Raw genomic sequence first — 52,837 nt, 5'->3', positions numbered from 1 at the left:
CCCCGTATGATAACCTCAGACTATCTTTCATCGGACTTTATCTCGCACTAAACATTATTCACATTATTCCCTTTATCATGTGGATAGATACATGTATTGTAATCATGTATTGTCTTTCCGCCGACTGGTTAGCTCGCAACAAAAACCTTTCACTGTCCCTGGGTGCAGGTGACAATAAACGACACTGTTAGCTATCTAACTCTGTGAGCAAGATGGCATCTGAAAATCATCAAAGTCTTTATTTTACTCCCGGTTCCTTCGTCATGCGTTGCCAGAACCTACAGACCATTTTGTTCCTTTTCCTGCATAGGAGTCAAACGTTCTTGCACAACTATCCACCTACTTTCAGTATTGAGCACTTGGCTGATCTTAAAGTTGCCCATTGGCCATTTACAATAGTCCCGGCTACATTAACGGTACTGTTCCATTACAATCAAACAGGGAAGGTGTTAAGGCAAGTTGTTAATCGATTTCCATTGATTTTGCCGGTACCATTCCCTTATTATTTCACTTTAAAATAAAGTTTACCATCTAATCTATATGTTAATGACTGAATCACAGCACATGTATGCCATTATATATACTGAGCGTCATAGCTTTGTAAATTTCCCCATGTGTATAATATGTGTTTCTTCGAAATCTATTTTTCTACAATAGTAGATGTGTCCATTGTCAATTAGGGGAAATAACAGAAACTGATTTTTTTTTTCCATCCAAATAGTAAGTTATTTATGTACTATAGTTGCTTGAATCTTTCTAATGTCAAAGATAATAAATGTATGAAAACTCTATTGACAGTTTGTAAGTGTTTTATTTTTAACCGATGGGCAGCATGGTGGTGTAGTTGCTGCCTAACAGTGCCAGAGTCGTGGGTTCGATCCCTGCTACAAGGCTGCAGGGTGACTTGGATAGGTTGAGTGAGTGGGCAGATGCATGGCAGGTGCAGTATAATGTGGATAAATGTGAGGTTATCCACTTTGGTGGCAAGAACAGGAAGGTAGATTATTATCTGAATGGTGTCAGATTAGGAAAAAGGGAGGTGCAGCGAGACCTGGGTGTGCTTGTACATCAGTCACTGCAAGTAAGCATGCAGGTACAGCAGACAGTGAAGAAAGCTAACGGCATGTTGGCCTTCATCGCGAGAGGATTTGAGTTTAGGAGCAAGGTGGTCCTACTGCAGTTGTACAGGGCTCTGGTGAGACCGCACCTGGAGTATTGTATGCAATTTTGGTCTCCTAATTTGAGGAAGGACATTCTTGCTATTGAGGGAGTGCAGCATAGGTTCACCAGATTAATTCCCGGGATGGTGGGACTGACATATGATGAAAGAATGGGTCGACTGGGGTTGTATTCACTGGAATTTAGGATGAGAGGGGATCTTATAGAAACATATACAATTTGTAAAGGATTGGACAAGCTAAATGCAGGAAAAGTGTACCTGATGTTGGGGGAGTCCAGAACCAGGGGTCACAGTTTAAGAATATGCGGTCATCATTTAGGGCTGAGATGAGGAAAAACTTCTTCCCAGAGAGTTGTAAATCTGTGGAATTCTGTGCCACTGATGGCAGTGGAGGCCAATTCACTGGATGTTTTCAAGAGAGAGTTAGATCTAGTTCTTAGGGCTAAAGGAATCGAGGGATATGGGGAAAAAGCAGGAACAGGGTACTGATTTTAGATGATCAGCCATGATCATATTGAATGGCGGTGCTGGCTCGAAGGGTTGAATGATCCTGCACCTATTTTTCTATGATTCTGATTATAGGTTGGGTGCTGTCTGTACGGAGTTTGCACATTCTCCCCGTGACCTGCGTGAGCTTCTTGCGAGACCTTCGATTTCCTCCCACACTCCAAAGATGTACAAGTTTATATGTCAATTGGCTTGGTATAAATGTAAATTGTTCCTCGTGTGGGGATCGCTGGTCAGCACGGACTCAGTGGGCCGAAGGGCCTGTTTCCGTGCTGTATCTCTAAACTAACCTTCCCAGTGTTATGGCTACTGGATGTAGCCATGGGTAGTCCTGAACTCCTGCTGCAAGAAGTTGACTCTTATTCATTCCAACACAAGGCCGTTTGGCCTATCTAGTCTACGTCAGCTCCCAGGAGAGAAATTCCATTCGTACAGTCACACAGTGTGGAAGCAGGACCTTTGGTTTAAGTTGCCCACACCAACCTACATGTCCCATCTACATTAGTCTCGCCTGCCTGTTTTTGGCCCATATCCCTCCAAACCTGTCCTATACATGTACCAATCTAATTGCTTCTTAAAGGTTGTGATAGTCCCTGCCTCATGTACCTCCTCTGGCAGTTCGTTCCATACACCCACCACCCTTTGTGTGAAAAAGTTACCCCTCAGATTCCTATTAAATCTTTTCCCCTTCACCTTGAACCTATGTCCTCTGGTCCTCAATTCCCATACTCTGGGCAAGAGACTCTGTGCATCGACCCCATCTATTCCTCTCATGATTTTATACACTTATACAAGATCATCCCTCAACCCCATGAAAAGAAATGAGAGACTTGAATGTTCATTTCAACATCGTTATTGCGGAATGAATCGAGGCCAGACGACTTGAGAAAATGGTGGAAATACTCAGCAAGCCGGGCAGTAATGATGGAACGAGAAACTGAATCAGCCTTTCAGGTCAGTGTCCTTTTGATTGTAATTAAACGGCTTAATCGGGACGACAGATGGCACAATGGGCTAAGTGTTTGGCTGGCAACCGGAAGGTAGCCGGTTCGAATCCCGCTTGGAGTGCATACTGTCGTTGTGTCCTTGGGCAAGACACTTCACCCACCTTTGCCTGTGTGTGAATGTGTGTGAGTGATTGGTGGTGGTCGGAGGGGCCGTAGGCGCAGATTGGCAGCCACGCTTCCGTCAGTCTGCCCCAGGGCAGCTGTGGCTACAGAAGTAGCTTACCACCACCGAGTGTGACTGAGGAGTGAATGAATAATGCGATGTAAAGCGCCTTGAGTATTAGAAAGGCGCTATATAAATCCCATCCATTATTATTATTATTATTATTATTATTATTCTTGTGCACAGCCTAAAGTTGTAAGACAACTTGTTCTGTTTGATCTTCTGTTTCTGCATGCCAGGTTGATTGCATTTGTCGACACCACGTGAGAGTTGCAATCTCCCACCCCAATTAAATTGGCTAATAAAATAGCAGAGAAACCAAATGTTCCACGCCTCATTGGAGGCCCTTGGGCTGTATTTAATCAGATCCTGGACTTGCATTCAATGTTATTCCCTTTATGCTGTATCTGTCCACTGCGAACGGCTTGATTGTGATCATGTATTGTCTTTCTGCTAACTGGATAGCATGCAACTTTTCACTCTGCCTCAGTGCACGTGACAATAAATTAAACAAATCTACTCCGTCCGTCAGAAGAATGGTCCCGACCCGAAATGTCATCTGTCCTTTTCTCTCCACTGATGCTATTGGACCTGCTGAGTTTCTCCAGCACTTTTTTGCTCGCGATTCCAGCACCTGCAGTATCTTGCGTCAACAATAGACAATAGGTGCAGGTGTAGGCCATTCGGCCCTTCGAGCCAGCACCGCCATTCAATGTGATCATGGCTGATCATCCACAATCAGTACCCCGTTCCTGCCTTCTCCCCATATCCACTGAATCCGCTATTTTTAAGAGCCCTATCTAGCTCTCTCTTGAAAGCATCCAGAGAACTCGCCTCCAACGCCCTCTGAGGCAGAGAATTCCACAGACAACTTATCATCTCCACTCTGATTTAGAATAACGTTGTCAATGTACAGGTTGTGTTATTATTAATTTGTCTGATTGTTTATTCTTCTACTCGTGTCTTGGTTTACTTTGCAAGGTCTGTTTGAGTTTACGAGTTTATTGGCCAAGTATATACACATACAAGGAATTTGCCTTGGTGCTCCGCCCGCCAGTAACAACACGACATACAGTGAACAATTAAGAATAAAACATTAAAACATTAGGAATAAAACATTGCAGTTTAAACATGTAAATGAAATAAAATACCAGAGCACAGGGAGGCTCCAAAGATGCTTAGAAACATAGAAAATAGGTGCAGGAGTAGAGGCCATTCGGCCCTTCGAGCCTGCACCGCCATTCGATATGATCATGGCTGATCATCCAACTCAGTATCCTGTACCTGCCTTCTCTCCATACCCCCTGATCCCTTTAGCCACAAGGGCCACATCTACCTCCCTCTTAAATATAGCCAATGAACTGTGGCCTCAACTACCTTCTGTGGCAGAGAATTCCACAGATCCACCACTCTCTGTGTGAAAAATGATCTTCTCATCTTGGTCCTAAAAGACTTCCCTCTTACCCTATGCTTTTTCTTTTCGTGTCCATCTTGTTACAAATGTTGACCTCGCTGTCATCGTTCGTCCTGAAAAGGACACGAGCTTCCAGCGACAATCAGTGGGAGCCATCACTTGTCGCAGTAGATGATGGTGGTAGCAGAATTAGCTCGGTATACTTCCCGTCCCGTGACGTGGACGCTTCTGCTTCGGGGCCTCCAGAGATGCTGTCTGACCCGCTGAGTTACTCCATCTTTTCCTGTCTGTATCTTCTGTATAAGGAGATATTGGGGAAACGCGAGTCAAGTCCTGAAGAGGGTGGCAAGTTTACAGAGGGGCTGCCAGAGTATTTAGTGAAGGTCCCCATTCCAAAAACATGGGGCCCCAACATCAGAAAACACTGCTGCCTGTGTTAGAGCTATTAAAATGGGAGTGCCTAAATCTGCAGCGATTAGTGTGGGTTCTGGAGCTGGTAAAGGTCACGGAGAGGGAGTGGTCTTGCCCTAAAATAATTTGATAACAAGGATATAAATGTTAATATTGTGGCAGTAACTAGCACCTAGAGATTACTAATTGATAGAAAGCCATCGGTGAAGGTTAGAATGCATACGGCAATAAACCTGAAGATGGTCACAAAGTGCTGGAGTAACTCAGCGGGTCAGGCAGCATCTGTGGAGAACATGGATAGGTGACGTTTCACAAAGTGCTGGAGTAACTCAGCGGGTGCAGCAGCATCTATGGAGCGAAGGAAATAGGCAACGTTTCGGGACGAAACCCGTAAGGGTTTCGGCCCGAAACGTTGCCTATTTCCAGAAGGATTTCGGCCCGAAACGTTGCCTATTTCCTTAGCTCCGTGGGTCAGGCAGCATCTGTGGAGAACATGGATAGGTGGCGTTTCACAGAGTGCTGGAGTAACTCAGCGGGTCAGGCAGCATCTGTGGAGAACATGGATAGGTGGCGTTTCACAGAGTGCTAGAGTAACTCAGCGGGTCAGGCAGCATCTGTGGAGAACATGGATAGGTGACGTTTCACAGAGTGCTGGAGTAACTCAGCGGGTCAGGCAGCATCTGTGGAGAACATGGATAGGTGACGTTTCACAGAATGCTGGAGTAACTCAGCGGGTCAGGCAGCATCTGTGGAGAACATGGATAGGTGACGTTTCACAGAGTGCTGGAGTAACTCAGCGGGTCAGGCAGCATCTGTGGAGAACATGGATAGGTGACGTTTCACAGAGTGCTGGAGTAACTCAGCGGGTCAGGCAGCATCTGTGGAGAACATGGATAGGTGACGTTTCACAGAAGTGCTGGAGTAACTCAGCGGGTCAGGCAGCATCTGTGGAGAACATGGATAGGTGACGTTTCACAGAGTGCTGGAGTAACTCAGCGGGTCAGGCAGCATCTGTGGAGAACATGGATAGGTGACGTTTCACAGAGTGCTGGAGTAACTCAGCGGGTCAGGCAGCATCTGTGGAGAACATGGATAGGTGACGTTTCAGGTCGGGTCGGGGCCCTTCTTCAGACCTTCGTGACAATGAACTCGACCTGATACCCGTGTAGGGGTAAACGTGTCTGAATTGTAGCTGATTTAGTTTAGAGATACAGCGTGGAAACAGGCCCTTCGGCCCATCAAGTCCACGCTGACCAACGATCATCCCGTATACTAACATTATCCTACACACATTGTCGGGACAACTTACAATTTTACCAAGCCAATTAACTTATCAACCTGTCTTTGGAGTGTTAGAGGAAACTGGAGCACTTCTCTGGAAACTTTCAAGAGAGAGCTAAATAGGGCTCTTAAAGATAGCGGAGTCATAGAAACATAGAAAATAGGTGCAGGAGTAGGCCATTCGGCCCTTCGAGCCTGCACCGCCATTCGATATGATCATGGCTGATCATCCAACTCAGTATCCCATCCCTGCCTTCTCTCCATACCCCCTGATCCCTTTAGCCACAAGGGCCACATCTAACTCCCTCTTAAATATAGCCAATGAACTGTGGCCTCAACTACCTTCTGTGGCAGAGAATTCCACAGATTCACCACTCTCTGTGTGAAAAATGATCTTCTCATCTCGGTCCTAAAAGACTTCCCTCATATCCTTAAACTGTGACCCCTAGTTCTGGACTTCCCCAACATCGGCAATAATCTTCCTGCATCTAGCCTGTCCAACCCCTTAAAAGAGTCAGGGGATATGGGGCGAAGGCAGGAACGGGGTACTGATTGTGGATGATCAGCCATGATCACATTGAATGGCGGTGCTGGCTCGAAGGGCCGAATGGCCTACTCCTGCACCTATTGTCTATTGGATTAAAACCCACGCAGGTCAGGGGGAGAACGTACGAACTCAGTTCAGACAGCATGCGCAGTCAGGATCGAACCCGGGTCTCTGGCGCTGTAAAAGGCAGCAATTCTACTGCTGTGCCATCATGCAGTCCTTAACTCTGATGTTAACTCTTCCTTCTGCCACACTGGGGCAGTATCTCACCTATTTGTATATGGGATGTTGAAGTTGCAGACAAGATCACTGCTTACTGTCCACCAGGAGGCCTGTGGAACCGAGCTATTTGCATGTGCCAAAACACAATGTGCTGGAAGATCGCAGCAGGTCAGGCAGCATCTGCGGAAGGTGTGTGCAGAGAGGAACTGCAGATGCTGGTTCATACCAAAGATGAACACAAAGTCACTCCAGCATTTTTGTTTATCTTCACTGTAAACCAGCATCTGCAGTTCCTTCCGAAGAAGGTTCTCGACCAAAAACGTTACCCATTCCTTCTCTTCAGAGATGCTGCCTGTCCCGCTGAGTTACTCCAGCTTTTTGTGTCTACCCTCTTTATTCTCGGCTGGGCTTGTACACTCTGGAGTTTAGAAAGATGAGAGGGCATCTCATTGAAACATATAAGATTATTAAGGGCTTGGACACACTAGAGGCAGGAAACATGTTCCCGATGTTGGGGGAGTCCAGAACCAGGGGCCACACACAGTTTAAGAATAAGGGGTAAGCCATTTAGAACGGAGACGAGGAAACACTTTTTCTCACAGAGAGTTGTGAGTCTGTGGAATTCTCTGCCTCAGAGGGGGTGGAGGCAGGTTCACTGGATGCTTTCAAGAGAGGGTTAGATAGGGCTCTTAAAATAGCAGAGTCAGGGGATATGGGGAGAAGGCAGGAACGGGGTACTGATTGGGGATGATCAGCCATGATCACATTGAATGGTGGTGCTGGCTCGAAGAGCTGATTGGCCTCTACTCCTGCACCTATTGTCTGTTGACCTGAGTGGCCAGCTGAGACAGCAACGGACACAGATACAAGTTTAGAAACACTGGTGTTGCATTAGTATGTCGGTCGTGTGACAACCAGGAAATTAGTGTTGCAATTTCAGCTGCTACAGGATGAGTAACGAGATCTGATATGTAGGAAAGAACTGCAGATGCTGGTTTAAATCGAAGGCAGACGCACTCTACACTCACCCGAAACGTCACCCATTCAATAGACAATAGGTGCAGGAGCTGGCCATTTGGCCCTTCGAGCCAGCACCATCATTCAATGTGATCATGGCTGATCATCCCCAATCAGTACCCCGTTCCTGCCTCCACCCATATCCCCTGACTCTGCTATCTTTAAGACCCCTATCTAGCTCTCTCTTGAAAGCATCCAGAGAACCGGCCTCCACTGAGGCAGAGAATTCCAGAGACTCGCCACTCTCTGTGAGAAAAAGTGTTTCCTCGTCTCCGTTCTAAATGGCTTACTCCTTATTCTTAAACTGTGGCCCCTGGTTCTGAACTCCCCTAACATCGGGAACATGTTTCCTGCCTCTAGCATGTCCATGTGATCATGGCTGATCATCCCCAATCAGTACCCCGTTCCTGCCTTCTCCCCATATCCCCTGACCACTATTTTTAAGAACCCGATCTAGCTCTCTCTTGAAAGCATCCAGAGATCTGGCCTCCACCGCCATCTTCTCTCCAAAGATGCTGCCTGTTCCTCTGACCATATCTGATACATCTCTTCAACTGAGCTCTCTACCACACTGAACAAGTGTTCCTCTAACCACAATATATTTTTACACAACCTCATCTGGAGGGACCATTCTTTGTCTCATAGGTCATAACGAAGAGGAGTAGAATTAGGCCATTCGGCCCATCAAGTCTATTCCGCCATTCAATCATGGCTGATCTATCTCTCCCTCCTAACCCCATTCTCCTGCCTTCTCCCCATAACCTCCGACACCAGTCCTAATCACGAATCTATCTATGTATCTCTGCCTTAAAAAAATATCCACTGACGTGTCCTCCACTGCCTTCTGTGGCAAAGAATTCCACAGATTCACCACCCTTTGACTAAATAACTTTTTACAAGTGACACCAGGAAGAGTCTTTTTCCCCTTAACATGGAGTTTTTATTATAAATTCAGTTAATTCACAAGTAAAACACATTGTGCTGTAATGCCAGGATAAGTGGTCAACGAAGAAAACCAGGCCCAAAGCCAAAGTAGTATCTAAACTACCTATACAAACTTATGATTTATGACGATAACTAACTCCCTATTCAATAATAAGCTATCTAAAGTTTACAAGCACATAAAAATTAATAATGTGGATGTTAGTATATCATTAGGGTTATCAAGTGGGCACATAATCATAATCATATTTTATTAGCTAAGTATGTTTTGCAACATACGAGGAATTTAATTTGCCACACAGTCATTGATCATACCAATAAAAAGCAGCAGAACACAAAATCCACCACAGTGACTCCTCCACATGCCTCACTGTGATGGAAGTCAGTCAAAAATCAAAGTAGCCTTTGTTGTCATTCAGACCTTGCGTTCTGAACGAAATTTCGTTGCTTTGCAGTCCTACATATAGTAAAAATGACAAAAACACACAATAAACACAAATTAACATCCACCACAGTGACTCCTCCACATTCCTCATTGTGATGGAAGGTGAATTAAAGTTCGACCTCTTCCCTTTGTTCTCCAGCAGTCGGGGGCCTCTAACCTGTTGACGGGACGATCTTACTCCTGTGGCCGGCGGTGGGCCTCCTCATCGGGGTGATCAAGCTCCTGCATCGGTGGCGGGGGGAGAGGGGGGGTGAATCTCAGCTCCCCCGCGCCGGGCGATCTACCCCGGGTCAGGACTAGTCGAATGTCGTGTGGCTTTTGGAGCTTCCCGACGTCGGTCTCAACCAGAGACTGCGAGTTCCTTGATGTTAAAGTCCGCTGGCCATGGTTGGAGCGTCGATCCCAGGCAAGGAATCTGCTCCGATGGTAAGTCCACGTCCCCGCGGTGGGGCTCAAAGCCAGTCCCGAGCAAGGCCTCCAGCTCCACGATGTTAGGCTGCAGAGCGACCGGAGATACGATCCCGGAAAACATTCGCATCTCCGGCAAGGTAAGAGAGTTTCCCCCGACCCCCGACCCCCTTCCCCGCACCCAAACCCCCAAATAAAACAAACCAGAGAACATGAACACAAACTTTTAAAACACACTACAAATAACACCAAAGAAAAGAGAGGACAGACTAGACTGTTGGCGAGGCTGCCATCGAAGCGCCACCCGGTGGAATGCTGGAGTAACTCAGCGGGACACAAGCAGCATCTCTGAGAGAGAAGGAATGGGTGATGTTTCGGGTCAAGACCCTTCTTCAGACATCAAACGGGCACCTTCCCTCACTGGTGTTTCATTGAGTTAAGCCCCTGTCCCACTTAGGAGACCTAAACAGCAACCTCTGGTGACCTTGCCCGCAACCCAAAAAAAAATCAAGGTGGAGGTGACCTGCAACCTCCTACCACCTCCCACGCACATGTTGAAAACCTTTCTCGACTATGAAGAAAACCGGCTTCGATTAGACCTGCGACTAAAAAATGATCGGTTTTTAAAACGGCAACCTATTTTTAGTCGAGGCCGGTTTTAATCACGATGAAAAAATAGCAGCAACCTCGATGAAGCCTCGACCACGCGGAAACCACTCTCAACCATTAGGGAGGGTGACCAAAACCTCCGGAGACCTCATAGAAACCTTGGGTGGCGGGCAAGGTCACCAGAGGTCGCTCTTTAGGTCTCCTAAGTGGGACAGGGGCTTTAGGCCTACGATACCTCACGAAGGCTCGACAGGCGTCCCAGAACTACCTCTCTCAATACCTGATCTCTACACCTTTGCGAGCAGTAGGCATTACTGTGCAGTTAACTATGTAAATATCTACAGATGGTTTGTTCACTCAAACAAATACTAAATGTTCGCATCCTGCCCCACTTATCCTAAACCATCAGCAAACAATTGTAGCACCATAAATATCAACCTCGCATATAAAACCCAGATACACTTGCACAGCATACACTTGCGTTATACATTTCCTTGCTGTCACCAAATTACACTTAGTTTAGTTTCGTTTAGAGATACAGCACGGAAACAGCCCCTTCGGCCCATCGAGTCTGGACCGACCCCCACACACTGACACTATCCTACACACACTAGGGACAATTTTACATTTAAACCAAGCCAATTAACCTACAGACTTGTATGTCTTTGGAGTGTGGGAGGAAACTGAAGTTCCTGGAGAAAACCCACACAGATCATAAGAAATAGGAGTAGAATTAGGCCTTTCGGCCCATCAACTCTGCCATTCAGTCATTTTTTTGAGTTTATTATATTGTTTACAGTGTACCATGTTTACATATTCTGTTGTGCTGCAGCAAGTAAGAATTTAATTGTTCTATCTGGGACATAAAATAGAGGATGCTGTAACTCCAGGAGACATGAAATATAGAAACATAGAAAATAGGTACAGGAGGAGGCCATTCGGCCCTTCGAGCCAGCACCGCCATTCAATATGATCACAGCTGATCATCCAGCTCAGTATACTGTACCTGCCTTCTCTCCATACACCCTGATCCCTTTAGCCACAAGGGCCACATCTAACTCCCTCTTAAATATAGCCAATAAACTGTGGCCTCAACTACCTTCTGTGGCAGAGAATTCCACAGATTCACCACTCTCTGTGTGAATTTTTTTTTTCTCATCTCGGTCCTAAATGACTTCCCCCTTATCCTTAAACTGTGACCTCTTGTTCTGGACTTCCCCAACACCGGGAACAATCTTCTTGCATCTAGCCTGTCCAACCCCTTAAGAATTTAGCTAGAGATACTAGAATCTCTCAGCCTGAAGAAGGGTCTCCACCAGAAACGTCACCCACTCCTTCTCTGCAGAGATGCCGTCTGTCCCGCTGAGTCACTCCAGCATTGTGTGTCTACCTTTGCTGGAATCTTGAGTCAAATGCAGGAATGCTGGAATAATTTAACAGATTGTTAAGGGCTTGGACACGCTAGAGGCAGGAAACATGTTCCCGATGTTAGGGGAGTCCAGAACCAGGGGCCACAGTTTAAGAATAAGGAGTAAGCCATTTAGAACGGAGACGAGGAAACACTTTTTCTCACAGAGAGTGGCGAGTCTCTGGAATTCTCTGCCTCAGTGGAGGCAGGTTCTCTGGATGCTTTCAAGAGAGAGCTAGATAGGGCTCTTAAAGATAGCAGAGTCAGGGGATATGGGGAGGAGGCAGGAATGGGGATGATCAGCCATGATCACATTGAATGGCGGTGCTGGCTCGACGGGCCGAATGGCCTACTCCTGCACCTATTGTCTATCGAAACAGGCCTTTGTTAGCTGTTGTGTTTAAGAAGGAACTGCAGATGCTGGAAAATCGAAGGTAATAATAATAATAATAATAATATATTTTATTTATGGGCGTCTTTCAAGAGTCTCAAGGACACCTTACAAAAAATTAGCAGGTAGAGGAAAAACATGTAAGGGGAATGAAATAAATAGTAGAGACATGACTAGTACACAAAGTAAAGACAGAATTCAATTCAAAACACAATACGAGGCAATTAATGCACAGATGAGAAGGGAGGGGGACGTTTCGGGCCGAAACGTCGCCTATTTCCTTCGCTCCATAGATGCTGCTGCACCCGCTGAGTTTCTCCAGCTTTTTTGTGTACCTTTGTTAGCTGTTGTCTAACTCAGCGGGTCATAGGAAAATAGGTGCAGGAGTAGGCCGTTCGGCCCTTCGAGCCTTGTGGGCAGCACCTGCGGAGGGGGACGGGCAGGGAGGGAGGCGACGTTTCAGGTCGGGGCCATGGGAGGATATGGAAAGGGGAAGCCGAGGTGGGGAGGGAGGGAGGGAGGGAAGGGGTGACCTACACGTGTGTGGGAGTGGCTCCTGAATGTTGCAAACTTGCGAGACGTGTTTGTAACACCGCATCCGGATACAAGCATCGACTGGACCTGTGTGAGGGTCCGGAGAATGAACCGGGAACCGGATCCTGGCGGCGATCACTGCAGGCCAAGGAGCAATTAGACTTTGGACATCCTTGAAAGAGGAGCGGTGAAACTGATTAGATATTAACATGGGCTGGAATGACTGAGTCTGTCATTATCGCCCCTCCTTCCTCTCTCTCTCTTCCCTTCCTCCTGTCTCCCCTTCCTCTCTCTTTCTCTCTCTCTCTCTCTGAAATAAGATAAGTTGTTCGGCAGATTCCAGCCACAAGTTTTTTTTTTAAAGGTTTCCTACTTCCCTGTTTGACAATCATGTTGCGGCGCCAAGGGAAGCGGCTAGGTTTCTGTCTGAGCGAGAAAAAAAGGAAGAAATTAAATGTTCTGGTCTTCGTGGAGCTGTGCAGGTGAGTCGAGGTTTGCTTGGTTGTCAGAGATGCAACGCCTTGTAAGTCCTGGTCACTGTCCTGCGATCCCTGACGTGAATATCGTATAAATGTGCAGGAAGGAACTGCAGATGCTGGTTGACGGCAAAAAAATGCTGTAGTAACTCAGCGGGGCAGGCAGCATCTCTGGGGTGAAGGAATGGGTGACATAGAAACATAGAAAATAGGTGCAGGAGGAGGCCATTCGGCCCAGCACCGCCATTCATTGTGATCATGGCTGATCGTCCCCAATCAATAACCCGTGCCTGCCTTCTCCCCATATTGATTCCACCAGCCCCTGGATCGAGAGCCTTCTTCACCCATTCCTTCTCTCCAGAGATGCTGCCTGTCCCGCTGAGTTACTCCAGCATTTTGTGTCTATCTTCGATTTAAACCAGCATCTGCAGTTCCTTCCTGCATCTAAATATTACAAGTGCTCTTTTTGTTTTAGAAATGGTCTCACTGGCTTTCTGTGGGTTCAGATGGAGTTTTGTTTTAATGTTCCTTTTCCATATTGGGTGGGCAACGATTTATATAGCGCACACTGACCCTTCGGCACACAGACCCTTCGGCCCACCAAGTTCATGCTGACTGCCCTGTTTCTACGCTGGCTTTTTCACGCAGAGAGTGGTGAGTCTGTGGAATTCTCTGCCTTGGAGGCCGGTTTTCTGGATACTTTCAAGAGAGAGCTAGATAGGGCTCTTAAAGATAGCGGAGTCAGGGGATATGGGGAGAAGGTAGGAACGGGGTACTGATTGTGGATGATCAGCCATGATCACATTGAATGGCGGTGCTGGCTTGAAGGGCCGTATGGCCTACTCCTGCACCTATTGTCTATTGTCTATTTCTATGCTAAACTAAACCAAAATCTTTATTTTGCCTGCCACCCAGACAAATACCATACATACCTACAATCAAGTAGGTAGAGCAAAGAGGAAGATGCAGAATATAGTTGTCAACATTGTAGCGCATCAGTTCCATGTGTGTGTTTGAAGATTTTACACATCTTTCATTCATTTGTTCTGTATAGCTCTCTACCTCACCATCTATATCTCTAGTTTCCCTTTCCCCCTCACTCTCAGTCCGAAGAAAGGTCTCGACAGGAAACATCACCTATTCCTTTTCTCCAGAGATGCTGCTGCCTGGCTTGAAGGGGTGGTTTCTGTTTTGTCTGCCTGACACTCTGACTCAACCATCGACCTCCAGTCTAAGATGAGCGCGTGATTCAGGGGCTGAGCTCATTCCTGATGGATTTGGTAACTAACCGCTGGCTCAAGGCTGGTTAACAAGTGAAGCACTTCATAGCTTCACTTCAAGTTCAAGTTGTTAGTTTCGATGAAGTGAGCCGCCCTGATTGAAAGTTTCATGCAAGTCTTTGGTTTTTTTTCAGGAATAGGGGAATTGAAGTTGTCCAGGTGAGTATAGATTTGATTCTCCATTCCCTGTTTGTGTGTGTGTGTGTGTGTGTGTGTGTGCGTGTGTGTGTGCGTGCGTGTGTGCGTGTGTGTGTGCGAGTGTGTGTGTGTGTGTGTGCGTGTGCGTGTTTGTGTGTGCGAGTGTGTGTGTGCGTGTGTGCGTGTGCGTGTGTGTGTGTGTGTGTGTGTGTGTGTGTGTGTGTGTGCGTGTGTGCGCGTGTGTGCGTGTGTGTGCGCGCGTGTGTGCGCGCGTGTGTGTGTGTGTGCGCGTGTGTGTGTGTGCGCGTGTGTGTGCGTGCGTGTGTGTGCGCGTGTGCGCGTGCGTGTCTGCGTGTGTGTGTGTGCGCTTGTGTGCGCGCTTGTATGTTTGCAAAAATACACACATGTAAATTTGTACATATGTAGTTGTATATACCATGTTCAAGTAGCAGAGAACATGTTCTCCAACATGTAACATGAATACCTCTTGCTCTCCGGGTTCAGTCGCCATCCTGATCATTAAATTTGGTTTGAAACACTCTACGAGGTCGGAGATCCAATTGCAGCTGTGACCAGAAAAAGCCAGCAATGTTGTGTTAATGTACAGCGGTGGAAAATATAGCTGGGACAAGTTGATTTGCTCACTGGCTATAGGGGGATGTTTGACCATTGGACACAAGCCTACTCAAACTTGAACCCTGTACCCTGTACGGTACAGCACGAGAACAGGCCCTTCAGCCCACAATGTATGTACTGTTACATGATGGCAGCAGAAGCCAAATCACCGGATGGATTTAAGAGAGAGTTAGATAGAGCTCTAAGGGCTAGTGGAATCAGGGGATATGGGGAGAAGGCAGGCACGGGTTATTGATTGGGGACGATCAGCCATGATCACAATGAATGGCGGTGCTGACTCGAAGGGCCGAATGGCCTCCTCCTGCACTTATTTTCTATGTTTCTATGATGCCAAGTCACCATTGAGACATCACTGGGTTCTCTTCAGATCGGTCAGAGCAAGACTAGAAGAGTGAAAGTCTACAGCTATTTTCCAGACTTCTCAGCCCCACAGAGTTTTAGAAATGTTTTGCAAACTTGCACTTGAAGTTTAACTGCTGCTGTTGTTGTTGTGTAGAAAAGTGCACAAGCTCTTTGTTCTTGTAAGCTCCCACATATGGTTAGGCTGAAGATGTTTACAGTGTAATGGGGAGAGAAAATGAAGGGTGGCTTAAGTAATGTTGGTAAAATGCTTGCACTTGCCTCTTCAGGTTGGTGAGCAACCAGGGTTAAAGTAAGACCCCAAGTGTTGGAGTAACTTGACATAGTTTTGGAGTAAAGTGTTGGGGTCGGGAGGCGCAGCGGTAGAGTTGCTGCCTCACAGCGCCAGAGACCCGGGTTCGATCTTGACTACGGGTGCTGTCTGTACGGAGTTTGTACGTTCTCCCCGTGACCTGCGTGGGTTTTCTCCGGGTGCTCTGGTTCCCTCCCACACTCCAAAGACGTGCAGGTTTGTAGGTTAATTTGCTACGGTAAAATTGTAAATTGTCCCTAGTGTGTGTAGGTTAGTATTAGTGTGCGGGGATTGCTGGTTGGCACTGATTCATTGGGCCGAAGGGCCTTTTTCCCCCACTGCATCTCTCAACTAAAACCAAAAATAGATATGATTGTTGAGAGTTTATGTAACCTCTACTGCACTCTGTCCTCAGTTATTGTCCTGGTGTCAGGGCCAGTGGTCCATGTCAGCTGCTGCTTCAGTCTAGGAGGTGAATGACCCTGTCTAACAAAGCTGTTGCTCTATGCCCCTTAGACTCTCCATCCAGCTACCTCCCTTCTCTGACCTCCTTATGCCTCCAGCAGTTGCTGACGTCGAGGACACTGGAGAGAAACAAAATTGCTGAGGCTTTCAGCCTGAATAAAAAGTCTATGGTCTTCAGGGATACTGCCCGACAGTAATATGTAGGAAGGATCTACAGAAGGTCACCCATTCCTTCTCTCCAGAGATGCTGCCTGACCCGCCGAGTTACTCCAGCTTTTTGTGTCCATCTTCGGTTTAAACCAGCATCTGCAGTTCCTTCCAATACATTATGTATGCATGTGGATATGTATGTAAGTAAGTAAGTGAGTTTATTGGCCAAGTATTCACATACAAGGAATTTGCCTTGGTGCTCCGCCCACAAGTAACAACATGACACACAGTGACAGTTACGAATGACTCAAACACTAAACCCGGGTCGACAGATGGCACAATGGGCTAAGTGTTCGGCTGGCAACCGGAAGGTAGCTGGTTCGAATCCCGCTTGGAGTGCATACTGTCGTTGTGTCCTTGGGCAAGACACTTCACCCGCCTTTGCCTGTGTGTGTGGATGTAATTATGTGAAGCACTTTGGGGTCAATGCAAGTTGACTAAAAATGTGCTATATAAATAAAGAAATTTAAAAAAAAAATTTAAACATTAATAATAATAAAACATTAATGATAAAACACCATTGATCAAGCAAGTGAACCAACAAAATACCAGATCAATGGGTGGCTACAGATTTTTGGCTGTTGAGTAGAGCAACTACTCGTGGATAAAAACTGTTTTCATGTCTGGCTGTGGCAGCTTTGACAGTCCGGAGTCGCCTTCCAGAGGGAAGTGATTCAAAGAGTTTGTGGCCAGGGTGAGAGGGGCCAGAGATGATCTTGCCCGCTCGCTTCCTGGCCCTTGCAGTGTACAGTTCATCAATGGAGGGAAGGTTGCAGCCAACGACCTTCTCTGCTGATCGGACGATTCGCTGCAGCCTCCAGGTGTGGTGCTTGGTGGCCGAGCCAAACCAGACCATGATGGAGAAGGTGAGGACAGACTCTACGATGGCCGTGTAGGAAGGAACTGCAGATGCTGATTTAAATCGAAGATAGACACAAAAAGCTGGAGTAACTCAGCGGGACAGGCAGCATCTCTGGAGAGAAGGAATGGGTGACGTTTTGGGACGGGACCCTTCTTCAGACTGAGAGTCGGGGGAGGGGGGAGGTGAGGTGTGAGCATTTTGTGCCCAGATCACCAATATCTTGTTAATGCAGTTATTGTTTTGAAATGACGTTTGTTTTTTTATTCTCTGGGTTCCTGCAGATTGACTTGACCAAGTCCATCGAGGACCAGGGTCCATTTGACGTGATCATCCACAAGCTCTCTGGTCTCATGGTGGAGGCTGATCGGGACCATTCGCGATCTCAGCAACTCCTCCAAAAGTTTCAGGTATCAGCCCCAGCCTTGTGCTCTCACAGTGGGCCGTGACCAGCACTGAGGCGATTCGGCCCATTGCTTCTGTGCTAGCCCTCCACTCACATCCACGCTCCTGCTCGCTCCTCCCCCTCTTCAATTTTTCTAGCAGCTAAATAAACATCTAACTCTTCAATTTTGTCCTCATGATTTCCCCTTAACCTTTGGAACCTGCAATTAACGTTGCTTAGGTTTAGTTTAGAGATACAGCATGGAAACAGGCCCTTCAGCCCATCGCGTGCATGCTCCAAATCTGGTCTCCAAATCTGAGGAAGGACATTATTGCCATAGAGGGAGTGCAGAGAAGGTTCACCAGACTGATTCCTAGGATGTCAGGACTGTCTTATGAAGAAAGACTGGATAGACTTGGTTTATACTCTCTAGAATTTAGGAGATTGAGAGGGGATCTTATAGAAACTTACAAAATTCTTAAGGGGTTGGACAGGCTAGATGCAGGAAGATTGCTCCCGATGTTGGGGAAGTCCAGGACAAGGGGTCACAGCTTAAGGATAAGGGGGAAATCCTTTAAAACCGAGATGAGAAGAACTTTTTTCACACAGAGAGTGGTGAATCTGTGGAACTCCCTGCCACAGAGGGTAGTCGAGGCCAGTTCATTGGCTATATTTAAGAGGGAGTTAGATGTGGCCCTTGTGGCTAAGGGGATCAGAGGGTATGGAGAGAAGGCAGGTACGGGATACTGAGTTGGATGATCAGCCATGATCATATTGAAGGGCCGAATGGCCTACTCCTGCACCTAATTTCTATGTTTCTATGTTTCTATCATCGATCACCTGTTCACACTAGTTCTATGCTATCCCATTTTCTCACCCACTCCCTACACACCAGGGACAGTTTTACGGGGGGCCAATTGACCTACAAACCCGCACGTCTTTGGGATGTGGGAGGAAACTGTAGCACCCGGAGGAAACGTTGTACTTTTGCATTCTGTCACAAAATAAACACTGACAAAACCACATTGAATGTGTAGGAAGGAACTGCAGATGCTGGTTTACACCGAAGATAGACACAAAATGCTGGAGTAACTCAGCGGGACAGGCAGCATCTCTGGAGGAAAGGAATGGGTGATGTTTCAGGTCAAGACTATTCTTCAGACTAGGAGAGTTAGGGGAGAGGGAGTCTAGAGATATGGAAGGGCAAGTTGTGAAAATGGCAGATCTAAGCAGACGCTGATAAGGAAATGTAGAACGGTTCATTGTCAGCTGAGGAGAAGGCATTACAATATGTAATATTTAACTGGAAGGACAGTGAAACTAGTCAGAGAACTAGGGTGTGGGCGGGACGGAGAGAGAGGGTTACTTGGAAGTTAGAGAAATCAATATTCATATCGCTGCCCAAGTGAAATATGAGGAAATTGGCTTATTAATCAGCATTACATTTTATTCTCAATGTAACGCAAGAGGAAATCCTGTTTTTAAAATTCTAAGTTAGATAATGTTTTTCATTCCGCCCACCTCCGTCAAACCACAGAATGGGAACTGATCAGGTCTGCAATTAGGCAAGGAGGATTGGTTCATTGTTAACGCAACCAGCGGCATCACAGGGGCGCAGCGATACAGTTTCCGCCTCACAGCGCCGGAGACCCGGGTTCGATCCAGGCCTCGGTTGCTGCCTGTACGGAGTTTGTACGCTCTCCCCGTGACCTGCGTGGGTCTTCTCCAAGAACCTTGGTTTCCTCCCACACTCCAAAGACGTGCAGGTTTGTAGGTTAATTGGCTTGGTATAAATGTAAAAATTGTCCCCAGTGTGTGTGTGTGTGTAGGATAGGGTTAGTATGCGCAGAGATCGCTGGTCGGCGCGGACTCGGTGGGCCGAAGGGCCTGTTTTCACGCTGTATCTCTAAAGTAAACTAACATGGAAGGAAGTGAATCTTGGCATCCTAGAAATGCTCAAAAGGGAACTGCAGATGCTGGTATATCGAAGGTACACAAAATTGCTGGGGAAACTCAGCGGGTGCAGCAGCATCTATGGAGCGAAGGAAATGAAGGGTTTCGGCCCGAAACGTTGCCTATTTCCTTCGCTCCATAGATGCTGCTGCACCCGCTGAGTTTCCCCAGCAATTTTGTGTACCATCCTAGAAATGCTGCCTGACCCGCTGAGTTACTCCAGCACTCTGTGGGTTTTCTCAAAGAACCTCACTGGCTCTGCCATTTTGGGACATCCCCGATTTTTCTCAGTGACTCTAACAAACGACAGCGTGGGAATCGGGTCCCTTCGGCCCATCGAGTCCCCGCTGACCATGGATCACCCGTACACTAGACCTATCCTACACACACTAGTGACGATTTGCAGAAGGGACAATTTACATTTATGTCAAGACAATTAACCTACAAACCTGCACGTCCTTTGGAGTGTGGGAGGAAACCGGAGCGCCCGGAGAAAACCCATGCAGTCACAGGGAGAATGTGCAAACTCCATACAGACAGCACCCGTAGTCATAGAAACATAGAAACATAGAAAATAGGTGCAGGAGTAGGCCATTCGGCCCTTCGAGCCTGCACCGCCATTCAATATGATCATGGCTGATCATCCAACTCAGTATCCTGTACCTGCCTTCTCTCCATACCCCCTGATCCCTTTAGCCACAAGGGCCACATCTAACTCCCTCTTAAATATAGCCAATGAACTGTGGCCTCAACTACCTTCTGTGGCAGAGAATTCCAGAGATTCACCCCTCTCTGTGTGAAAAGTCGGGATCGAACTCGTGACTCTGTGAGGGATGAACTTACTGCTGCTCCACTGTGCTGCCCTGATGTTACGAAAGGCACCGTATTAATGCAGTGTTCAAGAAGGAACTGCAGATGCTGGAGAATCGAAGGTAGACAAAATTGCTGTAGTAGTCTGAAGAAGGGTTTCGGCCCGAAACGTTGCCTCTTTCCTTCGCTCCATAGATGCTGCCTCACCCGCTGAGTTTCTCCAGCATTTTTGTCTACCACCGTATTAATGCATACCCTTAACTACAGTTTGACATCTTTTTTGTCCCAGGATTATGTCGATTCCCATCCCCGGACAATCCTGCTGGATCCTCTGCCTGCCATGCACCGGCTCTCTGACCGCTTTCAATCCTACAAGCTCATTCAGCAGCTGCAGAGCCTGGACCAAGGTGGGTTTGACTGGACACCATCTGACCACGCACTCTCTGTGATACCAATCTACAGGAGTGCCGTTTGGATAGAACACACTGGGACTCTACCGCTGCCCCCCCTACTTGTGATGCTGATGCTGACTCTGTGTTTGTAATCTGCCCCTGTAGACCAACACTTCTGCAACCCTCCTTATCTGGAGCTGTCCAAGGGAAGTCCAAGCGAGATCCTGCATCTGATCCGACAACAGAAGTTCTCCTTTCCATTTAGTGAGTATCTGTTCGTTCACAATAATACAATACAATATTTTATTCCATGTCATTTAAACCTCAGTGAGGCTCAAACGAAACTCCGTTTCCACGGCCGTACAAACACAGACAATTCCTACAAGACATACACACAATTCAATTTACGCAAACATCCATCACAGTGAATCTCCTCCTCACTGTGATGGAAGGCAAAGTCTTTTCTCTCCCCTGCTCTCCATTCCTCTCCCGATGTCGAAGCCCCAGGCGGGCGCTGGAATGTCCCGCGGCCATTAAAGCCGCACCAGGCGATGTACGGTCCCGCTCCGTGTGTCCATAGCTTCCCCCACCTCCTCCCCTTCCATTATGCCCCTGTCCCACTTAGGAAACCTGAATGGAAACCTCTGGAGACTTTGCGCCCCACCCAAGGTTCCCGTGCGGTTCCCGGAGGTTGCAGGTGGTTGCCGGAGGTTGCAGGTAGTGGAAGCAGGTAGGGAGACTGACAAAAACCTCCGGGAACCGCACGGAAACCTTGGGTGGGGCACAAAGTCTCCAGAGGTTTCCGTTCAGGTTTCCCAAGTGGGACAGGGGCGTGCAGTACCTCCCTAGTGGAATAAAACTGGGTGGAAAAAAGCTCCTACCTTCCACTACCTACAACCTCCGGCCACCACCTGCAACCTCCTGCAACCACCTGCAACCTCCGGCAACCACCTTCAACTAACATCGCAACCGGCTTCGACTAAAAAATGACCGATTTTTAAAACGGCAACCTATTTTTAGTCGAGGCCAGTTTTGATTTTTTTTAAAATAATCGCCGGAACATAGAAGAAGCCTCGACTACACGGAAATCACTTTCGACCATTAGGGAGAGTGATCAAAACCACCTGCAACCTCTGGGAACCTCACGGAAACCTTGGGTGGGGCGCAAGGTCTCCAGAGGTTTCCGTTCAGGTTTCCTAAGTGGGACAGGGGCTTAACCCCTTACTCTTAAACAGTGGCCCCTGGTTGTGGACACCCCAACGTCGGGAACATGTTTGGACTCCTCTAGTGTTGGACAGTTTAGCTCTGGGATAAATGTTCTGACTGTCTACCCTATCTGTGCCACTCAGAATTTTTTCAGTTCGGAGATACAGCATTAATTGAAAGTAATTTCTGATTTCTTCTCCTGCAGTCTGCAAAACCAGGGTTGCCCAGGGTTCGAGTTCCCACAATGTGAGTAGAGAAACAGCACTATGGTCCTGCGTACATTCACAGTCATGCCCCTGTCCCACTTAGGAAACCTGAACGGAAACCTCTGGAGACTTTGCGGCCCACCTAAGATTTCCGTGCGGTTCCCGGAGGTTTTTGTCAGTCTCCCTACCTGCTTCCACTACCTGCAACCACCTGCAACCTCCGGGAACCACACGGAAACCTTGGGTGGGGCGCAAAGTCTCCAGAGGTTTCCGTTCAGGTTTCCTAAGTGGGACAGGGGCATTACCTACCCAAGGCAACCTTCCCCAATCTTCCCCTGTGCTAAATGAGCTCAATGGATGTGGAGAGGATGTTTCCACTAGTGGGAGAGCCTAAGAGTTTAGATTAGTTTAGAGATACAGCGTGGAAACAGGCCCTTCGGCCCACCGAGTCCGTGCTGACTCGCGATCCCAAGCTTTAGCGCGATCCTATGTTATTGTTACATGCATACTCCGTACAGACAGCACCCATAGTCAGGATTTAACTCGGGTCCCTGGCGCTGTGAGGCACCAACTCGACCCTCTGAAGGACGTTGCTTTAGGAAGATGAGGAGGAATTTCTTTAGTCAGAGGGTGGTGAATCTGTGGAATTCTCTGCCACAGATGGCTGTGGAGGCCAAGTCAATGAATATTTTTAATGCAGAGATAGACAGATTCTTGATTAGTACAGGTGTCAGGGGTTACGGGGAGAAGGCAGGAGAATGGGGTTAGGAGGAAGAGATGATTGAATGGCAGAGTAGACTTGATGGGCCAAATGGCCTAATTCTGCCTTTGTCACACGAACTTATGTGCCCTTTTAGCCATGGGTGAACCATTACAGGATGAGCAGCAGAAGTTCCAGAAGCTGGCATAGTCTAGATGGGACGAATGGCCTTCAATGTTATGAAATATGACGAGGTGGCTCATCTCACAGGGCAGTTTGGGATGAACAGTAAAATGTCTACAATTCCAGATATCCCCCCCCCCCCCCCCCCCAAAAAAATGTGTCTGTGGATTTGAATGTTTGATGTGCAGAATGGCCCCACGTTGACCTATCATGCTCATATTTGTGAGTATCGACTTGTAGAGATGAGAAAATCATTTTTCACACAGAGAGTGGTGAATCTGTGGAATTCTCTGCCACAGAAGGTAGTTGAGGTCACAGTTCATTGGCTATATTTAAGAGGGAGGTAGATGTGGCCCTTGTGGCTAAAGGGATCAGAGGGTATGGAGAGAAGGCAGGGATGGGATACTGAGTTGGATGATCAGCCATGATCATATTGAATGGCGGTGCAGGCTCGAAGGGCCGAATGGCCTCTACTCCTGCACCTATTTTCTATGTTTCTATGTAAAAATGCAGGTTCCTATTTTTCCGCAGATGGCTCTTATCTTCAGTGAAGATGGCTTGCGGGACATCAGCCTTCCCTGTGTGCTACAGAGTTTCATCAATCACAACGCTGTCCTCTACAAGGTCTTTGTGGTCGGGCAGGCACACTTTGTGGTTAAGAGGCCATCTCTGAGGAACTTTGCAATTGGGAAATCAGGTTAGTTCATTCAGCTGGTACACAAAATAGCTGGGGAAACTCAGCGGGTGCAGCAGCATCTATGGAGCGAAGGAAATAGGCGACGTTTCGGGCCGAAACCCTTCATTCAGCTGGTCTGGTGTAATTCAATAGACAATAGGTGCAGGAGGAGGCCATTCGGCCCGTCGAGCCAGCACCACCGCCATTCAATGTGATCATGGCTGATCATCCCCAATCAGTACCCCGTTCCTGCCTTCTCCCCATATCCCCTGACTCCGCTATCTTTAAGAGCCCTATCTAGCTCTCTCTTGAAAGCATCCAGAGAACCTGCCTCCACCGCCCTCTGAGGCATTGAATTCCACAGACTCAACACTCTCTGTTTCCTCGTCTCCGTTCTAAATGGCTTACTTCTTATTCTTAAACTGTGTGTGGCCCCTGGCTCTGGACTCCCCCAACATTGGGAACATGTTTCCTGCCTCTAGTGTGTCCAAGCCCTTAACAATCTTATATGTTTCAATGAGATGCCCTCTCATCCTTCTAAACTCCAGAGTGTACAAGCCCAGCTGCTCCATTCTCTCAGCGTATGACAGTCCCGCCATCCCGGGAATTAACCTTGTAGTCCCCGTTGTTGTTGAGATGAAGTGGTTTCAATAGGTTGGGACTCTATTCCCTGGAGCGCAGGAGGATGAGGGGTGATCTTATAGTGGTGTACAAAATCATGAGGGGAATAGATCGGGTAGACGCACAGAGTCTCTTGCCCAGAGTAAAGGGAATCGAGGACCAGAGGACATAGGTTTAAGGTGAAGGGGAAAAGATTTAATAGGAATCTGAGGGGTAACTTTTTCACACAAAGGGTGGAGGGTGTATGGAACAAGCTGCCGGAGGAGGTAGTTGAGGCTGGGACCATCCCAACATTTAAGAAACAGTTAGACAGGTACATGGATAGGACAGGTTTGGAGGGATATGGACCAAACGCAGGCAGGTGGGACTAGTGTAGCTGGGACATGTTGGCCAGTGTGGGTAAGTTGGGCCGAAGGGCCTGTTTCCACGCTGTATCACTCTGTGACTCCATGTGCGTGAGTCTTCCACGTTAGGTTTAGGTTCATTATTGTCACTAGGGTGGCACAGCGGTAGAGTTGCTGCCTCACAGCGCCAGAGACCCGGGTTCGATCCTCACTACGGGTGCTGTCTGTACGGAGTTTGCACGTTCTCCCCCTGACCCTGTAGGTTTTCTCCGGGTGCTCCGGTTTCCTCCCACACTCCAAAGACGTGCAGGCTGGTAGGTTAATTGTAAATTGTCTCTAATGTGTAGGATAGCGTTAGTGTACGGGGATCGCTGGCCGGCACGGACCCGGTGGGCCGAAGGGCCTGTTTCTGCACTGTAATGTCTAAAGTCTAGAGTGTACCAAGGCACAGTGACAAGCTTTATGTTGTATGCTATACAAAGAGATATACCAGATATACCATAGATTCAAGTCAAACTCAAGTAAAGTGGATAGAACAAAGGAAGATACACAATGCAGAGAATAGTTCTCACCATTGTAGTGCAACTGTTCCTTAGACAAAGCCCGATGCCCTTATTGGGGACATTAGAATTGAACGTACGTCTTTGGCGTGTGGGAGGAAACCGGAGCATCCGGGGAAAACTCGCGGGGAGAACGTACATAGAAACATAGACAATAGGTGCAGGAGAAGGCCATTCGGCCCTTCGAGCCTGCACCGCCATTCAATATGATCATGGCTGATCATCCAACTCAGTATCCCATCCCTGCCTTCTCTCCATACCCCCTGATCCCTTTAGCCACAAGGGCCACATCTAACTCCCTCTTAAATATAGCCAACGAACTGTGTGGCCTCAACTACTTTCTGTGGCAGAGAATTCCACAGATTCACCACTCTCTGTGTGAAAAATGTTTTTCCTCATCTCGGTCCTAAAAGATTTCCCCCTTATCCTTAAACTGTGTGGCCCCTTGTTCTGGACTTCCCCAACATCGGGAACAATCTTCCTGCATCTAGCCTGTCCAACCCCTTAAGAATTTTGTACGGTTCTATAAGAAACTCCATACAAACTCCGTACAGACAGCATCCCATAGTCGGGATCGAACCTGGGTCTCTGGCGCCGTGAGGCAGCAACTCTACCGCTGCGCCACCCTGTGCAGTGGGGTTGAAGAAATTGATAGGACGATGTTATTCTTGAACCTGGAGGTGGTGGAGGTGGGGCTGCTCTACCTTCTAGTAAGATGCTCTTGATCATCTGTCCTCTCTTTGGCCAGCGTTGGGTCTCTATCTCCTGATGTGTGGGTTGGTGTCTGACTGTAGCTGAGAGCAGGCATGGGCCAATCTGTGGGTGGTTTAACAAGCGTGCAGGTTGGTGGTGGTGCGGGGGGAAGAGGGAAGATGGTTTACGTTTGGTTTCTCTTCCACAGATCGGCAAACTATATTTTTTAATAGTCACGAAGTTTCGAAGCCGGAATCTTGTTCTCACCTGACGGAGGTAAGCCGGTGACTCGATCTCATTCTCATCTCCGCGGGTGCGCAGCGGGTAGAGCTGCTGCCCCCACAGCGCCAGAGACCTGGGTTCAATCCTGACCACGGGTGTTGTCTGTACAGAGTCTGTACGTTCTCCCCGGGACCTGCGTGGGTTTTCTCCGGGTGCTCCGGTTTCCTCCCACACTCCAAACACGTACAGGTTTGTAGGTTTAATTGGCGTGGTATAGATGTAAATTGTCCCTAGTGTGTGTAGGATAGTGTTAGTGTGCGGGGATCGCTGGTCGGCGCGGACTCGGTGGGCCGAAGGGCCTGTTTCCATGAACTAAATTAAATTAAACTCTAATCTAAAAGACAGGCATTAAATTCTCACCAACATTCAACCAATATTTCCCCCTTGTTGCTGTAGGCTGGCACAGTAGTCCAGCGAGTTAGATGCTGACCTCGGGTGCTGTCCATGTGGAGTTTGCACGTTCTCCCGGGGACCGTGTTGGTTTTCTCCGGGTACCCTGGTTTTTCTCCCACGTCCCAAAGACGTGTGGGTTTGTAAAATAATTGTCCCCGAATGTGTCGCGAGAAGGTCAGAAAATGGGAAACTAGTGTGAACACGGGTGTGTTGGGATACAGTGTGGAAACAGGCCCTTCGGCCCATCCGGTCCATGGTGACCAGCGATCGCCTGCATACACTCATATGGTCATAAGGAGTAGAATTAGGCCATTCGGCCCATCAAGTCTACTCCGCCATTCAGCCATGGCTAATCTATCTCTCTCCTGCCTTCTCCCCATAACCCCTGCCACCCGCACTAATCAAGAATATATCTAACTCTGCCTTAAATATATCCACTGACTTGGCCTCCACAGCCTTCTGTGGCAACGAATTCCACAGATTCACCACCCTTTGACTAAAGACATTTCTCCTCATCTCCTTCCTGAAAGATACTAGTTCAACCTTGCACTCTGGGGACAATTTACAGCAGCCACTTAAGCTACAAACCTTTGTCTCTGATACTTCCCTCAATAGCCCTTGCCTTTTACCCTGTTCCTGTCTCTTTCTTTCTGCAGAGGGATGAATGGGGGGAGCAGCCTAGTGGCCCGTCAGATGGGATCATTCAGTCCATCAGCCGATGTCTGCAGGTGTCGCTTGGGCTGTCCCTATTTGGCGTTGACATCATCATCGACAGCAAGACTGGCAAGCTGGCCATCATTGACATTAACGCCTTCCCAGGTTCGTTCCCCGTCCCCGTCCCCCTGGGCTCTGTGGCTCCCCCCCGATACTTGCCGCTGACTAGAACGCGCGCAACCAAAGCCTTTCCCTGTCCCTCGGTTTCTGGAATCTGAGGGGTAACTATTTCACACAAGGGGGTCAGGGTGACAGAGTTGCTGCCTCACAGCGCCGGAGACCCGGGTTCGATCCCGACTACGGGCGCCGCCTGTACGGAGTTTGCACGTTCTCCCCGTGGGTTTTCTCCGAGATCTTCGGTTTCCTCCCACGCTCCAAAGACGTACAGGTTGGTAGGTTAGTTGGCTTAGTGTAAATGTAAAATAAATTGTCCCTTAGAACGCAAGAAAAAGCTTTTTGCTCAACACGTGAAAATTATAAACTCTTCGACCCCAATTATTTTCAACTGGCGAGCCATTTTCAGATGGGCCACTTACTCTTTGTCCTTGCTCTCTCCCTCTGCCCCCCACCCACCCTCACCTCCCCCCCGCATCCCACAGGATACGAGGACGTTCCCGAATTTTTCGAGGCCCTTTTGGACCACGTTGAGACGCTGCTGCGGGAACGGGAAGGGGAAGGGAACAGCGACGCTGGGAATACGGGAGACGGGCAGCAGGTTCCTCGGCTCCGGTGCCAGATACCCCCGGACAACCCACGGAGGGACTTGGTCCCCAGGAGCCGGGCAAGGGAGACCTGGGTGGCAGAAGGCGGCACGGTGGCGCAGCGGTAGAGAGTCGCTGCCCCCCAGAGGCCCTGGTTCGATCCTGACTACGGGCGCTGTCTGTACGGAGTTTGCACGGTGACTTTTCTCCGGGTTTTCCGGTTTCCTCCCACACTCCAAAGACGCACAGGTTTGCAGGTTAATTGTTTTGTGGTGAAATTGTAAAACTTCTCTCTGGTGTATAGGATAGCATTAATGTATGTGGTCGGCACGGACTCGGTGGGACTTTTCACTTGAAGGACTTCATTCTGATCGTAGCAACAAGTTCAGTTCAATTACGTTTATGTTCACCTGCAGCGAGTTACAGTGAAAAGCTTTTGTTGCGTGCGAAGAACTGCAGATGCTGGTTAAAAAACGCAAAGTGCTGGAGTAACTCAGCAGGCCAGACAACATCTCTTTGGGACTTGTTGGCAGGGAGCGACCAAGTGTATAGGAGAAATTCGCATTTCTATAAGAGAAACATAGAAAATAGGTGCAGGAGGAGGCCATTCAGCCCTTCGAGCCAGCACCGCCATTCATTGTGATCATGGCTGATCGTCCCCTATCAATAACCCGTGCCTGCCTTCTCCCCATATCCCTCGACTCCACTAGCCCCTAGAGCTCTATCTAACTCTCTCTTAAATCCATCCAGTGGCTTGGCCTCCACTGCCCTCTGTGGCAGGGAATTCCACAAATGCTGGAGTGACTCAGTGGGTCTAGAGCATTTGTGGAGAGCAAGAATAGGCGGCGTTTTGGATCTGGACCCTTCTTCAGACTGAATTATCAATCTGGCGAAGGGCCTCGACCTGAAACATGCCGATCCATGTTCTCCGGAGATGCTGCCTGATCTGCTGAGTTACTCCAGCACTCTGTTTCTTTTGTAAACCAGCATCTGCAGTTCCTTGTTTCAAGAATCAAGAGAGTTTATTGTCATGTGTCGCTGATAGGACAATGAAATTCTTGCTTTGCTTCAGCACAACAGAATATAGTAGGCATGAATACTTGTTTCTATATTTCTATAAATGTTAACACTAATGCTCTGTAGCTAATGAAGAACTGTGGGTGAGGAGAGAGAGTTTGGGGGGGGGTAAGAGAGTTGGGGGGGGCGAGAGACTTGGAGGGGAGAGAGTGGTGGGTGGGGTGGAGGGGGGGGGGGGAGGTGGATGGGGTGGAGGGGGGGGAAAGTGGAGGGGGAGAAGAGACAGAGAGGATTACAGAGAAATAGGAAGGGGACTTGTGTAGAGGCTCCGCTGGGAGCTGGCAGGAACTCGATGGGCCGAATGGCCTTGTGCGTTGGTGGTGAGGGCAACCGAATGGCCTTGTGCGTTGGTGGTGAGGGCAACCTTGCCTGAGAAGTAACTCACAGACAGTGTGGTGATTCCAGAGCAAGATTTTATTATCTCACAAATATTGTGTGTAAATACAGATAAACGGTGAACCCAAACTGTGCGACTGACTGCGACTTGAACGCCTCAGGCACCTTTGGTAATACACGATACTCAATTATCATGGCAACCAATGCAAAATGCTCAAAAAATACATAATAATTCATAATAATGAGACAAGTATGGTTTCCAGAAAAGAGCATATTAATATAACAGTCCAAGTGTGGCAATGTCATTCAATCAATGAACGCTACGACTGTTTTATTATTGGCTTATGTACTGAGATACAGTGAAATCTGTTTTTTTGCAGAAATAGAAACACAGAAAATAGGTGCAGGAGTAGGCCATTCAGCCCTTCAAGCCAGCACCGCCATTCAATATGATCATGGCTGATCATCCCCAATCAGTACCCTGTTCCTGCTTTCTCCCCCATATCCCTTGATTCCGTTAGCCCGAAACCGAAGGGCTAAATCTAACTCTCTCGTGAAAACATCCAGTGAATTGGCCTCCACTGCCTTCTGTGGCAGAGAATTCCACAGACTCACAACTCTCTGGGTGAAAAGGTTTTTCCTCATCTCAGTCCCAAATGGCCTAGCCCTTATTCTTAAATTGTGTGTGACCCCTGGTTCTGGACTTCCCCCAACATCAGGAACATTTTTCCTTCACAGTTCCGTACTATACCCTAGGCAGGCAGTGAAGAAAGCGAATGGTATGTTAGCTTTCATAGCAAAAGGATTTGAGTCTAGGAGCAGGGAGGTTCTACTGCAGTTGTACAGGGTCTTGGTGAGACCACACCTGGAGTATTGCGTACAGTTTTGGTCTCCAAATCTGAGGAAGGACATTATTGCCCGAGTGGGAGTGCAGAAAAGGTTCACCAGACTGATTCTTGGGATGTCAGGACTGTCTTATGAAGAAAGACTGGATAGACTTGGTTTATACTCTCTAGAATTTAGGAGATTGAGAGGGGATCTTATAGAAACTTACAAAATTCTTAAGGGGTTGGACAGGCTAGATGCAGGAAGATTGCTCCCGATGTTGGGGAAGTCCAGGACAAGGGGTCACAGCTTAAGGATAAGGGGGAAATCCTTTAAAACTGAGATGAGAAGAACTTTTTTCACACAGAGAGTGGTGAATCTCTGGAACTCTCTGCCACAGAGGGTAGTTGAGGCCAGTTCATTGGCTATATTTAAGAGGGAGTTAGATGTGGCTCTTGTGGCTAAGGGGATCAGGGGGTATGGAGAGAAGGCAGGTACGGGATACTGAGTTGGATGGTCAGCCATGATCATATTGAATGGCGGTGCAGGCTCGAAGGGCCGAATGGCCTACTCCTGCACCTAATTTCTATGTTTCTATAGTACCCAAGAACAGCTCCTAGACTGTGGAACAGGATCCCTCTTCCCATCAGAACTATCGACTCCTTTAAGTCGAGACTTAAAACTCATCTTTACTCCCAAGCCTTTGTTGACGTCCTCTGAGGGAGGGCTATATGTATGTATTTATGTATGTACTTAATCTATGAACCGATGTTGTTTAATGTTAGTACCTCCACCAATGTAACGCACTTTGGCCAACGAGAGTTGTTTTTTAAATGTGCTATAGAAATAAAAGTGACTTGGCTTGATTGGATAGCGAGTGAAACAAAGCTGTTAACTGTACCTCAGTACACGTGTTCCACCAGCATGCGTGCGTCTAGCGCGACCAAACGTGGTGGCTTGAGGCGTCCGGCCTCGCGGGGCCGGTCCCACTTCCAACTGCGGAGACGTGTGGAGTTGTGTGGGGCTGGTCCCGACATCATACTCACCAATCATGCCGGGCGGTGACATCTTCGCGCAATGCCACGCGCTAGGCGTACGGCGTTGAGACGCTGTGTACGGCCTCAATGTGGCTGTTGCCACGCGGAATTTTTGGACTATGTTAATTTTGGACGGAGCCCTGCGCGATGTCGGGACCAGCTCCGCACAACTCCATACGGCTCCGGCGATGGAAGTGGGACCGGCCCCCGCAAGGCCGTACGGCTCAAGCGGCCACGTTAGGTCGCGCTTGCCGCATGCAGTCGCATGCTGGTGGGACAGGCCCTTAACTCAAGGAAAGGCATTACATTGTACATTTGAATTCTTTCACTGATGGGATTACATTGCCATTGAGCAGAAGAACACTGACAAGTTGAATAATATACCATGCATCACTGCACCCTGTCCATGCTCGATGAAGCTTTGGACCATAACAGTACACAGCCAGGGAGGGGGATGTCGATGGCGATGGGCTGGTCTACACGTCAACGTAATGGCGGCCATTGGTGATGGGAGGCAATGGCCACCCTTGGGAATGGGAACGAACGGCTCTCAACCCCGCTGGATGTCCCGCAGTTTGTCCGCCACGTCCTTCAGCTCCCGCTCAATCTCCGCCAGGTTACTCAGCTCGTGTTCCTGCGGGAAGGGACGGAAGCAGAATCTGATCACCCACCCGCTTTTATCGGGCGTTCGTTAGGTCCATTTTTCCCCCCACAGAGAGTGGTGAGTCTGTGGAATTCTCTGCCTCAGAGGGCGGTGGAGGCCGGTTCTCTGGATGCTACCGAGAGAGAGCTAGATAGGGCTCTGAAAGATAGCGGAGTCAGGGGATATGGGGAGAAGGCAGGAACGGGGTACTGATTGGGGATGATCAGCCATGAATGGCGGTGCTGGCTTGAAGGGCCGAATGGCCTACTCCTGCAACTATTATTTATTGTCATAAGGGATAGTAGAAGGATTAGGCCATTCGGCCCATCTAGTTTACTCCGCCATTCAATCATGGCTGATCTGTCTCTCCCTCCTATCCCCATTCTCCTGCCTTCTCCCCATAACCCCTGACATCAACAATCTGTCTATCTTTACGTAAAAACATCCACTGACTTGGCCTCCACAGCCTCCTGTGGCAAAGAATTCCACAGATTCACCACCCTCTGACTAAAGAAATTACTCCTCATCTCCTTCCTAAAAGAACGTCCTTCAATTCTGAGGCTGTGACCTCTAGTCCTAGACTCTCCCACTAGTGGAAACATCCTCTCCACATCCACTCTATCCAAGCCTTTCACTATTCTGTACATTTCAATGAGGTCCCCCCTCATTCTTCTAAACTCCAGTAAGTACAGGCCCAGTGCTGGCAAACGCTCATCATAAATTAACCCACTCATTCCTGGGATCGTTCTTGTAAACCTCCTCTGGACCCTCTCCAGAGCCGGCTCATCCTTCCTCAGATATGGGGGCCACACCTGCTCACAAAAGATAGGAGCAAAGTGCTGGAGTAACTCAGCGGGTCAGGCAGCATCTCCGGAGAAAAGGAATAGGTGACGTATCAGGTTGAGACCCTTCTTCAGACTATTATGAGGAGTTGTGACAATTCCTTTCTCTTCCCCCCCCCCTCACCTGGGGAAGCGGAGAAAACTCACTTTGTTTAATTTAGTTTAGAGATACAGCACAGCAGAAACAGGCCCTTCGGCCCATCTAGTCGGTGCCGACCAGCCATCATCCCGTAAACTAACACTATCCTACACACACTAAGGACAATTTACAATTTTACCAAAGCCAATTAACCTACAAACCTGTCCGTCTTTGGAGTGTGGGCGGACACCGGAGCACCCGGAGAAAACCCACGCAGGTCACGGGGAGAACGTGCAAACTCCGTACAGACAGCGCCCTATAGTCAGGATTGAACCTGGGTCTCTGGCTGCAGCTCTACCACCATGCCGGCCCTACGTACTCACCTCATGCTTCAGTTTTCTTTCTTGCTCTCCTTCTCCCTCCTCTCCCTCCTCATCCACCGCCTCCACCTTGCCGTTCCCCAGCCCGCGGTGCTTCTTCCACTGGTAGACAACGTCATCTTCACGTCTCTTCTTCGTGTCCAGATGATGGCGTCTCTTATCCTCACGAGGCTGTTGCTGGTCCACGTTGCCCAGCGCGTGGCTTTGTGCCTCCAGGATCTTCAGTCCTTCCTGCTCCGCTTCAAACTGGTCAGTTTCCTCATCGCTGGCATTCTCCTCCACTCGCTTGCTGGCGTTTGGCTGGCCGATCCCATTCCCATTCCTCCTGGGAACGCCACCTTCCCGTTCCTTCCTCTCCTCCTCCTCCTCCTCATCCTCTCTGCTCTCCAACTCCTGCTTGGCGACCTTCTCAATCAGCTCGTCCACCCTGAGGTCCTCTCGCCCCTCCTGCCCAAGCTCAATGGCGCTTTGATAGTCTTCCTCAGATAGCTCGCCGCGTCCCTTCCCGAAACCGCCTTTGTCTTCATCGCTGAACTCTTCCTCGCTCGCTCGCGCTCCGACCTTGGTGCCATCTTCGCCAGTGATGAGGTCTTTGTCCTTGCGTTGTTCCTCGTTCTTCACCTCTTGCCCTTGACCGTTCCTCTTCACCTCTCCCTCTTCCTTCGAAGGGGTGTTCATCTTCACGTGGGATCCCCCTTGGCTGATGCTGGGCTCCCTCCACTCATCACCCCCCTCCTCCTTCAGTGAGGCAAGCCTCTTCTCCAAGTTGTCCTCCTCATTCCACTCCATGCTTTCTGCCATAGGATAGTTCCACTTCTTGTCGTTTTTCAGAGGCATTTGCTTGACTGAACTCTCAACTGAAGCCGGAACACACAAGGGTTAAAAGTCAGGCAGATGTTACTGTGAGAAAAGGTTGCATGATGCTGGGTTAATGGATGGGTTAATGCAAGGATCAATGCAAGGGTTAATAGAAAGATAGGTGCAGGACCCTTCGAGCCAGCATCACCATTCAAAATCAGTACCCCGTTCCTGTTTTCTCCCCATATCCCATTGATTCCGTTAGCCCCAAGAGCTAAATCTAACTCTCTCTTGAAAACATCCAGTGAATTGGCCTCCGCTGCCTTCTGTGGCAGAGAATTCCACAGATTCACAACTCTCTGGGTGAAAACGTTTTTCCTCGTCTCAGTCCTAAATGGCCGACCCCTTATTCTTAAACTGTGTCTGACCCCTGGTTCTGGACTCCCCCAACATCGGGGAACATTATTCCTGCATCTAGCCTGTCCTTTAAGAATTTTATGTTTCTATAAGATATCCCTCTCATCCTTCTAAATTCCAGTGAATACAAGCCCAGTCGATCCATTCTTTCATCATATGTCAGTCCTGCCAACATAAGGAGACAGGGATAGAGAGAAACATAGAAACATAGAAAATAGGTGCAGGAGTAGGCCATTCGGCCCTTCGAGTCTGCACCGCCATTCAATATGATCATGGCTGATCATCCAACTCAGTATCCTGTACCTGCCTTCTCTCCATACCCCCTGATCCCTTTAGCCACAAGGGCCACATCTAACTCCCTCTTAAATATAGCCAACGAACTGTGGCCTCAACTACCCTCTGTGGCAGAGAATTCCACAGATTCACCACTCTCTGTGTGAAAAATGTTTTTCTCATCTCGGTTTTAAAGGATTTCCCCCTTATCCTTAAACTGTGACCCCTTGTTCTGGACTTCCCCAACATCGGGAACAATCTTCCTGCATCTAGCCTGTCCAACCCCTTAAGAATTTTGTAAGTTTCTATAAGAGAGAGAGAGACAGACAGTGAGACAGACAGACAGAGACAGATAGCGACAGAGAGATAGACAGACAGTGGGAGAGAGAATAGAGAGATAGACTGACTGACAGACTAAGAGCGACAGACAGTGAGATACAGTGGGAAAGAAAGAGAGAGAAAGATAATGACAGAGAGAGAGAATGAGATAGAGACGGAGAGAGAGAGAGAGACAGAGACACAGAGAGGAGTATTGGGAGAGAGAGAGACTGAGGGAGAGAAAGTGGAAGGGAGAGAGAAAGAGAGAGAGAGAGAGAGAGAGAGAGAGAGAGAGAGAGAGAGAGAGAGAGAGAGAGAGAGAGAGAGAGAGAGATTACAAATCAAACTGTGGGTGGACATTCACGCCCCAAACTAGTTAGTGTGCGGAATGACGGACACGACAGGCTACTGTACCAGGCTGTGTGAGTTCCTCCAGCTCCCTCAGCAGGTTCTGATGAAGCACCATGGCCAGAACTCTCTCATCTGCAGCAGAGATAACAGTCGCAGTTAGCACCCTGACCATTATAAAAGCTACGACAGGTGAAATATTCAATCACACTCAAATAGTATTTAATGCGACACAGAGAGGGTCAGAGGGAAAACAGACAGAATGTAAAAATAAAGAAAATGAGAGAACAAAAGAGAGACACAGAGACAGAGAGGATGAAGGGGGGGGGGGGGGGAGACAGAGGAGTCAGGGAGACTGACAGAGTGATAGAGAGAGAGTGTGAAAGCAGAGAGAGAGAGACTGAGAATGAGAGAGAGACAGAGAGATAGAGTGAGAGACAGAGACAGAGAGAGACAGAGAGACAGAGACTGAGAGAGACAGGGAGACTGAGAGAGACAGAGAAAGAGACACAGACAGAGATAGATAGATAGAGAGAGAGAGAGACACACACACACACAGACTGAGACAAATAGAGAGAGAGACAGTGAGAGACAAAGACTGAGACAAATAGAGAGAGAGCCAGTCAGACAGACAGAGACAGACAGAGACAGAGACAAAGACAGAGAGAGACAGAGAGAGACAGAGAGAGACAGAGAGAGACAGAGAGAGACAGAGAGAGACAGAGGCAGAGACAGAGAGAGAGAGATTGCAGAAATGGAACCAGAAGCCTTGTTAATTATCTTATGAGAAATGAGAAAGCACCACATGGTGGACAGTGCAGCAATGTGGAGCCGGTGAATGACGGGAGGGAGGAGGATTGTGTTTGAGGGACAGCTTGACCTTCTTTGAGGACCTTGCTGCATCCAGCGGTGACAGGCAGCGGCCTGGGGCTGGACAGAGTGTCGGAGATCACCTCGACAATACATCTGGTCACCTGCAGAGAGAGACAAAGGCACACGGTGGCAGCAGGTAGGAAGGACCAGGTCATCCAGAACCGACACTAACCTTGGATATCCAGACCTGTTCATGTCTGATGGAGGGACAGCACCTCATATTTGGTCCCCTAATTTGAGGAAGGACATTCTTGCTATTGAGGGAGTGCAGCGTAGGTTTACAAGGTTAATTCCCGGGATGGCGGGACTGTCATATGCTGAGAGAATGAAGCAGGCCATTCGGCCCTTCGAGCCAGCACCGCCATTCAATGTGATCATCCCCAATCAGTACCCCGTTCCTGCCTTCTCCCCATATCCCCTGACTACGCTGTTTTTAAGAGCCCTATCTAGTTCTCTCTAGAAAGCATCCAGAGAACCTGCCCCCACCGCCCTCTGAGGCAGAGAATTCCACAGACTCACCACTCTCTGTGAGAAAAAGTGTTTCCTCGTCTCCGTTCTAAATGGCTTACCCCTTATTCTGAAACTGTGTGTGGCCCCTGGTTCTGGACTCCCCCAACATCGGGAACATGTTTCCTGCCTCTAGCGTGTCCAAACCCTTAACAATCTTACCGATCATAATTGATAGTGTTATAGCTCAGAGAAAGTGCAGATTTTTTAAAAAAGCAAGGATCACATCAAGGTAGATTGGAGGATCAAGATGGAGGTCTGTCCAAGTGTCCAAAAACAGTGGGGAAGAGGCTGTTCTTGGTTCTGGTGGCAGGTGCTTACACAATTTTGTACCATGTGCCCGGACGGAGAGGGGAGAGGAGGGAATGACTGGGGAGCGAGGATATTTAAGGAGCAGGGTGTCTGATGTTGTGGTCAAGTCAAGATGAGAGACAGGCTTACCTGATCATCTTCCGTTAGCATCTCGGAGGACAACGGTCGACAGGTCACTGCAACAGAGAGACGAGAACCATCGATGTGGAGCCACGGGTAACATCAAAGGGGGGGCGTCAATGTTAACACAAGGTCCCAGACACTAGGTCTCCACTCATTCAGATCATCCAAGAGGCCTCACCTGACACACCCAGAGCGCGAGAGGCATAGTCTTAGAGTGATACAGCACCGAAACAGGCCCTTCAGCCCATCGAGTTCATGCCAGTACCCAGTGGAAGAGAGCATTGAGGCACATAGCATGGAAGACCTTTCAACCCACCGAGTCCTTGCCAGGACCCAGTGGAAGAGTTATACAGCAAGACAACAGGACCTTCGGCCCATCGGGTCCATGCCAGATACCCAGTGAAAAAGACGCATTGGGGTATAGAGACATACAACAGAAAAACAGGCCCTTCGGCCCATCAGGTCTGTGCAAGAACCCAGTAAATTGCGAGGCATTGAGGTATAGAGACATACAGCACGACAACAGGCCCTTCGGGCCATCGAGCCCGTGCTAACCAGTTACATCAATCCCACACTAATCCCAGGTCTGTAGGTTAATCGGCCCCTCTGTAAATTCCTCTCTAGTGTGTAGGGAGTGGATGAGAAAGTGGGATAACTTTCTAAGAGGGAGTTAGATGTGGCCCTTGTGGCTAAAGGGATCAGGGGGTTTGGAGAGAAGACAGGTACAGGACACTGAGTTGGATGATCAGCCATGATCGTATTGAATGGCGGTGCAGGCTCGAAGGGCCGAATGGCCTACTCCTGCACCTATTTTCTATGTTTCTATGTTAACTAGTGTGAACGGGTGATCGATGGTCGGCGTGGACTCAGTGGGCCGAAGGGCCTGTCTCCATGCTGTATTTTTTTCAATCGATTCAATTAATACGAGTTAATGTTGGCATCATGTTTGGCAGATGGGCAGCAGCAGAGTTGCTGCCTTTCAGAAGTGTGTAAACAAACACACACCTCCAGATTCAGAGACAGTTTCTTCCCAGCTGTTATCAGGCAACTGAACCATCCTACCACAACCAGAGAGCGGTCCTGAACTACTATCTACCTCATTGGAGACCCTCGGACTATCTTTGAATGGACTTTACTGGACATTATCTTGCACTAAACATTATTCATTTTATTCCCTTATCATGTATCAGTACACTGTGAACGGCTCGATTGGGGTATGGAGAGAAGGCAGGTACAGGATACCGAGTTGGATGATCAGCCATGATCATATTGAATGGCGAATGATGCAGGCTCGAAGGGCCGATGGCCTCTACTCCTGCACCTATTGTCTATGTTTCTATGTTTGTAATCATGTATTGTCTTTCCGCTGACTGGTTAGAAAATAGGTGCAGGAGGAGGCCATTCGGCCCTTCGAGCCAGCACCGCAACAAAAAGCTTTTCACTGTACCTCGGTACACGTGACAATAAACTCAACACAAACTCACCCCCTCCCCATGGTCCATTATAGCCAGGGGTGACTGTATTAATTCCACCATTCCATGCACAAAATAAATATTATGGTCAGAAAACTGCAAACATCCTGCTGAACAGTGAATACAGACAGCTGTTAAAAGCCAGAGTATTAGAGATGGAGGCAAGGTGATTCAGTAACCAGGGGCAACAACGTGTGTGCTAACTGCTGGCAGAGATTGTGTTATTGGATCCATGGCCTCGACACACACACACACATCTGCTGAAGGTCACTTGGTCCGTGGAGTCCAACCTGCGCCAGTAACTCTGCCTTAACTTCCACATGTCTAACCAGGACGCGCTATTACAGAGGCACACAGCACGGAAACAGGTCCTTCGTCCACCCTGTCCCACTTAGGAAACCTGAACGGAAACCTCTGGAGACTTTGCGCCCCACCCAAGGTTTCCGTGCGGTTCCCGGAGGTTTTTGTCAGTCTCCCTACCTGCTTCCACTACCTGCAACCTCCGGCAACCACCTGCAACCTCCGGCAACCACCTGCAACCACCGGCAACCTCCGGCAACCGCCTGCAACCTCCGGCAACCGCCTGCAACCTCCGGCAACCGCCTGCAACCTCCGGCAACCGCCTGCAACCTCCGGCAACCACCTGCAACCTCCGGCAACCTCCGGCAACCACCTGCAACCTCCGGCAACCGCCTGCAACCTCCGGGAACCGCAGGGAAACCTTGAGTGGGACGCAAAGTCTCCAGAGGTTTCCGTTCAGGATATTACACTGAGTCTGCACCGACCTCCAACCACCCGTTTGCACGAACCCCACTTTATTCTCCTCCGTTTTAGGTGGGGCAGCGGGTAGGGCATAGAGCCAGAGAGATCCGGGTTCGATCCTGATCGCGGGTGCTGCCTGTGCGGTGTTTGCACGTTCTCTCCCCGTGATCCGCGTGGGTTTCCTCCGGGCGCTCCGGTTTCCTCCCACACTCCAAAGACGGTGCAGGGTTTGTAGTTCGTGTTAAGCGGCTTCTGTGAAACCCCCCTGCCGTGTAGGATGTGAACGTGGGATAATATAGAACTGGTGTATGGGTGATCGATGGTTGGCACAGGCTCGGTGGGGCAAAGGTCCTGTACCTCAAAACCCTCTAAACTAGCTGAGTCAGGGGATATGGGGAGAAGGCAGGAACGGGGTACTGATTGGGGATGATCAGCCGTGATCACATTGAATGGTGGTGCTGGCTCGAAGGGCCGAATGGCCTGCTCCTGCGTCTATTGTCTAGGATATCAGGACTGTCTTATGAAGAAAGACTGGATAGACTTGGTTTATACTCTCTAGAATTTAGGAGATTGAGAGGGGATCTTATAGAAACTTACAAAATTCTTAAGGGGTTGGACAGGTTAGATGCAGGAAGATTGCTCCCGATGTTGGGGAAGTCCAGGACAAGGGGTCACAGCTTAAGGATAAGGGGGAAATCCTTTAAAACCGAGATGAGAAGAACTTTTTTCACATAGAGAGTGGTGAATCTCTGGAACTCTCTGCCACAGAGGGTAGTCAAGGCCAGTTCATTGGCTATATTTAAGAGGGAGTTAGATGTGGCCCTTGTGGCTAAGGGGATCAGAGGGTATGGAGAGAAGGCAGGTACGAGATACTGAGTTGGATGATCAGCCATGATCATATTGAATGGCGGTGCAGGCTCGAAGGGCCGAATGGCCTACTCCTGCACCTAATTTCTATGTTTCTATGATATTGAGGGAATCAATGGGTTTCTGAACTGCCATGGCCTTATTGAATGGTAGAACAGGCACAACGGGCTGAATGGCCTTTTCCTGCTTTTTAATGCATTTATTTAATGCCCCTTAATAAACACCTCCTCTACCTTACAGACTCTTGTTTCCTGCTTCCCCGCATGTAAAATGCCCCATTAATTCCGCTTATTATTGTCACGTACAGCGAGATAGAGTGGAAAGGTTTGTGTTGCCCGCTATCCTGTCAAAGAAATGATTCTTCATCTAGGGGCTAGTGGAATCAAGGGATATGGGGAGAAGGCAGGCACGGGGTATTGATTGGGGATGATCAGCCATGATCACAATGAATGGCGGTGCTGGCTCGAAGGGCCGAATGGCCTCCTCCTGCACCTATTGTCTATGTTTCCACAACCAAGCCGTCCACAATGTACAGATACAAGATAAAGGGGATATTAATTAGTGCAAGATAAGGACTAATTAAAGATAGTTGAAAGGTCTCCAATGAGGTGGATGGGAGGTCAGGACCGCAATCTAGGTGAGAGGACGGTTCAGTTGCCTGATAACAGCTGGGAAGAAAATGAATCTGGAGCTGGGGGGGAGGAGGTGGTGTCGCAGGCGAGAAGTTAGAGAGAGGACCAAGGGGGGAGGGGAGGAGAGGGATAGATGTACACGGAGATGGGGAGGGGGATGAACAGAGAGGGGGAGAAAGATGCATTGAGGGGGAGGTAGAAAGAGGGGGCAGTGAGAGAGGGGACAGCGTGACAGACAGACAGACAGAGAGACACAGAGACAGCGGGTCAGAGAAAGAGGAGAATGGAGAACCGGGGTAGAGGGAGGGAGAGGGATGGAGAGGGAGAGAGGGAGAGAGGGAGGGAGGGGGGACAGAGAGGGGGGGGGAGGGACGAGAGGGGGGGGAGGAGACAGAGAGGGTGGGGGAGAGAGAGAGAAGAGAGGGGGGGGTAGAGACAGAGAGGGGGGGGAGAGAGAGAGAGAGAGCGAGCAAGGTTGAGAAAGGGGGGTGTCTATGTGCAGTCAGACATAAGGAATGAGGACGAGGAGAGGGAAGACGGGGCAGCGAGGACACAGATAGATGGAGAGGTGCGATGAAGGGTGGGTGAAGGTCGGATGGATGGAGGGAGGGAGGGAGGGAGCGGCAGTGAGCAGTAGCAGTGCCGGCCGCCGCTGTTCGCGGTGCTGAAACCTCCTCTCACGGGCAGCTCCGGGCGATTGGGGAAGTACTGATCGCCACCGGTTACAATTTCCAATCTTTTTCTGACAAAAGGTCTCGCCACAAACCACAACTTTTCCACCTCAAAACACACAAAACACACACATACACATACACACGTACACACACACACACACACACACACACACACACACACAGACACAGACACACACACACAGAGACACACGCAGACACAGACACACACACACACACACACACACACACACACGCAGACACACACACAGAGACACAGACACACAGAGACACACACACACGCAGAGACACACACACAGACACACACATACACCAAGCGACAGACGTGATTAAATAACAGCGCTGGCGCCCAACGCACCTACGAAACGCGTGTAAAAGAAAATCCTCAAACACGACACAAATTTCGGGCCAACATTCTTACCTTGGTGGCAGAAAACCATCCAGGCTACGAAACCTTTGAGAATCATCTTGTGCTGTTCGCTCCCGGTGATGTGTGTGTGGTGTGTGTGTGTGTGAGGGGGGTTAAGGAGACGAGGGGAGGGATAAGTCTACATGGGTTATATAATGAAAATGATACAACATAAGAAGGGGGTGGAATGAGTTCGCTGGAGAAAACTGAAAGGCGATGGAGATGGAGTTAGCCACCAGTCCCAGTGGCGGCGGCGTGAAACAGCCCGGGATCGTTACAGGATTGTGTCCTTAAATAGTCAAGACCAGAGGAAGTGATGTCAGGAGTTCATGTTGTACATGTTTTTTAAAGGTGCATTCAATCACCATTTACTATCCCCCGGTAGAAAATAGAATATTCTGTCAAACGACCTCTGGGAGGGCGATTGCAACTAAACGAAGGGCGATTAAGAGCGTGGACAAGGATCAGGTAGTTGGAACAGCGGCCGCATAGGGCACTGAATACAAAACGCTCGCTAAAGTCATGAGATCTTGTGACAGGAGCAGAATGAGGCCACTTTAGTTTGTGGGAGCTTGCAATGTGTAAATTGGTTACCACTTTCCTTTATAGAAACACAGAAAATAGGTGCAGGAGTAGGCCATTCAGCCCTTCTAGCCAGCACCGCCATTCAATGTGATCATGGCTGATCATCCACAATCAGTACCCCGTTCCTGCTTTCTCCCCATATCCCTTGATTCCGTTAGCTTTAAGATACCCCACTTAAGAACGTACATAGAAACATAGAAAATAGGTGCAGGAGGAGGCCATTCGGCCCTTAGAGCCAGCACCGCCATTCAATATGATCATGGCTGATCATCTCAGAGGTTAGTCCGTATCTGGAACGAGCTGCCAGATAATACTATAGAAGTGGACACGTTTATGATTTGTACAATACATTTGGACAGATGTATGGATAGGAAGGGTTTCATTTGGATGAGGACCAAATTCAGGTAAATAGGACCAGGCCAATACTTTAGTATTGAGTAGGACCCTTCTTCAGACTGAAGGTGACGGGGCCAGGAGCAGTAACACCATGTAAGAGGCATCTGGACAGGTACATGAAACGAGCAGAGCTTCGAGGGGGAATGGAATTAATGCAAGCATGTGGGATTGGCATAGACACAAAACGCTGGAGTAACTCAGCAGGACAGGCAGCATCTCTGGAGAGAAGGGATGGGTGGCGTTTCGGGTCGAGGCCCTTCTTCTGACTGATCAGAGTGAAGAAGGGTCTCGATCCAAAACGCCGCCCATTCCTTCTCTCCAGAGATGCTGCCTGTTCCGCTGAGTTACTCCAGCATTTTATGTCTATCTTCAATTTAAACCAGCATCTGCAGTTCCTTCCGACAACATTGGGATTGGTATAAATAGGCAAGGTGGTCGGCATGGAAACACAGTGGGCCAAAGGGCCTGTTTCCATGCTGTACATCCCCACTCTATAAAAATCGATGAGTAATGCTAACATAACCTGTGGATGTATTGACTGAAAATACATTAATATGAATGTAGGCATTTTTCATCAATTTTTAATTTAGTACAAATTTCCATTCAATATATTTTTTCCACTGATCTAAAATCATGCCTTGCTGATCTTGTTAAGTTACTTATTTGTATTAATATTCTTGCTTATCCACATCATTAAATGTTTTGCATTTCTTAATGAGCGGCCCACCTTACAACTAACAGCTACAAATGTGTTTTTTTTGTTTTCATGCCTGATCTTCAAAGCTCAGGGTTTAGACTAATTGATCATTAGTGAAATTCTCCACAATGAATCAATTTTTCAAGGATAATCACCTTGGCTGGGATTATTGGGTTTGTACACTGTGCTGTCCAGTCCTAAGGCTGATAGAAAATCAATGGTCCTCTGATCTGTGCTGCCAAGCTGTAGGCTTACGTGTAGAAACAAGGAAATGCATGTTCACAAGTGATAGGAGCAGAATTAGGCCATTCAGCCCATCGAGTCTACTTCGCCATTCAATTATGTTGCCAACATGAACTAATCTCCTTCTGCCTCCACGTGATCCATATCCCTCCATATCCAAAGCCTTTATCGTATCTGCTTCCACCACCACCCATGGCAGCATGTTCCAGACACCCACTACTCTCGGTGTAAAAAAACCACCCCTATGCTTCTCCTTCAAATTTTGCCCAACTCACCTTGTCATGGAATGATACAGCGTAGAATGAGGCCCTTCACCCCAACTTGCCCACTCCGGCCAACATGTCCCAGCTACACTAATCCCAGATACCCACAATTGGTCCATATCCCTCCAAACCTGCCCTATCCATGTACCTGTCTGTTTCTTAAACGCTGGGATAGTCCCAGCCTCAACTACCTCATCTGGCAGCTCGTTCCATACACCCACCACCCTTTGTGTGAAAAAGTTACCCCTCAGATGCCTATTAAATCTTTCCCCCCTCACCTTGAACCCATGTCCTCTGGAACTCGATTCCCCTACTCTATAGAAGAGACTGTGCATCTACCCGATCTATTCCTCTCATGATTTCATGCACCTGGAAGCTATGCCTAGTCTAGTCTTTGACATTTCAAGAACATGGATAGGTGATGTTTCGGGTCGAGACCCTTTTTCAGAATTCTTGTTGGTATGATATGTATATGTACCTATGGTCCACCCAGTCCACGCAAACCAGCGATCACCCGTGTAGTATTTCCATCCTACACACTAGGGACAAGATACAGAGGCCGATTAACCTACAAACCCGCACGTCTTTGGAGTGTGGGAGGAAACCGGAACTCCCGAAGAAAACCCACGCGGTCACAGGGAGAACGTACAAACTCCGTACAGACGGCAGCTGTGGTCAGGGTTGAACCCGGGTCGCTGGCGCTGTGACAAGGTGGCAGCCCTCTCTACCCGCTGCGCCACCGTGTGAGTTATGGATGAGCAATATTTAAACAGCAACCTTCTGTTGCAACCACATTTCAGAATGTCACGGGAGGGTGGGTTGACTGAGACCTGTCTCTTCACCTGATGTCACGAATGACAAAGCAGGACATGAGTTCTTGAGAGAGCAGGCTGTCTTTGTTTGTGGAGGTCATCATTGTATGGGGGACACAGACACAGACACAGACACAGACACAGACACAGACACAGACACACACACACACACATACGAACGAGGAGGCTGCACAGCCAGGGAGCTCACAACCTAGTGGTATGAATATTGATTTCACTAACATTGTAACCCTTGCATTCCCTCTCTCTCCATCCCTCCCCCACCCAAGTCATACCAGCTTCAAAGTGGTCTTTGTCGAGTCTCATTGCCTATACTCCTTCTCACCAAGCAAACAGTGTGCAAGAAGGAACTGCAGATGCTGGTTTAAACCGTATACACAATGGACAATAGGTGCAGGAGTTAGAGGCCATTTGGCCCTTCGAGCCAGCACCGCCATTCAATGTGATCATGGCTGATCATCCCCAATCAGTACCCCATTCCTGCCTTCTCCCCATATCTCCCGACTCCGCTATCTTTAAGAGCGCTATCTAGCTCTCTCTTGAAAGCATCCAATGAATTGGCCTCCACTGCCTTCTGAGGCAGAGAATTCCACAAAAAAGGTTTTCCTCATCTCCATTCTAAACGGCCTACCCTCAATTCTGAATCTGTGGCCCCTGGTTCTGGACTCCCCCAACATCAGGAACATGTTTCCTGCCTCTGGCGTGTCCAATCCCTTAATGAACTTACATATTTACTGCTTATTCTTAACTCAACAGGACAGGCAACTTCACTGGAGAGAAGGAAGGGTGACGTTTCTGGTCTAGACCCATCTTGATCAGTCTGAAAAAGGGTCTTGACCCGAAACATCACCCAATCCTTCTCACCAGAGATGCTGCTGGCTGTCACAGCTAACAACGGTCTGTTTCCTTTATCATTTTTCGCACATCTTTCATTCATTTGTCCTGTATCTACCTACATCACCGCCTGCATCTCTTGTTCCCCTTTCTCATCCACTTCCTGCATACTAAGGGGCAACTTACAGAATCTAATTAACCTACAAACTTTCATGTCTTTTGGGATGTGGGAGGAAACTGGGGCAGACCAACATGGTCACAGGGAGAACGTGCAAACTCCACACTGACAGTACCTGAGGTTAGGATCGAACCAGGGTCTGTTGTATTGTGAGGCACCAACTTAACCTTATGGGGCCTGGTTCGTCAGTGCGGACTCGGTGGGCCACGGGGCCTGTTTCTGCTCTGTATCTCTAAAGTAAAATCCAAAGGCTCAATAGAACGATGACTGAATAGGGCATGTTTAGAGGGATATGGACCAAACGCGGGCAGGTGGGACTAGTGTAGCTGGGACATGTTGGACAATAGACAATAGGTGCAGGAGTAGGCCATTTGGCCCTTTGAGCCAGCACAGCCATTCAATATGATAATGGCTGATCATCCACAATCAGTACCCCGTTCCTGCCTTCTCCCCATATCCCCCGACTCCGCTATCTTTTAGAGCCCTATCTAGCTCTCTCTTGAAAGCATCCAGAGAACCTGCCTCCACCGCCCTCTGAGGCAGAGAATTCCACAGACATGTTGGCTGGTGTGGGCAAGTTGGGCTGAAGGGCCTGTTTTCTCACTGTATCACTCTATGACTGTGTGTAGGACTTAGTAAGGCTTGATAACAGGAGATAGACACAAAAAGCTGGAGTAACTCAGCGGGACGGGCAGCATCTCTGGAGAGAAGGAATGGGTGACGTTTCGGGTCGTGACCCTTCTTCAGTCAGGCTGTTGTGTTTAAGAAAGAACCGCAGATGCTGGAAAAATCCAAGAAAGGTGGACAAAAATGCTGGAGAAACTCAGCGGGTGAGGCAGCATCTATGGAGCGAGGAAATAGAAACATAGAAAATAGGTGCAGGAGTAGGCCATTCGGCCCTTCGAGCCTGCACCGCCATTCAATATGATCATGGCTGATCATCCAACTCATTATCCTGTACCTGCCTTCTCTCCATACCCCCTGATCCCTTTTGCCACAAGGGCCACATCTAACTCCCTCTTAAATATAGCCAATGAACTGTGGCCTCAACTACCTTCTGTGGCAGAGAGTTCCACAGATTCACCACTCTCTGTGTGAAAAATGATTTTCTCATCTCGGTCCTAAAGGATTTCCCCATTATCCTTAAACTGTGACCCCTGAAATAGGCAACGTTTCGGGTCGAGACCCTTCTTCAGACAGGCTGTTGTGTTTAAGAAAGAACTGCAGATGCTGGAAAAAAACGAAGGTAGACAAAAATGCTGGAGAAACTCAGCGTGTGAGGCAGCATCTATGGAGCGTGGAAATAGGTGACGTTTCGGGTCGAGACCCTTCCTCAGACAGGCTATGTTGTAAAAAACCTATGGATGAAAAACATTGGAGTCATTTGAGAATCAGGAACGACTGTGTGCACAGATGATTTAAGATTATCTTAACGAGTTTTTCTCACACTTGCGAAACCTTGTCATCTGTTGAAACATGATGAATATTTATTTTGAATTCCATTTGGGCATTAAAACAGTTGATTGCCAATTCTGTAATACATTTCACATCCACTGTTCGTCCCAATGCACTTTACAGCTTAGCATTAGGTGGAATTGAGTTGTGAGGCAGCAACTGCAGCAGCCAATTTGCCAAGGCAGACAGCAGTGGGTTTGTGATAATGTTGAGATGTTTGAAGGTCAGTTGTTGGCCACGAGACAAAGTCTCTGAAAACGAGCTTTCATCCATCCACCTGACAGGGCAAATAAGGAATGGGATATAAAAACTCCTAAATGTACCGATAAGATAGTTAGCTCAAGCACATCTTTCCTAATTGTACCATCCAGTCAAGCTACCGTTTCCATCATTCCACCTCAAGATTTTTGGAATTCAGAGCGTAGGAAGGAACTGCAGATGCTGGTTTAAACCCAAGATAGGCACAAAATGCTGGAGTAACTCAGCGGGACAGGCAGCATCTCTGGAGAGAAGGACAAGCTGGATGCAGGAAAAATGTTGGGCGAGGGGCCACACACAGTCTTGGAATAAAGGGGAGGCCATTTAAGACTGAGGTGAGAAAAAGCTTTTTCACCCAGAGAGTTGTGCATTTGTGGAATTCCCTGCCACAGAGGGCAGTGGAGGCCAAATCACTGGATGGATTTAAGAGAGAGATAGAGCTCTAGAGGCTAGTGGAATCAATGGGGAGAAGGCAGGCATGGGTTATTGATTGGGGACGATCTGCCATGATCACAATGAATGGCAATGCTGGCTCAAAGGGCCGAATGGCCTCCTCCTGCACCTATTTTCTATGTTTCTATATTTCTATGAACGGGTGACGTTTCAGGTCGAGACCCTTCTTCAGACTGCGGATGCTGGCTTTTCCTAGATAGACACAAAGTGCTAGAATAACTCAGAGGGTCAGGCTGCACCTCTGGAGAAGGAATGGGTAACGTTTCGGGTAGAGACCTAACAAACAGCTAGCAATGGCCTGTTTCCTTTTTCATCGTTACTTTTTTGCACATCTTTCATTCATTTGTTCTGTATCTCTCCACATTGACGTCTATATCTCTCGTTTCCCTCCCCCCCCCCGACTCAGTCTGGAGAAGGGTCTCAACCCGAAACGTCACCAATTCCTTCTCTCCAGAGATGCTGCCTGACCCGCTGAGTTCCTCCAGCATTTTGAGTCTATCTTCGGTTTACACCAGCACCTGCAGTTCCTTCCTACACCTTGTGACTCTTTCAATCGATCAATTCAATCTAAACCCATCCTAAGACTGCAGAGGCAGCGCGGATTGGCTGCAGAGTTAACGAAGGGCGGGTTGCTGTTTATTTCCCGAGCAAAGTAGGGGGAACAACGAGTTCTTCAAACTCACGGGACATTGCCTGTGTTACTGCAAAAAGATTGCCTGGAATTCTCAGTGCAACTTGCAAATTAAACTTGCAAAAAAACCCAAAAAAAAACACAATAATTTTTAAATTCTCCTCCTGCAAAGAATTCCACCACCAGTGATTCACATTTCCAGGCTCTTTTATGTCTTGGGTAGTGGATCTCTACTGTTTCATGATTGCGTTCAGTAAAATTAAAACTCCGCCATCTGCTACAAAGCTTTTCTGCAACTGCTCCCTGGACTGTTGCACTGATGACTGAGCAACGGCTACAGACAACAAAGTCAACGTCTGAGATAAAGGGAAGAATGGGAGGAGTCACAGGGCAGACATACCCTTGGCTAAGTGTTCCAGGACCTCATCATCCTTTTATGGTTTAGTTTAGAGATACAGCACGGAAACAGGCCCTTCGACCCACCGGGTCCGTGCCGACCAGCAATCCACGCACACTTTAACACTATCCTACACACACACACCCAGCCAATTAACCTACAAACCTGCACGTCTTTGGAGTGCGGGAGGAAACTGAGGATCTCGGAGAAAACCCACGCAGGTCACGGGGAGAACGTGCAAACTCCGTACAGACAGCGCCCGTAGTCGGGATCGAACCCGGACCCGTGGCACTGTAGGGTAGCAGCTCTACCACCGTGCCGCGCAAGGATGAGTGTTAAGGGACCAGAGTAAATCGGATGGTCACTGCTTCACTCCCACTAAAGAACTCTGGACCTCCATGTCCAGCCACAACCCCATCATCAGAACAATCCAGTGAGGCGTGGTCGTGGTCTCGGGAATGCCAGCCTTGCCAGTGTTAACGCTGACTCCTCACAGGGGCCTGATACCAAACTGGCGCATACTGCCAACCAGTTTCTGGTGGTAAAACTTAAAAGGGGCAGGTTCAGCCACCAAAGAGTAGCTGATTGTGGTTGACGGCTGGTTAGTTTTGGAGCATGTAATGCTGCAGAAACAAGGGGTGAAAGAGTCCTCTTATCAAAGAGAAAAAAACATCAGATGCAACTAATCTTCACACACTGTGGATAAAGGAAGGATATCTGCTCTGGATTGATTACTTATCGATCCCATCTTTGGTTCAGGAGAATGTTCAAGTTCCAATTAGTCCCCCTCCCCAACAATTGTCTGCGCCATTGCTGCTCCCCCTACCACCATCTTTTCTCTTCTCTTCTCTTCTCTCCCATCCCGGCGAGAGTTCGTGGCCCATCTCTGAGTCGGGTGCAGGAGGAGAAAGAGACTCTCTTCTGATGATCGAGCTCGAGGTGAGGCACTTCCACGGCCAGCTATTGAAGGGAGAGTGAGAGAGAAAAACCGGAGGTTGTCCAAAGAGTCCAATGGTCTCCCATCAAGCCTCCATAGCTGCTGTTTCACTGAATCACAGCCAGTAGATTGAAGGGATCCTCAAATTCTATTCTGGTTGTTTGTTTGTTTGTTTTTTGCACAAAGTCCGCGGGCATTGCCACTTTTCATTTCACTGCGCATCTCGTACGTGTGTGTGACGAATAAACTTGACTCGACTTGAGATGCATCTGGACCTCATTCCGTCTTGCTAAGATTCCTCTGGTACTGGTTGGGTCCAATATAACGCAGGGGGCTGTGTCCGGGGTGAGTGATCCCTTCTCTTCCGAGGTACGGTTGCAGGACCGTCGGGACACGAACACTTCCATCCTGAAGAATAAAAGTGCATCACCACAATTACACCTCAGTTTAAACCCCTCATCCATGCCCTCTCCATCCAACTTGTCCTTTGACACCAACCACAATGGGTTTGTGCCAAACTCGCTGGAGCCTCACGCTGCCAGTCAACACAAGAACACCTTGCTAAAAGGGTGGCACAGCTGGTGGAGCCACTGCCTCTTGGTGCCAGAGAACCAGGTTCGATCCTGACGTCGGCCGCTGGTTGTACCAAGATTATACTTCCCTCCAGGAATGAATAAAGTTCTACCGTATCGTGTATTCATGGGTTGCCTCTCACGTCCCAAAGACGTTGTGTTTAAGAAGGAACTGCAGATGCTGGAAAATCGAAGGTAGACAAAAGTGCTGGAGAAACTCAGCGGGTGCAGCAGCATCTATGGAGCGAAGGAAATAGGCTACGTTTCGGGACGAAACCCTTCCGGGTTTCGACCCGAAACGTTGCCTATTTCCTTTGGTTTTCGGCCCGAAACGTTGCCCATTTCCTTCGCTCCATAGATGCTGCTGCACCCGCTGAGTTCCTCCGGCACTTTTCTCTACCTCCCAAAGACATTACGAGTCAGCAGCAGCAACTGGCCTCTGTAAATTGCACCCAGTGTGTGGGTGAGGGTAGAATCTCGGGGAAGATGGTGAGAATGTGGAACGAAAGTCCACTTTCTTGCCTGTTGCCCTGATATAAGATAGTTAAGGGCTTGGACATGCTAGAGGCAGGAAACGTGTTCCCGATGTTGGGGGAGTCCAGAACCAGGGGCCACACACACAGTTTAAGAATAAGGCGTAAGCCATTTAGAACGGAGACGAGGAAACACTTTTTTCTCACAGAGAGTGGTGAGTCTGTGGAATTCTCTGCCTCAGAGGGCGGTGGAGGCAGGTTCTCTGGATGCTTTCAAGAGAGAGCTAGATAGGGCTCTAAAAAATAGCGGAGTCAGGGGATATGGGGAGAAAGCAGGAAGGGGGTACTGATTGGGGATGATCACATTGAATGGCGGTGCTGGGTGGAAGGGCCGAATGGCCTACTCCTGCACCTATTGTCTATTGTCTATCCCTCAGATCCAAAGGTCTATTGATCAACCTTGACCTTGATTCGTGTACGAAGTGATGGCCAGTCGGTGCCGGCCCGGTGGGCTGAAGGACCCGTTTCCGCGCTGCATCTCTAAGAAGTCTAACATTCAGAACACAGAGAGTGGTGAATCTGTGGAATTCTCTGCCACAGAAGGTAGTTGAGGCCACAGTTCATTGGCTATATTTAAGAGGGAGTTAGATGTGGCCCTTGTGGCTAAAGGGATCAGGGGGTATGGAGAGAAGGCAGGGATGGGATACTGAGTTGGATGATCAGCCATGATCATATTGAATGGCGGTGCAGGCTCGAAGGGCCGAATGGCCTACTCCTGCACCTATTTTCTATGTTTCTAACACTGCCCAGGTTATCCACCTTGCCGCACATCACCGTGGCATTGAGCGGCTGAGATCTGAGGGTTTACCTTCCTCTGGTTACATTCCAACAGAGCGATCAGAGTGCGGGGAACCGCACACGCTGTCCCGTTGACCTATGTTGAAGCAGAGACACAGACAGACAGAGAGAGACAGAGAGAGAAAAATTAACTTCATGCTTCACTGGCTGTTAAACAGTCTGCAAAAAAATAAGAAACACGTTCCTCCTCTGTAGCAGTGGAAATGGGACATGTTGGCCAGTATGGGCAAGTGGGGCCGAAGGGTCTGTATCCACACTGTATATGACTCTAAATATTGGCTAGAATTAGGGGAACACCCATGCTCCTCTATAAAATAATTGCACAACCTGACAAACAGGGTAGACAAAATTGCTGGAGAAACTCAGCGGGTGCGGCAGCATCTATGGAGCGAAGGAAATAGGCAACGTTTCGGGACGAAACCCTTCTTCAGACTGACAAACAGCTGCTCCGTTTAACCAGACGATACTCTGGAAGGTGCTGAACATCCAGCTGAGATTTTTGTGCTGAAGAACTTTGAGAGTGAGGAGGTTTGGCATGTCTCTTCCAAACTTCCACAGATGTACCATAGAAATACTGTCACAGGTCAGTTTGCTCTGGGCAACACAGCGAGAGACTGCAGAGGGTTGCAGAGAACGCCCAGGAACATCGGGCCTCCGTAGAGGCAACTGTGGAGGCCTCAATGGGCCCGACTATGGGTGAACTGGGGTTGGGGACTGGACTTTGTGCCTTCCCT

General features: G+C 48.6%; 3 protein-coding genes across 4 annotated transcripts in view; 1 reads left to right on the top strand and 2 right to left on the bottom strand.

Annotated features, from left to right (window-relative positions):
• The first annotated feature begins 12,511 nt into the window (after window positions 1-12,511).
• LOC116967687 (inositol-tetrakisphosphate 1-kinase-like) lies at window positions 12,512-28,167 on the top strand. Its single transcript, XM_033014277.1, has 10 exons — window positions 12,512-12,968; window positions 14,377-14,401; window positions 17,487-17,612; window positions 20,640-20,757; window positions 20,908-21,006; window positions 22,154-22,194; window positions 23,569-23,734; window positions 26,140-26,207; window positions 27,263-27,425; window positions 27,920-28,167. Exons 1-10 carry the CDS (start codon window positions 12,877-12,879, stop codon window positions 28,147-28,149), a joined length of 1,128 nt encoding a protein of 375 aa, XP_032870168.1. The 5' UTR covers window positions 12,512-12,876; the 3' UTR covers window positions 28,150-28,167.
• Window positions 28,168-31,545: 3,378 nt separating this feature from the next.
• Window positions 31,546-42,480, bottom strand: LOC116967809 (chromogranin-A-like). 2 transcript variants are annotated; one of them, XM_033014410.1, is made up of 6 exons: window positions 42,056-42,480; window positions 37,216-37,262; window positions 36,275-36,368; window positions 35,458-35,529; window positions 33,244-34,094; window positions 31,546-31,930 (listed from the first exon to the last, which is right to left on the bottom strand). In XM_033014410.1, exons 1-6 carry the CDS (start codon window positions 42,099-42,101, stop codon window positions 31,847-31,849), a joined length of 1,194 nt encoding a protein of 397 aa, XP_032870301.1. In that variant the 5' UTR covers window positions 42,102-42,480; the 3' UTR covers window positions 31,546-31,846. The 2 variants fall into 2 exon arrangements, with proteins under 2 accessions (XP_032870301.1, XP_032870302.1); XM_033014411.1 differs by having other exon boundaries at window positions 33,244-34,097; window positions 35,461-35,529.
• Window positions 42,481-49,494: 7,014 nt separating this feature from the next.
• Window positions 49,495-52,837, bottom strand: part of sars2 (seryl-tRNA synthetase 2, mitochondrial) — a 23,925-nt gene continuing 20,582 nt past the window's right edge. Inside the window, exons 15-16 of the mRNA XM_033014359.1 lie at window positions 52,114-52,179; window positions 49,495-50,608 (exon numbers count right to left, since the gene is read on the bottom strand). Of these exons, the coding sequence (XP_032870250.1) occupies window positions 50,477-50,608; window positions 52,114-52,179 (198 nt within the window). The 3' untranslated portion in view covers window positions 49,495-50,476. The remainder of the gene's footprint in view (window positions 50,609-52,113; window positions 52,180-52,837) is intronic.

Source organism: Amblyraja radiata, chromosome 41, assembly GCF_010909765.2.
Source record: "Amblyraja radiata isolate CabotCenter1 chromosome 41, sAmbRad1.1.pri, whole genome shotgun sequence".
Taxonomy (NCBI): domain Eukaryota; kingdom Metazoa; phylum Chordata; class Chondrichthyes; order Rajiformes; family Rajidae; genus Amblyraja; species Amblyraja radiata.
Note: the sequence above shows the minus strand (reverse complement) of the source record. Positions and strands in the feature narration are given on the sequence as shown.

What these genes read in the sequence shown, in the direction of transcription:
- LOC116967687 (XM_033014277.1), top strand. Translation starts at nt 12,877, where the DNA reads ATGTTGCGGCGCCAAGGGAAGCGGCTAGGTTTCTGTCTGAGCGAGAAA. An exon ending in GAAGTTCTCCTTTCCATTTA is followed by an intron (nt 21,007 to 22,153) that starts GTGAGTATCTGT and finishes CTTCTCCTGCAG; the next exon opens with TCTGCAAAACCAGGGTTGCC. An exon ending in CTTTGCAATTGGGAAATCAG is followed by an intron (nt 23,735 to 26,139) that starts GTTAGTTCATTC and finishes TCTCTTCCACAG; the next exon opens with ATCGGCAAACTATATTTTTT.
- LOC116967809 (XM_033014410.1), bottom strand. Translation starts at nt 42,101, where the DNA reads ATGATTCTCAAAGGTTTCGTAGCCTGGATGGTTTTCTGCCACCAAG. An exon ending in CAGCAAGGTCCTCAAAGAAG is followed by an intron (nt 35,530 to 36,274) that starts GTCAAGCTGTCC and finishes TCTCTGCTGCAG; the next exon opens with ATGAGAGAGTTCTGGCCATG. An exon ending in GGAACTCACACAGCCTGGTA is followed by an intron (nt 34,095 to 35,457) that starts CAGTAGCCTGTC and finishes CGGCTTCAGTTG; the next exon opens with AGAGTTCAGTCAAGCAAATG.